Source organism: Diabrotica virgifera, chromosome 6, assembly GCF_917563875.1.
Source record: "Diabrotica virgifera virgifera chromosome 6, PGI_DIABVI_V3a".
Lineage (NCBI taxonomy): Eukaryota > Metazoa > Arthropoda > Insecta > Coleoptera > Chrysomelidae > Diabrotica > Diabrotica virgifera.
Window position 1 is genome coordinate 84,925,830 of NC_065448.1, and position 72,089 is coordinate 84,997,918.

Sequence of the window (72,089 nt, forward strand, 5' to 3'; positions counted from 1 at the left end):
TCCATACCAAACGGTATATTAAGTATCAATAAAAGATTTATAAATAATACCTACAAAAACACAAATAAATTCATCAATACATTATCCCATTTTCATTTCAGCCGCCATTATGAGTAAGTAATTATGACATTTTAGATGTTTTACCAGCAGGTTTTACGTTTTTGCTCTTTGCGCAGAAATTGGCGGAGTTCTTGTACAAGAATCTGTGTCTGACTCAAATTCTTGTATCGTTTCTGATATCGTTTCTTGTATCTGTTTATGACACTATGCATTTTTTTGACATATCAGAAACGATATTAGAAATGATACAAGAAAATGTGTCATACAGCCTTTACGTTACGTTAAGGCAGTTACAAAAACTACCTATTTTAACATTCATCCTCTACGACACGTTAGTTGCTTTACGTATACGGAGATGCGTACGTTACGTAGCAACAAAAACTCCCTATTGTATATACCAATAACGTATTTCGTAGATATATTAATATTATGTGACACATGACAGAAGCTCGAAACAAATGACTGTGAATGAAAAGCCCTATTGCAGAAAGCTAGTTGCAACTTATAGGGCTTTTCATTCACAGTCATTTGTTTCGAGCTTCTGTCATATGTTGTATACTCTGTGTATAATATTAATAGGTTTGTTCCAACATGAACTTTTGGACGGCCCAGAAACCGTCACGAAACTACTTGTACCGTTTGTTGTGCGCATGTTCGTAATTGTATCGCCCAGTTATCGTCCCATGACGGTAATCATATATTTGTCATTTTTGTTGGTGACAGCTTGTGTGCTTTTAGTCGATCAAAGGCTCAAAAAATTTAAAGAATTAAATCCTAGTGCTCAAGTCAGTCCAACCAGCACATTATGCATTTGCCCGATTACTGAAATGATCATCACGAAACCGTCACCGAAAGATCACAATTCTTGTTGGAACAGTGGGAAGGACGATCCGATGACGATCATATTTTTGTTGGAACGGATTTTCTTTACTGCGCAGGAGCGTTACCGTTTCGTGACGGTTCTCGGTCGTGTTGGAACAAACCTAATATACACGGATTATACGACATATGACAGAAGCTCGAAACAAATGACAATCGAGGGCTGCAGAAGTTCTTGCTGCAAGAACTTGTGCAATAAATGTCGCAATTACTTGCATCGTGTAAAGTGGCTATACGCTGTGAGCTTCGCTGGTGTCGCTCCTAGCGGTTACTAATCCAACTTTTACCGGTAATTTTTAAATTTATTATTTAATTGTTATCGCTTAATATTTACAACGCAAAAAAGTAATTAAATTGTAATCGATTTTTTTAAGATTTTTCTAATCATTTTGACGTTCTATTGATAAAATATCAATTTCTTACTTCGGATACTTTGACAATAATCGTGTAGATGGCGCTAAGATTGTAATAGATTATTTATAATTAGATATTACGGAATATTAAAAAAACTTAAATTCAGTATTTAAAACGTAAGTATATTTAAGGTAAAAATATATACCACAGCTTTGACCAACTAATATTGTTTATAATTAATGTTTTTAATTTTAATTTTAAATTAATCACTTTGACCAGTAAACGTTTACCATAGAAGAGTGGGTTTACAAACTTGTCACTACTGGCGTTCACGAATTTGTAAATATCCCCTCTACGTACGAGCTCACAGCGTATAATAGGGCTTTTCATCGATTGTCATTTGTTTCGAGCTTCTGTCATGTGTCACATAATATTAATATATCTACGTCATACGTCTTCGGTTTGTATCTTTGGTAATACGGGTAATACAATAATAGGGAGTTTTTGTGCACACAAATACGTAAACGTAACCCATCTTTTTGACATATACGCTTGCGCATTAATGATTGAACTCCCGTATCTCGATGCGTATTACCTAAAGTAGCGCTCTGTACCGGGACTCTGTAACTTTTATAGCGAAAGCGTAAGCGTGATTTCCGAACGCTTTCATCAAGTTATACTCTGTAAACTGCTGTCGGATGACGCCGGCAATACCGAATGGAGTTCGGAAGTAAAGCGAAACGTGATTATTTGTGGTTTCGTTTCACCACGTTTAGCGCTTAGAGTGACGTATTACAAGAAGAAATTGACAATTTTACTTGGTTTTGAGGTTGTTTTTTACCACGTTTCGTTTTTTTGGCCGTTGTTGTTTACAAATACATAGTGTACTTGAGTTTTCAGTTTTCACAAATACATTTTTTTAACATAGAAATATATATAATGTTATCCATCAACGGTTGCAATTCATTAAAAAGGTAATGGAATAAATCTTTATTTAATCTAAACAACTCTATGAATCGTAAATCCGGCAAACCAAAATAATCACTTCTATCCCTTAAAAATCTACCTTCTTCACGAAGCAGCCGTAACTGATCCCTACGTTCTTGTTCGTCGAAAATTATTAAATTTATAGGCAACATTTTATTTAATTTCAACATTAAACACTTGTTTTTGTTTACCTTATGCTTTTTTGGAATTATAGGTTAGTTAAATCTGTCAAATATGTAGAATCACATCACATTTCCACAGGACGGAGTTTATCTATGGCATAGAACAAGACAATTATTACAGAACTCTAAAATCTTGAAACGACGTGCTGTGTTGCCGTTAATTTTTACCCAATCGTTCGTTTCAATTCGGTCCAGTTCGTAGAGTATTGCGATAGTATAGCGAAGCGAAGTCACACAATACAGAGTACGATTCGAACTGAACCGTTGCTTTGCTACGCTTCGCTACGACTTGCTTACGCTTTCGCTATAAAAGTTATAGAGTCCCACTGCTGATACGTACGTGAGAACGCATCCCTATCGAGACGAAAGTCACCGAATGCACACGAGGATCTTGCCCGATTGGCGATTACCTACCAATGGCTACCAAATGAACATTTCATCAGCGTACTACCAGTACCCGTTTATAAATATTTAAGATTATATTGGTTATTGGTTTAGTCTATTTGAGTAAAATTATTCTGTGTTTGTAATTGGAAATTGGAACTTCATAATAGATTTAAAATTTTATTGTTTTCAAGTTGTCTATTAATAAAGCAAAACAAACAAATCTTGTATTAATTTAAGAAATACAGTGATCACCACAATTAATAACTTGATAAATAAATGAGCTAATTTCTGTACAATTTTCAAATAAATATGAACAAACTATTTACATTATACTGGAATTCTGATGTAGGTACAATAATTTACAACTAAAAAGTAGGTATAAACAAAAATAAAAAAATTTTAACCTAAGGAAAAATAATATTTTTATATTTAAATAGAAGCAATAAAAACCATACAATTTCATCATTCATTTATCTTTCTTTACATTTGTATATTAATTGTATATTGTGTGAACATTGTTTTATTTTTTTAATGTCAACGGAATTTAAAAATTACTTTACGATTTGCTTTACGTTACGTTAAGGCAGTCACAAAAACTACCTATTTTAACGTTCGTCCTCTACGACACGTTAGTGGCTTTACGTATACGGAGATGCGTACGTTACGTAGCAACAAAAACTCCCTAATACCAATAACGTACGATGTAGATACAGTCGGAAAAATAAAAGAATACCCATGAACAATTACATCAATCACTTATTTTGTATTTGCTGTCTTTTTCTATAAATAACAAACGTTTGTTAGAAAACGACAGCAAATACAAAATAACTGATTGATGTGATCGTTCATGGGTATTCTTTCATTTTTCCGACTGTATATTAATATTATTTGACCAATTTGACACATGACAGAAGCTCGAAACAAATGACTGTGAATGAAAAGCCCTATAGAATAGAAATAATTCTAATAGAAGAAATGGTTTATTTTATATTCTAAGGGCCTATTAATTATACGACATTATACACAGATTATAAAACATACATATTCAATAATTGTAATTATTATATTATAATTGTACATATAGAAACCATCGCTTGGGTTTAATTATTAAAACTTGCTTAATCAAATGGAAGTGAAACAAGAATTTAGTGAAGACACCTGTAACATAGAATTTTTTTCTAATAAACTGGATGATGCTTTTATAGATAGCTTTAAAAATGATATTAAAGAGGAGCCGAGTAGAGAAACTACATATTATGATACATTTCATTGTTTAGACTTAAAGGAATTTCCCATAAAGACTGAATTAGAAGATGAAAATCAACTTGTACCATTTGAAGAAAAACAAAACAATAAAAAGGGTAAGAAAATAACAAAAATTCGTATAACCACAGAATAACTAACTAGTGGTATAGCTAACTACTTGTTTATAACACAACAATTTTAAGACAATAAGTTTAACTTACCCATAAAAAGTTCTTCTATTATCCAGGTATTTACTTTAATTTACAATCTACTCAATAGAGGGTAATTAGTAAATGTGGTATATAGGAATAGGGGTTGTAGCAGGTACCATCCATTAATGGTTCAATGTAAATGGCATTTGTCCTCTGGCCAGAGTTGTTTCAATCTCCTTTCTATCCACTGTGCTAGTGCACTAGTGCTTCCTGCAATAGGGCAACTTCTAAAATTGCATTTTTAGGATTCATATTGCAAATAAAAAATAAAATAATGCTTAATACACTACTGATTATACACTGTGGCCGTGGGATGAGAGAATATATCACATGAAGCGTACTGTTTTCACAATTGGGCTATACTTAGTCAACTGAACCACCATCTAAGCAGACAAGTGTATTCGCTTTATAGAGGGAGGATAATTAGGAGGCTAGAAGGAACTACAGCACATGTAATTTAACAGGAAAAAAGTTGTATGCAAAATTCTGAAACTGGTAGAGAAAATCTCAAAGGGACCAATGTCGGGGTAAGAATATAGAGATTTCTTGGTCATGGTTTTTTAGATCTTTGGAGTTCTCATTGACTTCCCCATTATTTTGCTATTTTATATCAAGGGGTTCGAGCGAAAACCTGATAAATACCAAAATTATGAAATCCGGTATTTTTATTTCTGCTGTAGTAAAAACATGTCTCCTACCACTAGTAAATGTTATTATTTGATATTAACATTTTTAAGCACAATAACTAATAAAAACCAAACATGGTAAAAACCGTAAACTCATATTTTTAAATAGCACCAACCTGATATATAACTTTACTGATAAAAATACTTTGATGTAAACATATCTATAATATGAGAATCCGGTAGAATCATTTATCTTCTTTTTCCTGTGTAAAGTTACTAATTTTATTAGAAATATTTCTAAGTTAAAAACTGATAATTAATTTTATCGGAGATGAAGATTACAAAATGTTCATTTTGACAAAATATATTCATGCGAAAATCCGATAAATAATTTTAGACTATGATAGTTTATTAAATTTCAGCACACTTTTTCCTGTGAAAACCCAGTAAAAGATGGCGTAAATTGACAATTGAATATTACGAAAACAAAAAAAGCGGTTAGAATGGGGCCCATATTTATAATGAAAAACAAACTCAGAGCTTCCAAGGTACCACAGCAAATCAATTGTAGTAAATTTAAATTTAAGTGTACTGAAAAGTTGTCTGAAGACTATTGAAACTCTGTAGAAATTACTGGAGTCTAGTAGTAGTAGTCTAGTTAGTGATGGGTAAATACCCGGTAAATATATTTTGGGTAAATACCCAGGGTTTTTACTGGGTGTTTACCCAACTTGGGTATTTATATGGGTTTTTTTATTAAAAAATTAGTTGTTAATAAAACAAATTTTTTTCAAGAAATTGAAACATTAACACATATTACGTACTAAAATCTAAATCACTGAGATTCTCATTCTCACTAGCTGTTGAGCTATCATCTCTATACGGGATATACATCTCACTGATCTCACTCTCATTTTCACCCTCACCATCGCTAGTATCATCGCTGAGGTCAATATAGTCATTATTTGGATTTGGTGTCTCTTCAGCTTGGCCTGTTGTCAATTCATCAATTTCACGTTTTCCTTTTTCGTTTTCATGTAGTAATTTCCAGTTGTGAGCCAAAATATGTAATTTTCCCAGACCTAGTGTTTGTCAAACGATTACGTTTTTTATTGTGATCCAACTGAACGTACTGAACGATCTTTCAGTTGCTGCAGAGCTAACTGGAGCTGATAATATGCGAACAGCAACTTCCGAAAGACGACTACCTTTGCAGATTCCTTTCCACCATACCAATGGCGATACTGATGCTGCAGAAATCCATACAAATTCTTTTTTCCATAGCCCATCCTTTGCTATATAATTGGTTAAGTCACTGGAAGCCGAAGTGGCAGGTCCGTGAACTTAGCCAGAAAAAGTTGGGAAAAAAAAATGTGATCGATGGCATTCGATTGTCCATTGATTGTCCACGTTTGTCCACCATTTTATTTCGTTAGTGCACCCATCAATTCTTTTTTATAAACAAAAATTTTTTTTCGGGCTAACTTCACAAATCCACAAATTTTCGAATATTTAAAAAAACTCTTGCTATATTGTTTGTCCATCGTTTGTCCATGTTTGTCCACCACATAATTTTTTTTGTCCACCCTCTGATATTTTTAAAATAATTTTTTTTTATAAATATATAATATATTGCTTACGGATAATAGAACAGTACCGCCGAAAAAGTACTTCAGACATTAGAATGAATGTTTATGCGGGAGCAGAATCTTAACTACCCATTTGTCTACACCCTTGCAGCGTTTGTCCAACCCCTTAATGTGCAAAACAACCCCCTTGAAGACTTTAATTTATTTTTTTTAATTCTCAACCCGGGCCAAATTCACGTCCGCTTAAAAACGCATTTAAACGTTATTTCAGGTTCAGAATCACAACTACCCGTTTGTCCACTCCTTCGCAGCGTTTGTCCAACCCCTTAAAGTGCGAAACCAACCCCCGGTTATTTGTAATTATTTTTTAATTCAGGCTAACTTCACGTCCGCTTAAATGCATGTTTAAACGTTAATTCGGGGCAGAATCTCAACTACACGTTTGTCCACCCCTTCACAGCGTTTGTCCAACCCCTTAAAGTGCGAAACAACCCCCCTGTTAATTGTAATTATTTTTTTATTTCTTAATTCGGGCTAACTTCACGTTCTCTTAATAGGCTATTGAGTATGTACTATAGAAAGGAACTACAACGTTAACGGGGTTTTATTATTTGATATGGTCAATGAATCTCTATATATGAAAAAACCGCGGAGTGCTACCATTTAGAGTGGTGCGTTTTTGAGAAATGGCTGAATTAGTCCCTGGGCACAGGTTACATTAGGGTGAGTTCCATGCACTTTTGGTACAAACATACCTACATAAAAATTGTTTCTGGTTAAATTTCCTATCCAAATATAACTTTTGAAAGTCAAAGATACTTTTTTTACAAAAATATATTCAAAAGAAAAAGCACAAAGAAACCCAAAAGAAAGAAATTTTGTTTTTTGTCCCATAACTTCTGTCCACGGGGATATAGGTATAGACATTGCTTCACAGAAAAAAAAGTTACATATTTTCTCTTTAAAATGATGTTTGGTAGTGGTCATTAGGATTTACAGTTTTCGAAATATGATTTTTCAAAGTTCGCCACTCACAGCAATTTTTGGCAATTTTCCTTGTTATTTCGCAAATATTGTTCTGTAACTTTTTTCTACGCAACTTTAGGCATATGCAATGGTACATGTAAGAGGAATAGAAATCAATTACCTTTAAAATGTTCTACCGTATAATGTTGTACGACTTCTTTTAAAGAGGTTATCATTTTCAAGATTTTATACTTTTAACGAGTTTTTATATTTTTTACGATTATTTTTTAACTTTCCCATATTCCCATTATAACTTTTTTTTTTCTACATTTAGGTATATATTATATGTATAATAAAAATGAAAGCTTATTCTGTTTTATAAGTATTATAAAAAATTCCAGGATTATTTTTGAATAAGATATGCTTTTTCAAAATGTAATAAGTAGGTATGTACTTGCAACGATTTTTGATTTTTGGATTATTTTTTAAATTTATCATTATAACTTTTTTATGTGATTGTGTGTTATGATTAAATCTTATTTTTTATAGGTAATACTTTCGATCCACTTGACTCGGCCGGGCAAACTTCAAAATATGGATTAATTTCAATATTTGCTGTCAAAGCTCCTGCACCACAAGCTTTGCTTGAAAAAATGGCATGTGAATGTACCAAAGGATCTACAAAAATCTGCGGTTGTAGGAAGATAGGAATTAGTTGTTCAATATTCTGCAAAGGGTGCATGTGCATGGGTACTAATTGTGGAAACTAAGATAACTGAGGTATCAGAGGAAGATATTGAAGCTAATGCTAACGAAGAGATGGACTTTGATTTTGAAAATTTTTTAAATGTCAACGTTTAAATAATTTTAATTAAAGTGATGTTTTCTAAGACTAATGTTTATGTAATTTTTGTAAAAGAAATTATTTTAAATAATACAGCTAAAAAATATCAAAGAATCACTTGGTTTCCATTATTTAAATATAGATGATACACCATTTTAAAGAACAGAAAGTAAGCTCTCTTTATTGAGCAATATATAGTATATTCATGTACAAGAAAAAAAAGTTATAGTGACAAATTTAAAAAATAATACTAAAATCAAAAATCGTTTCAAGTACTTATTACATTTTGAAAAATAATATCTTATTCAAAAATAATCCTAGAATGTTTTGTAATACACCATTTTAAAGTTAACAAAATAAGCTTTTATTGTTATATAATACAGGGTGTCTGCTTAACTTGGGACCATATGGGAAACTTCTTTAATATCAATTTTACGAAAAAAAGTCATTCTTTATAAAGTGCTCTGCATAGTCTAAAACCTAGGATGCAATCATCAGATATCAAATTTTGTCAACAGTATACGAGGTATGTCAAAAAATATGAATTTCGCTCAAGAGCAAACCACTTTTATATTTCAAAATATCAAAAAATTTTATAATGAAAAGTTATTTGTAATTAAAAACCATATTCAAATATGCAATAACAGCCTTCTACTTGAAAAAAAAAAATTCTAAAATTTTCCTAAATTACCGATTCCGAACATCATTTTTATTTATTAGACATGTAATAACTCTTTTATTAATAATTTTAGGAAAAAAAGTTATTCTTCATAAAAATCTGTACATGGTCTAAACCTCAAGATGCAACCATCAGTTATCCAAGTTTGTTAATTTTATACGAGGTGTGTCAAATAATATGAATTTAGAAAGAATTTAGAAATTCACAAACCTCGTGACACACCTCGTATAAAATTAACAAACTTGGATAACTGATGATTGCATCTTGAGGTTTAGACCATTCACAGATTTTTATGAAGAATAACTTTTTTTCCTAAAATTATTAATAAAAGAGTTATTACATGTCTAATAAATAAAAATGATGTTCGGAATCGGTAATTTAGGAAAATTTTAGAATTTTTTTTTTTTCAAGTAGAAGGCTGTTATTGCATATTTGAATATGGTTTTTAATTACAAATAACTTTTCATTATAAAATTTTTTGATATTTTGAAATATAAAAGTGGTTTGCTCTTGAGCAAAATTCATATTTTTTGACATACCTCGTATACTGTTGACAAAATTTGATATCTGATGATTGCATCCTAGGTTTTACACTGTGCAGAGCACTTTATAAAGAATGACTTTTTTTCGTAAAATTGATATTAAAGAAGTTTCCCATATGGTCCCAAGTTACGCAGACACCCTGTATAATACCTAAATGTAGAAGAAAAAAAGTTATCATGAGAAATTTTAAAAATAATCGTAAAAAATGTAAAAAATAATATTTTTTTATATTAGGTATCATACAATATATAATATAATATTATATTATATATACTATATATCATATATTATTATATAATATATAATATATTATATAATAATATTATTTTATTTTTATATTATATTATAAAAATCGTTAAAAGTATAAAACCTTGAAAAACCATAATCTCTTTAAAAAAAAAAGTCGTACAACGATACACAGTAGACCATTTTAAAGATAATTGATTTCTATTTCTATTACGTGTACCATTGCATATACCTAAAGTTACGTAGAAAAAAGTTACAGCACAATATTTGCGAAATAACAAGGAAAATTGCCCAAAATTGCTATGAGTGGCGAACTTTGAAAAATCATATTTCGAAAAATATAAATTCTAATTACCTCTACTAAACAACATTTTAAAGAAGAAATATGTAGGCTTTTTTTTCTGTAAAGCAATATCTATACCTATATCCTCGTGGACATAAGTTATGGGACAAAAAACAAAATTTCTTTCTTTTGGGTTTCTTTGTGCTTTTTCTTTTGAATATATTTTTGTAAAAAAAAGTATCATTGACTTTAAAAAGTGATATTTGGATAAGAAATTTAACCAGGAACAATTTTTATGTAGGTATGTTTGTACCAAAAGTGCATGGAACTCACCCTAATGTAACCTGTGCCCAGGGACTAATTCAGCCATTTCTCAAAAACGCACCGCTTTAAATGGTAGCACTCCGCGGTTTTTTCATATATAGATGTCCATTGACCATATGAAATAATAAAACACCGTTAACGTTATAGTTCCTTTTAGCTATCTTATTTTGAATATAATCAATAGCCTATAAATGGGTATTTAAACGTTAATTTGGGGGCAGAATCCCAACTACACGTTTGTCCACCCCTTTACAGCGTTTGTCCAACCCCTTAAAGTGCGAAACGACCCCCATGGAGATTGTAAATATTTTTTTATTTCTTTATTCGGGCTAACTTCACGTCCGTTTAAACGGGCATTTTAACATTAATTCGGGTGCAGAATCACAACTATCCGTTTGTCCACCCCTTCGCAGCGTTTGTCCAACCCCTTAAAGTTCGAAACAACCCCCCTGTTGTAGTTATTTTTTTATTTCTTAATTCGGGCTAACTTCACGTCCGCTTAAATGCGTGTTTAAACGTTAATTCGGGGGCAGAATCTCAACTATCCGTTTGTCCACCCCTTCACAGCGTTTGTCCAACCCCTTAAAGTGCGAAACAACCCCATGTTAATTATTATTATTTTTTTATTTCTTAATTCGGGCTAACTTCACGTTCTCTTAAATGGGTATTTAAACGTTAATTTGGGGCAGAATCCCAACTACACGTTTGTCCACCCCTTCATAGCGTTTGTCCAACCCCTTAAAGTGCGAAACGACCCCCATGGAGATTGTAAATATTTTTTTAATTTCTTTATTCGGGCTAACTTCACGTCCGTTTAAACGGGAATTTTAACATTAATTCGGGTGCAGAATCACAACTATCCGTTTGTCCACCCCTTCGCAGTGTTTGTCCAACCCCTTAAAGTTCGAAACAACCCCCCTGTTAATTGTAGTTATTTTTTTATTTCTTAATTCGGGCTACAACTACCCGTTTGTCCACCCCTTCGCAGCGTTTGTCCAACCCCTTAAAGTGCGAAACAACCCCATGTTAATTATTATTATTTTTTTATTTCTTAATTCGGGCTAACTTCACGTTCTCTTAAATGGGTATTTAAACGTTAATTTGGGGCAGAATCCCAACTACACGTTTGTCCACCCCTTCATAGCGTTTGTCCAACCCCTTAAAGTGCGAAACGACCCCCATGGAGATTGTAAATATTTTTTTAATTTCTTTATTCGGGCTAACTTCACGTCCGTTTAAACGGGAATTTTAACATTAATTCGGGTGCAGAATCACAACTATCCGTTTGTCCACCCCTTCACAGCGTTTGTCCAACCCCTTAAAGTGCGAAACAACCCCCCTGTTAATTGTAATTATTTTTTTATTTCTTAATTCGGGCTAACTTCACGTTCTCTTAAATGGGTATTTAAACGTTAATTTGGGGGCAGAATCCCAACTACACGTTTGTCCACCCCTTCACAGCGTTTGTCCAACCCCTTAAAGTGCGAAACGAACCCCATGGAGATTGTAAATATTTTTTTATTTCTTTATTCGGGCTAACTTCACGTCCGTTTAAACGGGTATTTTAACATTAATTCGGGTGCAGAATCACTACTATCCGTTTGTCCACCCCCTCGCAGCGTTTGTCCAACCCCTTAAAGTGCGAAACAACCCCCCTGTTAATTGTAATTATTTTTTTATTTTTTAATTCAGGCTAACTTCACGTTCTCTTAAATGGGTATTTTAACATTAATTCGGATGCAGAATCACAACTACCCGTTTGTCCACCCCTTCGCAGCGTTTGTCCAACCCCTTAAAGTGCGAAACAACCCCCCTGTTAATTGTAATTTTTTTTTTATTTCTTAATTCGGGCTAACTTCTCGTTCTCTTAAATGGGTATTTAAACGTCAATTTGGGGGCAGAATCCCAACTACACGTTTGTCCACCCCTTCACAGCGATTGTCCAACCCCTTAAAGTGCGAAACGACCCCCATGGAGATTGTAAATATTTTTTTATTTCTTTATTCGGGCTAACTTCACGTCCGTTTAAACGGGTATTTTAACATTAATTCGGGTGCGGAATCACAACTACTTTATCGCACTTTAAGGGGTTGGACAAACGCTGCGAAGGGGTGGACAAACGGGTAGTTGTGATTCTGCACCCGAATTTAATGTTAAAATACCCGTTTAAACGCACGTGAAGTTAGCCCGAATTAAGAAATAAAAAAATATTTACAATCTCCATGGGGTTCGTTTCGCACTTTAAGGGGTTGGAGAAACGCTGCGAAGGGGTGGACAAACGGGTAGTTGTGATTCTGCACCCGAATTAATGTTAAAATACGCGTTTAAGGGAACGTGAAATTAGCCCGAATTAAGAAATAAAAAAATATTTTCAATCTCCATGGGAGTCGTTTTGCACATTAAGGGGTTGGACAAACGCTGTGAAGGGGTGGACAAACGTGTAGTTGGGATTCTGCCCCCGAATTAACGTTTAAATACCCATTCAAGAGAACGTGAAGTTAGCCCGAATTAAGAAATAAAAAAATAATTACGATTAACAGGGGGGTTGTTTCGCACTTTAAGGGGTTAGACAAACGCTGCGCAGGGGTGGACAAACGGGTAGTTGTGATTCTGCACCCGATTAATGTTAAAATACGCGTTTAAACGGACGTGAAATTAGCTCGAATTAAGAAATAAAAAAATATTTTCAATTTCCATAGTTGTCGTTTCGCACTTTAAGGGGTTGGACAAACGCTGTGAAGGAATGGACAAACGTGTAGTTGGGATTCTGCCCCCGAATTACCGTTTAAATACCCATTTAAGAGATCGTGAAGTTAGCCCGAATTAAGAAATAAAAAAAATAATTACAATTAACAGGGGGGTTGTTTCGCACTTTAAGGGGTTGGACAAACGCTGCGAAGGGGTGGACAAACGGGTAGTTGTGATTCTACACCCGAATTAATGTTAAAATACCCGTATAAACAGACGTGAAGTTAGCCCGAATAAAGAAATAAAAAAATATTTACAATCTTCATGGGGGTTGTTTCGCACTTTAAGGGGTTGGACAAAACGTGTAGTTGGATTCTGCCCCCGAATTAACGTTTAAATACCCATTTTAGAGAACGTGAAGTTAGCCAGAATTAAGAAATAAAAAAATAATTACAATTAACAGGGGGGTTGTTTCGCACTTTAAGGGGTTGGACAAACGCTGCGAAGGGGTGGACAAACGGGTAGTTGTGATTCTGCACCCGAATTAATGTTAAAATACCCGTTTAAACGGACGTGAAGTTAGCCCGAATAAAGAAATAAAAAAATATTTACAATCACCATGGGGGTCGTTTCGCACTTTAAGGGGTTGGACAAACGCTGTGAAGGGGTGGACAAACGTGTAGTTGGGATTCTGCCCCCAAATTAACGTTTAGATACCCATTTAAGAGAACGTGAAGTTAGCCCGAATTAAGAAATAAAAAAATAATTACAATTAACAGGGGGGTTGTTTCGCACTTTAAGGGGTTGGACAAACGCATCGAAGGGGTGGACAAACGGGTAGTTGTGATTTTGCACTCGAATTAATGTTAAAATACCCATTTAAGAGAACGTGAAGTTAGCCCGAATTAAGAAATAAAAAAATAACTACAATTAACAGGGGGGTTGTTTCGCACTTTAAGGGGTTGGACAAACGCTGCGAAGGGGTACACAAACGGGTAGTTGTGATTCTGCGCCCGAGTTAATGTTAAAATACCCGTTTAAACGGACGTGAAGTTAGCCCGAATAAAGAAATAAAAAAATATTTACAATCTCCATGGGGGTCGTTTCGCACTTTAAGGGGTTGGACAGACGCTGTGAAGGGGTGGACAAACGTGTGGTTGGGATTCTGCCCCCAAATTAACGTTTAAATACCCATTTAAGAGAACGTGAAGTTAGCCCGAATTAAGAAATAAAAAAATAATTACAATTAACAGGGGGGTTGTTTCGCACTTTAAGGGGTTGGACAAACGCATCGAAGGGGTGGAGAAACGGGTAGTTGTGATTCTGCACCCGAATTAATGTTAAAATACCCATTTAAGAGAACGTGAATTTAGCCCGAATTAAGAAATAAAAAAATAACTACAATTAACAGGGGGGTTGTTTCGAACTTTAAGGGGTTGGACAAACGCTGCGAAGGGGTGGGCAAACGTGTAGTTGGGATTCTGCCCCCAAATTAACGTTTAAATACCCATTTAAGAGAATGTGAAGTTAGCCCGAATTAAGAAATAAGAAATACAATTAACAGGGGGGTTTTTTCGCACTTTAAGGGGTTGGACAAACGCTGTGAAGGGGTGGACAAACGTGTAGTTTAGATTCTGCCCCCGAATTAACGTTTAAACACGCATTTAAGCGAACGTGAAGTTAGTCCGAATTAAAAAATAAAAAAAATAAATACAAATAACAGGGGGTTGGTTTCACACTTTAAGGGGTTGGACAAACGCTGCGAAGGGGTGGACAAACGGGTAGTTGTGATTCTGCACCCGAATTTAATGTTAAAATACCCGTTTAAACGGACGTGAAGTTAGCCCGAATTAAGAAATAAAAAAATATTTACAATCTCCATGGGGTTCGTTTCGAACTTTAAGGGGTTGGAGAAACGCTGCGAAGGGGTGGACAAACGGGTAGTTGTGATTCTGCACCCGAATTAATGTTAAAATACGCGTTTAAGAGAACCTGAAATTAGCCCGAATTAAGAAATAAAAAAATATTTTCAATCTCCATGGGAGTCGTTTTGCACATTAAGGGGTTGGACAAACGCTGTGAAGGGGTGGACAAACGTGTAGTTGGGATTCTGCCCCCGAATTAACGTTTAAATACCCATTCAAGAGAACGTGAAGTTAGCCCGAATTAAGAAATAAAAAAATAATTACGATTAACAGGGGGGTTGTTTTGCACTTTAAGGGGTTGGACAAACGCTGCGCAGGGGTGGACAAACGGGTAGTTGTGATTCTGCACCCGATTAATGTTAAAATACGCGTTTAAACGGACGTGAAATTAGCTCGAATTAAGAAATAAAAAAATATTTTCAATTTCCATAGTTGTCGTTTCGCACTTTAAGGGGTTGGACAAACGCTGTGAAGGAATGGACAAACGTGTAGTTGGGATTCTGCCCCCGAATTACCGTTTAAATACCCATTTAAGAGATCGTGAAGTTAGCCCGAATTAAGAAATAAAAAAAATAATTACAATTAACAGGGGGGTTGTTTCGCACTTTAAGGGGTTGGACAAACGCTGCGAAGGGGTGGACAAACGGGTAGTTGTGATTCTACACCCGAATTAATGTTAAAATACCCGTATAAACAGACGTGAAGTTAGCCCGAATAAAGAAATAAAAAAATATTTTCAATCTTCATGGGGGTTGTTTCGCACTTTAAGGGGTTGGACAAAACGTGTAGTTGGGATTCTGCCCCCGAATTAACGTTTAAATACCCATTTTAGAGAACGTGAAGTTAGCCAGAATTAAGAAATAAAAAAATAATTACAATTAACAGGGGGGTTGTTTCGCACTTTAAGGGGTTGGACAAACGCTGCGAAGGGGTGGACAAACGGGTAGTTGTGATTCTGCACCCGAATTAATGTTAAAATACCCGTTTAAACGGACGTGAAGTTAGCCCGAATAAAGAAATAAAAAAATATTTACAATCACCATGGGGGTCGTTTCGCACTTTAAGGGGTTGGACAAACGCTGTGAAGGGGTGGACAAACGTGTAGTTGGGATTCTGCCCCCAAATTAACGTTTAGATACCCATTTAAGAGAACGTGAAGTTAGCCCGAATTAAGAAATAAAAAAATAATTACAATTAACAGGGGGGTTGTTTCGCACTTTAAGGGGTTGGACAAACGCTGCGAAGGGGTGGACAAACGTGTAGTTGGGATTCTGCCCCCGAATTAATGTTTAAATACCCATTTTAGAGAACGTGAAGTTAGCCAGAATTAAGAAATAAAAAAATATTTACAATCACCATGGGGGTCGTTTCGCACTTTAAGGGGTTGGACAAACGCTGTGAAGGGGTGGACAAACGTGTAGTTGGGATTCTGCCCCCAAATTAACGTTTAGATACCCATTTAAGAGAACGTGAAGTTAGCCCGAATTAAGAAATAAAAAAATAATTACCATTAACAGGGGGGTTGTTTCGCACTTTAAGGGGTTGGACAAACGCATCGAAGGGGTGGACAAACGGGTAGTTGTGATTTTGCACTCGAATTAATGTTAAAATACCCATTTAAGAGAACGGGAAGTTAGCCCGAATTAAGAAATAAAAAAATAACTACAATTAACAGGGGGGTTGTTTCGCACTTTAAGGGGTTGGACAAACGCTGCGAAGGGGTGGACAAACGGGTAGTTGTGATTCTGCGCCCGAGTTAATGTTAAAATACCCGTTTAAACGGACGTGAAGTTAGCCCGAATAAAGAAATAAAGAAATATTTACAGTCTCCATGGGGGTCGTTTCGCACTTTAAGGGGTTGGACAAACGCTGTGAAGGGGTGGACAAACGTGTGGTTGGGATTCTGCCCTCAAATTAACGTTTAAATACCCATTTAAGAGAACGTGAAGTTAGCCCGAATTAAGAAATAAAAAAATAATTACAAGTAACAGGGGGGTTGTTTCGCACTTTAAGGGGTTGGACAAACGCATCGAAGGGGTGGAGAAACGGGGAGTTGTGATTCTGCACCTGAATTAATGTTAAAATACCCATTTAAGAGAACGTGAATTTAGCCCGAATTAAGAAATAAAAAAAAAACTACAATTAACAGGGGGGTTGTTTCGAACTTTAAGGGGTTGGACAAACGCTGCGAAGGGGTGGGCAAACGTGTAGTTGGGATTCTGCCCCCAAATTAACGTTTAAATACCCATTTAAGAGAATGTGAAGTTAGCCCGAATTAAGAAATAAAAAATACAATTAACAGGGGGGTTTTTTCGCACTTTAAGGGGTTGGACAAACGCTGTGAAGGGGTGGACAAACGTGTAGTTGAGATTCTGCCCCCGAATTAACGTTTAAACACGCATTTAAGCGAACGTGAAGTTAGCCCGAATTAAAAAATAAAAAAAAATAAATACAAATAACAGGGGGTTGGTTTCACACTTTAAGGGGTTGGACAAACGCTGCGAAGGAGTGGACAAACGGGTAGTTGTGATTCTGAACCTGAAATAACGTTTAAATGCGTTTTTAAGCGGACGTGAATTTGGCGCGGGTTGAGAATTAAAAAAAAATTAATTAAAGTCTTCAAGGGGGTTGTTTTGCACATTAAGGGGTTGGACAAACGCTGCGAGGGTGTAGACAAATGGGTAGTTAAGATTCTACTTCCGCATAAACATTCATTCTAATGTCTGAAGTACTTTTTTGGCGGTACTGTCCTATTATCCGTAAGCAATATATTATATATAAAAAAAAATATTTTAAAAATATCAGAGGGTGGACAAACATGGACAAACAATATAGCAAGAGTTTTATTTAAATATTCGAAAATTTGTGAATTTGTGAAATTAGCCCGAAATTTTTTTTTTTTTTTTAAGTATTGATGGATTGACTAACGAAATAAAATGGTGGACAATCAATGGACAATCGAATGCCATCGATCACATTTTTTTCCCGACTTTTCTGGCTAAGTTCACGGACCTCGAAGTGGCAATATTCATTTTGTCAGCAACTTTGTATTGCGTCCACATGCTCGACTGGCGTTAAATGGCAACCCTGACTCGAGGAATCTAATAGTGCTGCAGCCAAATGAATTGGCCCTAGAGCCATTTGCTTCCTCTCATCAATTTTTTGTAAAATAGTATTCTCCTCGGCTTTTGTAAGTGGGGATTGTGGTAATAAAAGAACAAGATTTTTCTGCAAATCATTAAAAGCGTAATGCACTTTATGGATTAAACATGCATTTGATTCCAAATTGTTTTGTCAAAATTACAAGTGTCTACTCCGGCAGGCCTACAGCCAGCGCAAACCGTGTGACGAAATGCGGGTTGCATGCTTGCAAGCCTTTAAAATCTTAAAAACAAATTTAAGGTTAAATAGAGGAAAAAACCCAAATTTGGGTGGGTAAATATATTTTTGGGTATTTACCCGATAAATATCCGGTATTTATATATTTACCGGCACATCACTAAGTCTAGTATAGGAAAATTTTTATTTTGTACAATATAACTGTCAAACTAATTAGGACTAGACTTATCCCTAAAACTTCCCAAAGGAAGGAAGGAACATTTAATAAGAAATGTTTCTTTCCACTAGCTTACCATGAATGAATTCCAGTGGGTCAAAAGTTGTTTAAAAAACGCTGTGTACATTCTCAGAGGATATAATAAATGCTGTAGCTAACAGTGATTCTACTGGATGATATTCTAAAGAAGACAATAGCGGAAAACGGTACCAATTAATAAAAATATCAGAAGATATTGGTTTGAATTAAAAAAAACTCCTACTCTATGCCCTAAAAGGCTAAAACAAATTTCATCCCAAAAAGCAACCATAGACTTACCAACTCCGGGCAATTTACCAAAGTTATATAAAAGTATACCTTTCCAATAAGTGAAGCAAAAAAAAGGGATTTGATAAAGATGTGCCAAAAAAATATTTTCCAGAAGAGGTGCATGCTTGAATATCAAATTTAAAAACTGGTAATTATATCTTATATTGAATTCCCGACGTAATGATGTGAGAAGAATCGGAAGAAGACACATTTTACCTTTTAATTGTCTAAAAAGAATGCAAATTAATTTATTTTTGTTGGAATAATATCCAATTAACTTTTATTTTATAATTAAAAAAATTCAAAATAAAAACCAATAAAGTCAAATGTTATACTTATTCAACGAGGTAAAACCCGATAAATCATCATTCTCTTTGCCTTATCCCTATGCGGGGTCGGCTTCCCTAATTGCATTTCTCCACACAATTCTATCTTGGGCCATATCAATGTTAATCCCCTTTACCAACATGTCCTGCCTTATCGTCTCCCCCCAGGTCTTCTTTGGTCTTCCTCTCCTACTCCTTCCAGGAATCTGCACTTCAGCTATTCTTCGTATTGGGTGGTTAACGTCTCGACGTTGAACATGACCAAACCATCTTAACCTATGCTCTCTCATTTTGGCATCAATTGGTGCCACACCTAGACTTCCCCTAATATACTCATTTCTAATTTTATCCTTCTTTGTCACTCCACTCATCCATCTAAGCATTCTCATTTCCGCCACATGCATTCGCTGTTCCTCTTTCTTTTTCACTGCCCAACATTCAGTTCCGTACATCATAGCTGGTCTTATGGCTGTTTTATAGAATTTTCCCTTCAGCTTCATTGGAATTTTTCTGTCACACAACACACCACTCGCTTCTTTCCACTTCATCCATCCAGCCCTAATTCTACTGCATGCATCTCCATCTATTTCTCCATTACTCTGTAATACCGATCCTAGGTACTTAAACTATTGCTTTTTACAATCATTTCACCATCCAAAGATACCATTTTATTTGTAGTAGCTCCATCTTTAAATGAACATTCCAAATACTCTGTTTTTGTCCTACTAAGTTTTAAACCTTTTTCCTCCAGAGCTTGTCTCCACTGTTCCAGTTTTTGTTCTAAGTCTCTTTCACTATTTCCTACTAACACGACATCATCAGCATACATTAAGCACCATGGAATGTTACCCTGTATTTTCGCTGTTATCTGGTCCAAAACTAATGAGAATAAATACGGACTAAGCACAGAACCTTGATGCAATCCTACTTTCACATGAAATTTATCAGTCTCTCCCACACCTGTCCTAACACTAGTCGTTACTCTCTCATACATATCCCTCACAATCTTTACATATTCACCAGGGACTCCTTTCTTATTGAGTGCCCACCACAGAATCTCTCGAGGAACTCTATCATATGCTTTCTCAAGATCAATGAATACCATATGAGCGTTTGTTTCTTTACTCCTGTATTTTTCCATCAACTGCCTTATAGTGAAAATTGCATCTGTTGTTGATCTACCCTGCATAAAGCCAAATTGATTCTCGGATATTTCGGTCTCTTCACGTATCCGTCTATCAATTACTCTTTCCCATATTTTCATGGTGTGGCTAAGCAGTTTTATAGCCCTGTAGTTTGTACATTGTTGTATATCTCCCTTGTTTTTGTAAACAGGTACCAGTATACTGCTTCTCCACTCCAGGTAAAACCCGATAAATACCACGTTTTATTTTTTTTTTTTTAAATACGTTTTTATAAATTAAACTTAAAATAAATTATTCTAACTAAATATTAAATTCTCTTCCATTTGACTATAACAAATATTTGATAAAACTTCCTAGGACAATATTAAATTTTCTTCAAACTTCCTAAAATCTTTAATCGCGATTATCTCTAAACAATGGTTTTCGCTCGAACCCCTTGATATGACAGTGATAAATATTGATAGAACCATGCCATTTTGGTTGATAAGTTGATTGAACATCTGATTTGAAAAAGTCCAAAATAAATTCATTAGGTATTTAAGTTTTAAATTACACAAACCTTTAAGTGACTGTTCCTACTCACAAATTAGAAATACATTATCCTAGGCTATCTTCCAGACGGACGTATGCTAATGTTTTGTTTCTACATAAACTACTGAATTAAAAAATTAATTGCAATGATCTACTGTCTCTAATTGATTTTAATGTTCTCTGTAGAGTTACTAGATCATCTCAAAATTCTAAATGAAAATAAAATAGACTTCGATTTGTTGCTTTGCGCTTCGGAAAATATTTGTAGTGCGTAATAATTTTTTTTGTAATTTATGTTATTTATATTAAGTTGTTATGTGCTTAATCTTATTTTAATATTTGTTTTTTATATACAGGGTGTCCCAGACTAACTTACCCACGCTATATCTCTTAAAGGAATAGAGATTTTCGAATGGGACAAAAGGTGATATATTCTACTTGTAATACACTTTATTATAACGTCCAAAAAAATCATCCCCTAAATAATCATCCCTTAGTTACAACCCCTAACTTTAATTTTTTTAATAGCACCCTATATATTTTTTTATAGTTTTGGATGTGGTCTTTTATCGTCTATTCAACACATTTTTTGAAAATAAAATCGGTTCGTAAATAACCAAGAAAATATCAGTTTAGTTTTGTTAATTGTGTGTCCCAGACTAATTTATCAAGGCTATATTTCATAAACGAATAGAGATTTTCGAATGGGACAAAAATAATCTATTACATTTGTAATACACTTTAATATGGCCTAGAAAAAAAATATCACCTAAATATTCATCCCTTAGTTACAACCCTTTACTTTATTTTTTTTTAATAGCACCCTGTAAGTTAGGGATGAATATTTAGGGGATGAATTTTTTCTACGCCATATGAAAGTGTATTACAAATGGAATAGATCAGTTTTTGTGCCATTCGAAAATCTCTATTCGTTTAAGCAATATAGCCTGGATAAATTAGTCTGGGACACACAATTTAACAAAAATAAACTGATAGTTTCTAGGTTATATACGAACCGATTTTATTTTCAAAAAATGTGTTGAATAGACGATAAAAGACCACATCCAAAACTATACAAAAATATACAGGGTGCTATTAAAAAAATTAAAGTTAGGGGTTGTAACTAAGGGATGATTTTTTGTACGCCATATTAAAGTGTATTACAAGTAGAATATATCACCTTTTGTCCCATTCGAAAATCTCTATTCGTTTAAGAGATATAGCGTGGGTAACTTAGTCTGGGACACCCTGTATAGCTGCATTGCCAATTTTTGTCATACATGTTTATTATATTTTTATGTTATAATAATTGTAATCTTTTGTGTATATATTCAATTGGGTGGTATCTCGTTAATAAATAAATAATAATATTTTTAAATATTGACATTATACCTAAAATATAATATAATACTTATATATATACCAAATAATATATAAAATAAAATATATTAAATAAAATATAAACTAGTAAAATATTTTTTCTACAACTGTGTTAAAAATGTAATTTTTAGCACTACGTAGGAGCGTTAAAAATGCTACTTTAAAGCACCAGTGCAGCAACTGCAGTTAAAAGTGAATTGTCAAATTGTGAAACGCCAAAATATTTATATTTCATTTATTAACATTAATAGTAATAATATAACTTGTGCAATTTGAACAAAGTTGTTTAAAAGTTTTTTTAAAATTTAATTTAAACTGTATTATTGCATTTTTAACACGTTTGTAGAAAAAAGAAGTTTATGTAACGGTATAATATTTTCGCTAAGAATTTTTAGACATTCCCCTCGAGTGTAGACAACCAGTTCTACCTTTTACGGGTCATAGGTTTATGGTTTCAGCAATTAACAATAATATTGTATTTTATAAATTTATAACGTTTGTAGAAAAATATTGTATGATATACGTATTAAAAAGTACATTTTTAAGGCACTCATGTGAAGTGCAGAATTCGCTTCGCTCATTCTGCAAACTTTCACATGTGTGCCTTAAAATTGTACATACTTTCAACACTTATATCATAAATAACTATTTCCTATCTGATCAAACTCCCTATCAGAAAAAGCAAACTTGATTCAGTGAAAAACAAACTTACAGTCAACAGGCTGGTGAGCAGAATTTAACTATTATATATTTTAACAATACACTGAAAATCGGTAAAAAAAAACTAAAACCGGGCAGCCCTTTACTTTATTACCACAATGTTAGAAGACTAAGAACTAAACTGTCTGACCTCAGCTTGAATGTTAGCAATTGTTCCTATGATATCATTATCTTAACTGAAACCTGGCTCACACCTGAAATTACGGATGCTGAACTTGGGCTTCTCAACTACAATATCTACAGAACCGACCGCTCTAAGGACTCCAGTGTCTTCAGTAGAGGTGGGGGAGTATTAATTGCCATTAATAATTCAATTCCTTCTTATGAAATTCAGTCTGATCCTTCGATTGAACAGTTGTTTGTTCTCTTTAATAACAAATCTATAATCGGTAATGTATATTTTCCACCTAAATCTATAGCTACTTTATACCAATCGCGCTTTGAACAGCAAATCACTATAAGCGAGCAATACGATAGAGCAAACCTTTTTTTTCAATTGGGTGATTTTAATCTTCCATCTGCAGTTTGGAAAGTTGATGATTATTGTTCCGTTGCTTCTCCTCAGTCTACAGCTACACAATCCGAAGCTGATTCTATTGAAATTATATCCAATATCTGTGCTTTTTTCAATCTCTTCCAGACCAACGAAATAACCAACGATAGAGGAGTTACACTTGATCTCATTTTATCTCCATTGGGTATTGATGTATTGAAGGCTATCGACACTTTAATTCCAGTGGACACACATCATCCTCCGCTTGAATGCAGTTTGCCACTCAAAATCACAAATGATCAATCATCTGATGAAGAGTATTATTATGACTTTGTCCATGCTGACTATGCAGCAATTCGTTCTTACCTCGAAGCAATTAATTGGGATGGTGGGATGGTGCACTTCAAGGAGAAGAGCTCTCTGACATGGTTTCTGTATTTTACATTTTTTATTCCATCATTGATCGTTATGTTCCGCTAAAAAAAATGTGTGATAAGAAATATCCATGCTGGCACTCCTCTGAGCTGAAGAAGTTGCTTCACGAGAAGAAATCAGCGCATAAGATATACAAGAGCACAAGGTGTCCAGAAAGTTATGCAGCATTTAGTAACTTAAGAACTAGATGTAAATTTTTATCAAGATAGTGTTATGCCGACTACATTCAACGAACCGAACATTCTATTATTAATAACGTTAAATCCTTTTGGAAATTTGTAAGTAGTAAAAGGGAGAATAACGCTATACCTAATACAATGACTCTTGGAGATCGTACTGCCTTCAATGGAACTGATATTGCTAATCTTTTTGCTAACCAATTCTCTTCCGTCTATACAAACCAATCCTTACATCCGCATGTAACCCAGATTTCACCTTTGGTTAATGTGTCTAATTATCACATTGAAATTTCAAAAATCTACGAAAAACTGTCTGAACTTAATACCAACAAAGGTTCTGGTCCTGATGGAATTCCCCCTACTTTCCTTAAAACATTCAGCTTCATTCTATCGCGCCCACTTTTTTATATATTTAATAAGTCTCTATTAACAGGGGCATTTCCAGACTACTGGAAAAACTCCTATGTCACTCCAATATATAAATCAGGTCGAAAATCGGATATAGGTAACTACCTTCCCATTTCTATTCTTAGTGCTCTTCCTAAAGTTTTTGAGAGCATTATTTCCGATTATTTAAGTTATGACTGCTCGTCAATTATAGGGGCCCAACAATTTGGATTTACATCCAAAAAATCAGCAGAATTGGGTCTCATAACATATGTTGATTTTTTGACAGATGCTCTTTAGGGGGTTTGCAAGTTGACTCTGTGTATACTGACTTTTCCAAAGCTTTCGACAAAGTTAATCATGAGCTCTTGATTCATAAACTTTATTTATACGGAGTTGATGGCCTTATATTAAAGTGGCTCAAGAGCTATCTTACGCAAAGATCGCAAATTATCAGGGTTAATCATTACTATTCTCATACCATCTCTTTACCTCAGGTGCACCACAAGGATCACACTTGGGACCTCTGTTGTTTAATATATTTATCAATGATCTAATACCGTTTCCAATTAAGTGAAACTTTGTTATTCGCTGATGATTTAAAATGTTTTAAAATAATCACGTGAGGCTGATTCACATAGGGCCGGTTGTTCGAACGCTAATCAACATTGATCACTATCAAATACTTAATTACTGTCACAACTGTCAATGTCAACTTTGGTTGGATTGCCGAAAACATAATTATTGATGACAATTATGAAATTAGTTAATCAATTATGTTAATAATTGTTATGTTAATTGACTAACTAATCTCATAATTATAATTAACTGTGTTTTCAGCAACACAACCAAAGTTGACATTGACAGTTGTGACAGTAATTAAATATTTGATAGTGATCAATGTTGATTAGCGTTCGAACAACCGGCCCTTAGTCTACAAGGTGATATTGATCACCTATCTAACTGGTGTATGCAAAATGGTATGTCTTTGAATGCATCCAAATGCCATATTCTTCGTTTTCATCGAACTCATCATCCAATCATTTTCGAATATAGTATAAATAATCTGACCTTACATTCTGCCTCTGAAACTAAGGATCTAGGTGTGATACTTGACTCCACCCTTAGCTATAAATCACACATTTCCAGTGCCTACGGCACAATGTGATCACCTATTCGTGTTCAGCAACCCCAAAAACCTATAATTAATCCGTTTGCATCAATGTAGTACCAAAGACCCTCGAAACTCCAGGAGCCCCTTTCATTGACCTTGGAAACCAGGTGCTCTGTATAATCCTAGGGCCGAGTGGAGGCTGTTATTCAGATAAGGGAAACACCAATAGCGATAAATGAATTTATTTATAGAACCGACATTAGGGTAATTACCCCGGGAGAACTTTGAATACTGACTTGTTACTGGTACGCGTTTAGTGGAAGACTCTATTTGAAGTTACATCTTCACAGCTTGAATTGATTCTTGAGAATGATTCTAAATTGTATTATTTCTTGTTGGCAACATGAATTGGGTCATGGGCCACACGACAACAAAGTTAATTAATCAGCTAATTTTAATGTTTAATTGCCAAAATATAGTTTATAAATTACGACAAATAAACAAATGAAATATCCCGCACATGTTTAAATATGATAACAAGTTGGTTAATATGATGTACGGGGTGATAAAAATATACTGTTCAATATCGAATATGAATTCTGAATGTTTGATATTGGACATACTGCGGGGGCGAAATAAGTAATGCCCGACGAAATAAGTAATAACGAATGTAGTCAGTGCTGAAAGTTTACAATAATCATGATCCAGTATTTTACAATGATAGGTTAATATAATGTGTGATGTAAAGACACTAGTCTTTGAACAAATAATACTTTTCCAACTGCAACACCGTAGGTAATAAATCAAAGTTTAGTTTAGGAAATGAAATGAAAGTAAATGCAAGGTATTGAGTGGGATATATTTTTCAATGTTTTAAGAATAATATTATTGTATTCTCTTATTATTATAGTCGTATTGTTGGATTGTAGCATTAGAAATTTTATTATTAATATTATCGAATTATACTACAAGCTCTCTGTCTCTAATTATATGTAGATATTTTTAATTGTAGTTTCTTTCATCCAAACAAACCTGAATGGAATTTGCAGTTCGTGCAGAATATGTTTTCTGTTACTCGTTTTATATTACATCATATATGTAGGTTAATAGTGAAGGTCGTATTTTTATAACGCGAAATAAAAAATATTTTGAAATACGTTTTTAATGATTTTATTATTAGAGCATTGTGTTCAAGTGTGTATGAATTAATTATATTGGTCTCCCTTTTGTATTATTCTTCTGGTGAGTATTCTTCTTTCATAATTGAAGTATTAAGTTTTCAACCCTGTAGTTGTATACAGGAGTTGTAGAATGTAAATGTAAAATAATCTAATATAGTTATTAGATTCCTTGGGGCGAGGGAAAATTCCTCCAACTGCAGCGTCATAGCTGATTTAAAAAAAATATCCTAATTCGAATGGGATTCGAATTACCACCCTAAGTCTACCTCTTAGCATCATCCGACACGACTTAGTTTTCAACTTTTAAGGCCAATCCCTATCTAGTTTGCATACATTTCCGAAAATTTTGCATCAGGCACCGAATTCTTTTGTCGCTCACGGTGGTTGTAAGTCACCTGAGTCCATTGTTTGCTTTTTCTACTGTTAGTATTTCTTCTTTGTTGAGCTTGCTGTGCTCCTCTGTTTCTTTGTTTCCTATTCTTATTATGATAAGTCCTTCTTTCATTTGTTTCATGTTTCTTCGTATTTGTATCCTCTCTATATTGATACCTCCTCGTATAATTTTCTCTTTCGTATTTATTTGTATTCTTGTAATTTTTCTTCTTGTTTTCGCTTATTTTCCTATAAGTGTGATCTAGGTACGTCCTTTTATCACGACGTCTTTCTTCTTTTGTTTTTCTGTAATGTTTATCACGGTACATCTTCGACCCGTGTGGTTCGTTTTGTTTTGAATTTCTGTACGTTTTGTCACGGTACATCTGCGGCTCCTTTGACTCGTATTGTTTTGTATGTGTATTTAGGTACTTGTGTCCGTTTGGTACTTTTTCTTCTCCCTCTACACCTACTGTTTCTTCGGTTTTTGGAGTTTTCTACGTTTTTTGTTCGGACAAGTGTTTCTTGATCCTTAACGTATATAGTTGTCCCTAATAAGGAGCTGAAATTTCCTGCCTTTACAATTGTCATAGTGTTATGACTTGTTTCCTGAGTACTGGATTCTTTTCTTTGTGTCGTTCCTGACACTATCCATCCCAGTCTCGTGTTTTGGCTAAGTAGGCCGTTACTTATTCGGTCTACACCCTCCATCAATATGTGGCTATATTCTTTGACCCCTAAAAGTAAGTCTATCTTCCCTACCTTGTAGTATCTTGGGTCTGCCAGTAGTGCATTTTTATCGTTATAGTCCTGTAGGATTATGTCCTGTTCCGGTAAATCCCTTGTTATTTTCGGGAATACCAGTGCCTCTATTTCCATCTCGAAGTCACTTTGGTAATGAGTGCCGATCAAAAGTTTCATACTCCAGTTGGCTGTCTTTTCCCCTGACGAGCCTATTCCGGATATGGTCGCCTGTATTGGCTGCCTTTTTGTTCCTAGCGCCCTCGCTGCTTGTTCTGTTATAAATACGCATTGTGACCCTTGGTCGATCAATGCTCTCATTATGTGAGAATCTCCTTTCGCATCTCTTATGCGTACCACTGCTGTGGCTAGTAATGCTTCACCTTCCTTATGGCTTGCACAGTTAACTGAGTTCTGTCCTCTTTGTTGTGTGTTGTTGTTTCTTTGCCCATTGTTCTTTTGCGTGTTTTCTCGTCTTCCGTTATTTTGTTCTCTGGCGTTGTTGGAATAATTATTTCCTCCTGTGTACCTGTCCGATTGGTACCCGTTTCTTCTACTGTTCGATTCTCTTCCATTTCTTTCTTGTGTTTGTTCTCCTTTTGTTTCATTTGAGGTTCTCCTGTTGCCTGTGTTTCCTTTTTCATAATGCAACATTTTGTGGTGGTCTCCGCCACATTGTCTGCACCTCATCTGTGAAAAACATTGTTTTTCCTTCTTATGTGCTAGGAAATTCGCACACCATTCTTTTTCTCGTATTATCCTGTTCCGGTCTCTTACATTGAGTTCCTGAAATTCTCTGCAGTATGGTACTCCGTGATCTCCGTTGCATATCACGCAACTCATTCTTGTTTTCTTACCCGATCCTCCTTGCTTCTCTTGTCTCTTTTCTGACTCCAGCAGTTCCAGTGTTTGGAATCTTCGCTGTAAGAATGTTTGTGTTGATTTGTACGTCGGTATCTCTCTACTGTCTCCGATGTGGTTTTCGTATAGCCTCCTTGTTTCATAGTCCCATTTTGTTATGCTAATTCGAGCTATCAATGGGCTCCACGCTTCCGTGTCTGTTCCTAATCCTCCTATGGCTTCCAGGCACTCATGGAAGGTGTCATGTAGTGATTTCAGTGCTCTAGCAGAAGATTCCTTTACTTCCTGCGCTACTAGCATCCTGTCTATTAGTTTAAACAATATCATCCTCGGGCTTTCATATCTTTCCTTTAACATGTTCCATGCCACTTCGTAGTTGGCCTCGGATATGTGTAAGTGTTGTATCATTCTGTTGGCTTCCCCTCTTACTTGAGTACTGCATTTTTTCTGCGTTCGACAATTGGTCGTTTTCATGTATTACTTTAGTAAACAGATCGTGGAAAGCTCTCCACGTTTCATATCTTCCTTCATACACAAAGATTTTCACCTGCGGTAATGTCACACCATCTCTTCTCTGTGTACTGTCTGGCCGTATTTTCTTTAAAGTTTCCCTGACTTTCCTCCTTAGCTGATTTATTCTCTCTACTTCCCCATTATCTAAAACGTCTAGCTCCTCATTTACTGTTGCTTCGATGACGAGTGTATTTATTTTCTCCATGTGTTCTTTTAACTCTGCCTGCAGTTCTTCATCGTACTGCAAGTCTTGTTCATATTCTTGTAATAATTAATCGATTTTTTGTTTTCTTATCTGTATCTCCTTTACTTTTGTTGTTTTTCCTCTTTTCAGGTTTCTTCCATATTCTTCCAATAGGGTTTTTCCCTCAATATATGTCTTAAAGACATGATCGTAGTATTTTGTTTCGAAGTATTTGTCTTTCGTTACTCCACCCTCTAGTAATTTCTCGTGGTTATGCGAAAATCTTGTCCAATAATCCTCCAACCTATCCTGACGCTCTTTAATATATTGTTGATTCTTTCGAGATCCAGAGTCCTTCTTAAGAGTCGATACCTGTTTACATATCTCTGATCCGATCTCTGCCTGCTTGCTGTATACAGTTTCCATGTTTAAATTTGCCTACTTTTATCCAGTAGTAAGTGTTTTTATTGTATTTTTATAAAATGTTGTTTATATTTTCAATTACTATGATTCACGTTTCCTGCAATAATGTGATGGGGAAATTTGATTCTGTTTGACCTTGCTGACACTCAGTTTTACTGTAGGTCAGTTATAATATGTAGGTGAATGTTGTATAATGTTATGTTACACAAATATAAATTGAAAACTCTTGGCTACGATGTTTTAGTAAAATTATGCAATATGAATGAACTATAAAAGCAATATGTAACTATTAAAGTATACGTTTTTTCTTAATCAAATTTTTAAATAAAATAAATATGTAATAAATATTTTTAGAGATAAATACCGTTTGTTATTATTATATAGGAAAAAGGATCTATGTATAAATTAAATAGTTTGGGGTTAAATGAAAAATATTTCGGTATACGATACGTAAAAGTTGGAAAAATATTAACTCGTTCAAAACTTACGGTTTTTTTTCTTTGAGCGTTGAGTCGCTCTTTTGGTTGTGGATTCTGCTCTGGATGCTCTCTGGCTCTCCTGATTCTGGTTTCTGATCTGGATGCACTCCGGTTCTCCTGATTCTGGTTTCTGATCTAGATGCACTCCGGCTCTCCTGATTCTGGTTTCTGATCTGGATGCACTCCGGCTCTCCTGATTCTGGTTTCTGATCTGGATGCACTCCGGCTCTCCTGTTTCTGATTTCTGATCTCACTGCACTCCGGCTCTCCTGATTCTGGTTTCTGATCTGGATGCTGTCCGGCTCTCCTGATTCTGTTCTCCCGGGCCTAGCGTCGTCTATCTGCTACTGGGTTTGTTTGGTGTGGACTGTAGTTGTAGGTTTGTCGAGTCTCGTTTCTACCTCGATATCTCCTTTTTTCTCGAGAAGGACCATGCATAATCCTAGGGCTCAGTGGAGGCTGTTATTCAGATAAGGGAAACACCAATAGCGATAAATGAATTTATTTATAGAACCGACACTAGGGTAATTACCCCGGGAGAACTTTGAATGCTGACTTGTTACTGGTACGCGTTTAGTGGAAGACTCTATTTGAAGTTACATCTTGACAGCTTGAATTGATTCTTGAGAATGATTCTAAATTGTATTATTTCTTGTTGGCAACAATGAATTGGGTCATGGGCCACACGACAACAAAGTTAATTAGTCAGCTAATTTTAATGTTCATTGCCAAAATATAGTTCATAAATTACGACAAATAAACAAATGAAATATCCCGCACATGTTTAAATATGATAACAAGTTGGTTAATATGATGTACGGGGTGATAAAAATATACTGTTGAATATCGAATATGAATTCTGAATGTTTGATATCGGACATGCTCCGAGATTCGGTTCTGGTGGCATATTCGTGTTTAGCGACCTCAAAAAAAACCTTCCAGTAATTCATTTGCATCAATTAAATGCCGAAAACCATCGAAACTCTAGAAGATGACGTCCCTCGCAGTGGCCCTGGCCACCACGTCATCCGGGGGGCGATTCTTATCCCAAAAACCCATAAGTAATCTTTTTATATAAATTTAATGCGTACAGCCCTCGAAACTCTAGAAGATTACGTCCGTTGAAGGTCAAGGTCAAAGTAAAGGTCGCCATTGGATAGCCAGGAAAAATCCTAGAATACTAATACTTTTCCTTGATCCAAACTTCTACATGTTGCCAAATAACCAGTAACTCACGGAATTGGAATACTCCGTAAATCTTATAATTTTCCGAGTTTGGACCTCTATATCTTGAAAATCCTTCATACGATTGAGTTGTGCCCATGAGAACTTTTTATCAGGATGCTTCAAAGAGTATTTTCCCAAAGTATGAATGAAATCCACAGGGACCTATTTTCCATAAAGTTTGTGCGGGGTCCTGTAAACAAAATTGAAAAAATTAAATAAGATTTAATAAAATTATGTACATACAATTAAATAAAATTACTGAATTAAAACTAAATACGATTAAATAAAATTAGGTAAAAATTATAGAAAATAAAATTAAATACAAGTAGTTGAAAGTTAGTGAAAAAAATTCGTCAACATATACAGTTAGGTAGAGCCGCTACAACCAACCTCCCTAAAATATAGAAAACACACATAACGAAAACCATTAAGATGACACTTGTATGAACACGGGTTTTCCCAATGTTAGCTATGCCTGTACTGATAAGTTCTTGTTTTTGTTAATTTTTTTCTTTCAGAACAAATTTTTAATATTTACTGTTTGTTTTAGGATATCCCCAAGAGACGGGCCCTTTGGAAATTGTGAAGAATATAGACATACATTCATGCAATAAAGAACAACCTACGAATGAGCTAGCTAAAGAAAAAATATTACAATGTGAAATTTGCCTTAAGCAGTTTACTAGAACAAATAATTTAAAAACACATTTGAGGGTTCACTCTGGAGAAAAACCGTTTAATTGTGAAATTTGTTCTAAGCAATTTACCCATAAAAATTCGTTGAAGATACATACAAGATGCCACACCGGAGAGAAACCTTACGAATGTGAAATTTGTTTGAGGCAGTTTAGTGAAGCAGGCAGTTTAACTATACATATGAGAGTCCATACTGGTGAAAAACCTTATAAGTGTAAAATTTGTTTTAAGCAATTTAGTCAACCAGGAAGTTTGAGAAAGCATTTGAAAGTGCACACTGGAGGAAAACCTTACCAGTGTGAAATTTGTCTTAAGCAATTTCGTCATGCAGAAACTTTGAAAAAGCATTTGAGAGTGCATACTGGAGAAAAACCATTCGAGTGTAAAATTTGTTTTAAGCAGTTTACTAGAACAAGTTATTTGAAAGCACATTTGAGAGTGCACACTGGGGAAAAACCTCATAAATGCGACATTTGTTTTAAGAATTTTACCCGATTATATCTTTTGAAAAGTCATTTGAAAGTTCACACTGGAGAAGAGCTTCACAAGTGTGAAATTTGTTTTAAGCAATTTAGTGAACGAGGAAGTTTGAAGAGACATTTGAGCGTGCATACTGGAGAAAAGCCTTTCGAGTGTAAAATTTGTTTGAAGCAGTTTAGCCGAGCAGAAACTTTAGAAAAACATATGAAAATGCACACTGGAGAAAAGCCTTACAAGTGCGAGATTTGTTTTAAACAGTTTGCTCGAAAAGATTATTTAAATAGACATATGCACGCTCACACGGGAGAAAAACCATACAAGTGCGAAATTTGTTTTAAGCTGTTTAGCGAAAAAGGTATTTTGAAAAGACATATGAAAGTCCACACTGTACAAGTGTGAAATTTAATTCAAGCAGTTTATTCAAAACGTACAGAGATTTGTTTTAATCAATTTAGTGAAACTGGATGGTTGAACAAGCATTTGGGAGTACATTCTTGTGTTGGTGCCAATTCGTTTCGAATATTGGCGATCATTTTGGCTATAATTATTTTATTAACTGATGCTTTAAATAAATTAGTTGTTGTGGCGAACCATTTCCTCAGGTTCTTTAACCATGTATTTTTCTGCTCCTTATCTGCTCGGTTTCCGAGTACCTTGCCTTGAAGGATTATTTTTAGTAATCTGTATTTTAGTACCGTTTCTCATTAGGTGTCCGAGATATTGTAACTTTCTCTTTTTAATTGTAAACATCAGTTTTCTTTCTTTCCCCATTCTTCGTAGTACGGTCTCGTTGGTTATCTTGTCCGTCCATGATATCCTTAGGATTCGACTGTATAACCACATCTCGAAGGCTTCAAGTTTTTTCTCCATCGCTTCAATGAGTTTCCAGGATTCAACTCCGTAGTACAATATTAAGAAGATATAACATCGTAGGAGTCTTTACTTTTATCTCCAAATTAAGGTTGTGGCTTTTAGAGTTTGGCCATATTGTTGAATGCACTCTTCTCTATTCTACATTTTACTTCTTGTGAGTGATCCCATTGTTCGTTTACTATTGTTCCAAGATAGGTATACTGTTTTACTCGGTCCACTGGCGTATTCTTGATAAGCAGTTGGACGTCTCTAATGTTCCAGTATACATTTTGTATTATACGCCTGTCTTTATAATCCATTTGGGCTTTTATTAGAACCTCAATCATTTTTCGGTGTTGAACTGTATCAAATGCTTTTTGGTAGTCCACAAAGCAGGTGTAAATATCGCAAGTCATATCTCTGCATCTTTGGAATAATATATGTAGACTAAACAGTGCATCTATCGTACCTACTCCTTTCATGAATCCAAACTGTGTGTCTTGTATTCTCTCTTCGCATAGCTTGTATATTCTGCGATGTATAATTTTAAGAAAAGGTTTTAATGCATTAGACTTATTAGCCTATATTATTTTCCACTATTTTGGAATATTGCCTGTGTCATAGATATTATTGAAGATTTTACATAGTATTCTTAAAGATTCATCATCAAGAAGTTTAAGAAATTCAGACTGTACTCCGTCTGGTTCTGGAGCTCTCTGTTCTTTTAGTTATATTAAATTCAAATTCAAAATATCTTTTATTAAAAAAAATGTAAACAACACACCCAGCAATAAAACATGTGCAGTGCTCATTCAGTAGTATATTTAGAACTGATTCAAGTTTTACTAAAAAGTCATGAACATGTTTTGTGTTTGTTCTGTATATACATATGATTGTCTTTTTTTTTTATAAAATGAGAGTTCTACGGCAGAACACTCAAAACATTCTTCATCGCCAAATATGGTTATGTCACTTCTATGTACATACTCTATACCATTCCTTAAATAAATTGCTGTGCCTCCATATCCATTTTGCCTGCAAAATACTGATGCCAGTGAATATCCCACCAAATTATATGCGGACAATTGATCAATGGTTTTCCAATGTTCGCTCACACACATAGCAAGAACATTTTTTTCATCCTTTACAAATTCTTGAAGAACTTCATGACTTGTTCCTATCGATTGAAGGTTTTGGTGCACTATACACAATTGGTCAGAAGCATTTTTTTGAAGTTGATTATTTAACCTATCTATTGAGGTGCTAGATTCTTCAGGTTTAAAAATTCACTAACATAAAGACCGACTGGCCAAAAATCAGGAGTTAGGACTGTGGGCACGCTCTCTTGTATTACACCAATTTTAAAAGAGCTAATGGAACTTTTTTTTGTGCGCAACTTTTATATGACACTGTTTTGAACCCCATTTTCTTGCATGTATGATTGCACATCCTTTGCTGTTGAATCGTCAGTGAGACCCGATAAGAAAATCCAACTATAACTAGACACACTGGGGGCGATTTTAAGATTGGAAGTTCCATTTCTTTTGCCTTGAATGGGTGCTGGTCGTTTATTTTTTAAGAAACCCCTTTTTATTTGAGTTTCCCAACCATCCTTATTGTTGATTTTTACTTGACGATGATGGAGCATTTTGATCCGTTGTATTATTAATTTGAGTCTGTTTTACAAGATTTTCATGTGAAAATTTAACAGTTAGTCTTGAATCATCAGGTTTTATTGTTTCGTCGTTATTAATGTTTAACACATCATTCATTATTAGCTGAGTTTGTGTCTTCATAATTTCTAAACTAACAACTTGTTCATTTATTTTTGACTGACCTTATACTCGTATGACACTCTCATTAATTTTCGTCGAGTTTCCTTGAAGTTGTCCATTTTTGTCTGCTGAAGCCTCTTGTTGTTTTGTTAAAATCAAGGTAGATTGCTGTGGTACAACAAGACTATTTTTCTTATTACCCTTGGGCTGTTTTTTGTCCATCTGTTTATCTTTTTGTAACTGATACATTTTTTCTTCTAGAGATACTATTTTCTCATTCAAAAGTTTTATTAAGACTTCCTCCTATTATAGTGTTTTTATCTTGTATTGTTGCTCTTAATAATTTATTTTCTTCTTTTAAATAGTATTCTTCTATTGAAGTTGAGGTTAGGTTGACATCACCTTTTTCAGCATGAAAAATTTCAGTAATATTTTCACTGCAGCACGTTTTTGCTCTCTCTGCGCAACTGGAGTGATAAACTGAATTACATTTAGCACAACACACCAGATTTTACATTTTTGCTACAACCTTTACAAAGTTTCTTTAGGATAGCTAAACCGCGAACTTTATCGGCGGCGGCCATTTTGGATTCGCTATTATGGCTGCTCTTTTTTCTGTCACTAGTATAGGTGGTCCTGTTTCCATAGTTATTGGGGACTGGTTTTCCCTCTCATCAATGTAATTTTTCCAGGTATTATCAATACTCTCTTTGTTTACGATTATCTCTTCATTGTCATTAACAAGTTTACTTACTCTTCTGTTTTTACATTTGCCTGTAATATCTCTTACCTTCTTATGTACGTTGAAGTCGTCGTATTTACTTTGTAGAATTTAGATTTCTTAGCATTTTTTCTCGTGTTCTTTTTATTTGGCTTCTCTGATCTTTCTCTGTATCTCTCGTTGTAATGTTTTATACATGGAGTTATCGTTCTTGTTTTTCCTTCTTTCTTCCATTACCTGCAGAATCTCTGTCGTCATCCATGACTTATTCTTACCTTCTTCGTTCTTCATAAAATTGTATTTAATGTCGTGTATCGTTTCATTAAGGGATTCTATCTGTTCTTCTGTACTTTGCGTTGTATTATCGATTTCTTTGAATTTTCTATTTAATGATTTGTTGACTATTTCTTTTACTTCGCTTCATTTCAGTTTTTGATAGTGTATACTGGAGAAAAACCATATGAGTGTGAAATTTGTCTTAAGCATTTTACTAGAACAAGTTATTTGAAAGCAAATTTGAGAGTGCACACTGGGGAAAAACTTCATAAGTGTGTTTGTTTTAAGAAGTTTACCCGATTATATCTTTTGAAAAGTCATTTGAAAGTGCACACTGGAGAAGAGCTTTACAAGTGAAATTTGTTTTAAGCGATTTAGTGAAAGATGAAGTTTGAAGAGACATTTGAGCGTGCATACTGGAGAAAAGCCTTTCGAATGTAAAATTTGTTTTAAGCAGTTTAGCCGAGCAGAAACTTTAGAAAAACATATGAAAATGCACACTGGAGAAACGCCAGTGCGACAAACAAGTGCGAGATTTGTTTTAAACAGTTTTCTCGAAAAGATTATTTAAATAGACATATGCACCTCACACTTGAGAAAAACCAAACAAGTGCCAAATTTGTCTTAAGCTGTTTAGCGAAAAAGGTACTTTGAAAAGACATATGAAAGTGCACACTGTACAAGTGAATAAACTTGGGCTGGAGCTGGACTTTATATAGGTGTGGTTCTCTTTTTTGTGGTTCCAGTAGTTGAAATATTTTTATACTGATTTAAATGTATTAATTGAACATGTATTAGGGAAAATGCAATTTACAAAACCAGTATAAAAAACAAAATTAATCTACATTAAACATTAAATAGCTATGGCAACAATTTAAATTCTTCTTCCATATCTTCTTCTTTCAAATTAAAGTGGGCTAAAGGAAAACTGTGCAAAAAGTGTGAAATTTGTTTTAAGCAGTTTACTCAAAAGAAACATCCAAAAACAAACTCGACACATTCGAAAGGAAAGAACCGAGGAAACTACTAAGACCTGTGAGGCAAAACGGAATCTTAAGAAGTCGATACAACAACGAGCTTTATCAACTTTATATGGAAACACCCATGTCAGACTTCATTAGAATACAAAGATTGCAATGGGCTGGACATCTGATAAGAATGGGAGAGGATGGGCTACCAAAAAGAGCACTAAACGCTAGAATACAGGTAAAGAGACAGGTTGGAAAGTAAAGAAAGCACTGGGAAGACACAGTAAACAGCGACGCACAATCCCTTTTAGGAGTCCGTGTATGGAGAAGAGCAGCCACGGACAAACAAGGGCGAAGGCAAAAATAAAGGAGGCCAAGGTTAATTTTGGGCTGAAGTGCCGTAGAAGAAGTTTACTCAAAAAGGTCATTAGCTATGTCCACACTAGTGCGCTTTCACTTTCAACATGCGTTTTAACGTGCCTTTCAAGATTCAATTCAACTTTCGTTAAAGCATGTCTATGATGTGCGCTAAGCGCATCCCGTTTCCCTGTACACATACAGTGACTTTCAGTCTATTCACGGTAGATGAAAGCGACGCTATTTTGCTAGTAGGACTAAGTATTGCATATTTGGTGTCAAAGAAAGTTAAAAAGCGTAAAAGATTGAACCGAACAACTTAAATGAAGAGTTATTTTAAAACTCGTAATTTTTTTTGTTCTAAAGGATTTAGAAGGCAATGACAATGTATTGTTTTACAATGATGTCAAAAAGCAACTTTGACAACCTGATTAGTTATAATTCTGTATATGGTTAGGCAATTAATACAGAAATGTGACAGCAGCTGTACAAACTGTATTTCAGCTCTTGATGGCAAGCACATCTTAATACAACGACCAAAAAAATACAGAAGCTGAGTTTTACAACCATAAAGGTACCCATAACATTGTACTCATACCAGTTGTGGACGGTAACTACAATTTTATTTACGTCAGAATCGGCTGCCAAGGTCGAATATATGACGGAGGCATTTTTAAAACACCGACTTCAGCAGAAAACTCGAAAATGAAGATTTAAATATACCAAGTGATGAATGAACCTTTGTCTGGTCGGGAAAAATCAATTCCTTATGATTTTTTGGCGGATGATGCTTTTCCTTTCACACGTCACATTATAAAACCTTTCACAATAAATGTGAATAAAGGTTCTCCAAGGAGAGTGCACAATTATATACTGTCGAGAGTAAGGCGTCTGGTTGAAAATGCATTTGTTTGATTATCATCGGTATTCATAGTTTTTCGTAAGCCAATTGAAGATACTGTGTCAAATATAGTATTTGCATGTGTGTGCCTCCATAATTTCCTCCGATCACAGAATAAGTCTTACCGATTAAATTCACCTACTGGATCATTTGATATAGAGGATGCTTCCACAGGCCAGATAATTCCTGTCACTTGGAGACAGATAATTGCTAGTGATACTGGTGTGAGTCAACTTCGCAGAATTCTCCGAAATGTTTCGAATCATGCAAAAGCTATTCGATAAGAATTTATGGAATACTTTATGACATCACAAGGTAACATTCCACGCCAAAATAATGTGTAGGTAATTAAGTTTGTTACTTTGTTAATTTTATAAGTTTGTATTTTGTAAGCGTGAATACCTTCGTTGAATAAATGTGTAAAATGACATTTTACACAAAATATTTGGAAAAGGCTCTACGAATAGAATATGGTGACATTATGTCTAATTCTTAACCTAAAACATTATTTAAACAATTTGCAGATTCTGGTTTTTTAATTTAAGTATTCTTCAAATAAATTTTAATATTTTTTATATTAAAAGTTTTTAGTTGTTTTTGACAGTCTTCTATAGATAAGCTTTTTTATATGTATTCTAGTATTATTATCTTATTACTCTTCATTTTACCTGTTACAGTAGGTAGTATTATAAATACACTACTTTTTTTCTCTCATTCTGGCCTTGGTTTAGAACTAGAACCTTTAGCCACGTAATTATATAACTTATCACTAACTCAGGTGTAATGTCTGTGTTGAGTAAGTGTCTTGTTACTTTGCAAAGTCGACGTCATTATCTTTGCAAAGAGACGCTAATTGTATCCGAACGTCTGCGATTGTAATTGTACACTGTACTTTGTATGTTTACTATGTAAACAACTTTACTATTAAAATTTGTTATTAAAAACTGTTTTTAGTTAATGCCTTCAATTTAGATGAGCTTATTTATAAATATTCTTGTAGTTTATTTTTCATTTTAATTTACGAGTTAAATTAGTTTCTTATTGGTTATAATGAATATTATATCTGAATTATATGAATCTTATTTAATATTTGAAAAACGCGAAAATCGCCATTTTCAAGGCTTAATAACTCAGTTTAGAAAGTGACCAAATCAAAGTTTAAAGTCCACCCTACAAGATCCTGAAGAAAATTTTGTCATTATTTTATTACTAGTCCTGTCGCCAGGGGGGGTACAACGGCCTCCTTAATTCAGATGGACTTACCCAAGTTTTTTTTATATATTTTGACCCGTAGAATACGAATTTTTTGGGTAACAGTTGATAAAATCAGTTGGGATTTTGTGCGTGATAAGTAATATGGAAAAACTATACGGAGATATGTTGAATTAGTTGTGTACATGACTTTCTCCAACGGCCGGAAACCAAAGCGGGGGACGAGGGTAGTTATAAGGGGTCAAAGTCGCGGTTCTTATTATTTTTTTTGTGACGCGCATGATAGAGATAGTGCACCAAAACTTGGGAATAAGTAGGTCATGACGTAACTAAGTAAAATCTCTAGGGGCGGAACGCTGCGTGGCCGACAAAGGGGTGGGGGTAAATATAAAAAATATAAAGGGTTTTTTGCGACGTTCGTGATAGTGATAGTGCACCAAAATTTGGAAATAAGTAAACCATGACATAACTAAGTAAAATCCCAGAGCCGGAAACTAGAGTGGGGGACGAGGGTAGTTATAAGGGATCAAAGTCGCGGTTTTTATTTTTTTTGTGACCCTCATCATCAAGATAGTGTACCAAAATTTGGGTATAAATAGGTCATGACGTAACTAAGTAAAATCTCCAGGGGCGGAACACTGCTTGGGGTACAAAGGGGTGAATATAAAAATTATAAGGGATTTATTGTGACGTTCGCAATCGAGATAGTGAACCAAAATTTGAGAGTAAGTAGATCATGACGTAACTAAGCAAAATCTCCAGGGGCGGAAACCAGAGTTGGGGATGAGGATAGTTTTAAGGGGTCAAAGTCGCAGTTTGTATTTTTTTTTGTCACGCAGCACAACATTTGTCCCCCGCGCAGCGTTCCGCCCCTGTAGTTTTTTTTAGTAATGTCATGATCTACTTATTCCCAAATTTTGGTGCACTATCTCGATCACGAACGGCAAAAAACCCATTATATTTTTATACTCACCCCTGCCTACCACCCCTTTATACCACAAGCATCGTTCCGACCCTCGAGATTTTACTTATATGTCATGACCTGCTTATTCCAAAATTTTGGTGCACTATCTCCATCATGAGCGACAAAAAAAATAATAAAAACCGCGACTTTTACCCCTTATAACTACCCTCGACCCCCACTCTGGTTTCCGCCTCTGGGGATTTTACTTAGTTATGTCATGGTCTACTTATTCCCAAATCTTGGTGTACTATCTCAATCACGAACGTCGCAAAAAAACCCCTTATATTTTTTATATTCACCCCTACCCCCGCCCGTTTGTTGTCCACGCAGCGTTCCGCCCCTAGAGATTTTACGCAGTTACGTCATGACCTACTTATTCCCAAATTTTGGTGTACCATCTCGATCATGAGCGTCACAAAAAAATAATAAAAACCGCGACTTTGACCCCTTATAACTACCCTCGTTCCTCACTCTAGTTTCCGACCGTTGGGGAAAGTGATGTACACAACTAATTTAACATATCCCCGTATAGTTTTTCCATATTACTTATCACGCACAAAATCCGTTCCCAGCTCTTAGACTATATAGGTACACGCTCACACTGGAGAAAAACCATACAAGTGCGAAATTTATTTTAAGCTGTTTAGCGAAAAAGGTACTTTGAAAAGACATACATAATATGAAAGTCCACACTGTACAAGTATAACGGGATTTAATTCAGTATTTAAAGACTCACCATATGGCGATATAGACCAGACATATAAAGATGGCGAAAAACTGGAAGAACAGAAGAAAATTGGGGGTAACGTATCCATCCCCTTATTAAACAATATTAAGAGCTGCAAAATGGAATTGGAGAGACCCACGACATGGAAGTCGTAATGGTAGACACGTCGGCATGGACGGAGATTTGGAGTTTTTGGAGACATAAGACCACACCCAGCGTCAAGAGGACAACAATTAAATGGCAAATGGACAATACAGTAAAACCTAGGTTTAACGGACCTCTATTATACCTCACAATTTAAAAATCCAGTATCAAAAATGCTTAAAAGATAACGATAAAGACACATGCTATAAACTAACCGTTGCCCTACCCAAAACGGACCTCTATGACCGGTACTAGGAATTCGCAATTGGTGGAATTGATTCATCTCTCAAAAGATAAACAGGCGTACCAGTTTTCGTTTCTTTAGAAGCTTCTGGAGGTATTTAAAAAATATATTACGAGGCGCAATCTTTCAAGAGCTCTAGCTCCCTTAGGAAGCATTTTCGGACTAGGTGAATTGGGTTAAATTGTCTTAAAATTATCTGAGGAATCTTCGGTCTTCGTTTGCCAGGAGAGTTTCTGGACACCCTGTATAAAATGCGATTGTGACAGCTACTCGCAGTCCTCCAGAGAATGTACTGTTACATATGGAATAGATCTTCTTACACTTACTACATCAAAAACCATGGTTTAATTTGCATTCGTCTATTTGTCTGACTGCAAATCAATGTCAACAATTTCGAATATCATTTAAATTGTTATTTCAATTAATCCAATATTTTGCAAATATCAATTTTGCATCGTTTGTATAATCAATAATAGAAAACACTGCCATTTTGTCAGAATGAAAGCAAAACATAAACAAAAAAATCTTTGCTTCACATTGTTAAAAATTTGTACCCTACATCATTTAAAATGTTTTAAACTTACGACAAAATTTGGCAACCTCGCACATGCGCAATAATTAAATGCAAACATGTATAATAAAGACGGCAAAATTGATTCGCCCCTATCTATTTTAATTCAGTATTCTAATAAAAATTATGAAATATTTCGCACTAAGATGATACATATAAATAAAAGGTTAGTTGAAATATAACATAGATTTATTTTATAATTAAATGAAATGTTTACATTTGTTTAACGGACTCTCCATAACTAAAGTAATGAATTTCTAAAAAATGGTCAATTTTAACTGTTTTTTGAAGTTATACTTCTTTAGACGTGATTGGTGACGCCTTATAAATGTTGAGAGTGAATTTTTATAAAAACGACAACGCGCAAACCGACAGTCTGAATTTGCAAAATCTTTCAATTACGTATGTAAGTGCAAATAAAGTTTAAAAAGTATATTAGTGTATTTAGTAAATATATTTATTATAATTTTTGTGTCTTTGGATTTGTCTTCGTCGGGAATAAGCTAATATGTATTAAAATATGATGAACATAAGACTAAAAAGCAATCTTAATATTTTGTACATTTGTCAAAATAACTCATTTTGGTATCAATTTTATGCCATAGCACGCCGACTTACACGGGTTGTCGCCCGATAACCAAGCAGTGTCGAGCGCAGTTTGGATGGGTAACCACTTGGGAACACCTCATATTGTTGCCTTGCCTTAGTCGCAGGCGATACGCTATGCACTCGTCAAATGGTAACTTTATACGGGGGTCGGCACAAGTCAGGCAACGTTCTCTAAAAATCGGCATAAATCCGGCAACGATCATAAGCAAGGACCGGATTAAATGCAATCTGCATATTTTTTTGATAAATTAGAAAATGTTGCATTTTTTCAAACATTTTGCATTTTTTGTTGATAAATTCAGAAAAGTTGCATTAATTCGATATTTTAAATCTCAAAGGTTCACTTTCACTTCCAATTAAAAAACTATCAGTCGTAAATTCAATAACTGTGTATAATCCATTTCTTAAGAAAAATGTTTAAATCAGGTAATACTCTTATTCTCTATTATCTATTTTTTGGACTAAGCCGACTAATCCCTAATATAACTTGGTCGGTAGGACAACAATTAGTTGACAAGGTTGTAAAAACCTGTTTGCTCTTTGTAGGGGGATAAGCAGGTACAGAAATTTAGATTTTAATATTTGTTTATAAAAGCTGAAGTTCATTTCGTGTTTTGATTCGCAGTGCGTTATTGCGTATTATTTTTGACATATAGTTTAAATTGAGTAACGAATAATTTTTTCGCCAAAATGCCGAAAGTGACAAGTATCAAACATTTGTGGATAAAGGCGCATCCAGAGCCTTCATGGGACGGAGGTAATTTATTTTGCTCAGCGTGCACAAAAATTGTAAGTACCTACCTATTACCTACCATTATACTAATTTAATTTATAATGCCTAATAGTCCAAAATCCCACCGCTCGATTTTGCATCTATTTGTTTTTTTGTTGAAATTAATTTTAAGTAACAGTTGAGGAAGTATTCAATGGATTAGCGATAGGTTGCCCATAAAAAATTGGCCGCAATTATTTTTAACTAATTTTTTTATAATTAATTTGATGATATAAATTTGCAGCTACATGTTCTTTTAATCAATTTAATCAAAAATAATGGCTCTCACAAAAAAAAATTATTACACATAATTGCGGCCAATTTTTTACAGGCAACCTGTCGCTATTCCATTTAATACTTCCTCAACTTACATTTAAAATTAATTTCATAAAAAAACAGATAGATGCAGAATCGAGCGGTGAGATCTTGGGCTAAAATATTTCTTATGGTAGGGGAGCCCAAGCGGGGATTTTTGCAGTTACTCGAGCGCGTCAGATTACCATATATGGGCTCTTAACACAGGGGAGTTCGTTGAGGGGGGCCCGAAAAAAAAATCTATCCTTAAATAAACTCGAAATTGTCAGATTAAGATAAGGTAGGTTAAGTACATGCAAAAGAGTGTATATTTCAAAAATCTGACGATTTGAGCCGGGCGTAAGGAAATGGGTGAGTCCCAAAATTTCACAAGAAAAAAGCGAATATTTCGCGAAATAAATGACAGACCGAAAAACTAAAAAATATATGCCCAATATTTTTTAAAAATCTATCCAATGATACCAAACACGACTTCCCACGGAGAGGGGTGGGGGGTAAATTTAATATTTTAAATACGAATCCCGCGATATTTCGCGAAATGAACATCAGATCGAAAAACTGTAAAATACACTTATTTAATATTTTTGAAAAATCTATCGAATGGCACCAAACACGACCCACCATAGATGTGGGGTGGGGGGTTAGTTTAAAATCTTAAATACCCTAATAGCACAAGGACGTCCAATGGACGTCCTTCACGGACTTTAGGGACGTCCATTGGACGTCCGTTTTCGTCCGAGGAACGTCCTTTATACGTCCTATTTTGGTCCAAATGTCGCGCTACCGAACGTCCATTGGACGTCCATCTAAGGTCCGAGGGGACGTATATTGGACCTTAATCGGACGTAATTTGGACCTTGATCGGACGTCCTAGGGGACGTAAATTGGACCTTAATCGGACGTAAATTGGACCTTAATCGGACATAAATTGGACCCTAATCGGACGTAAATTGGACCTTAATCGGACATAAATTGGACCTTAATCGGACGTAAATTGGACCTTAATCGGACGTAAATTGGACCTTAATAGGACGTAAATTGGACCTTAATGGGACGTAAATGGGACCTTAATCGGACGTAAATTGGACCTTAACCGGACGTAAATTGGACTTTAATAGGACGTAAATTGGACCTTAATCGGACGTAAATGGGACCTTAATCGGACGTAAATTGGACCTTAATAGGACGTAAATTGGACCTTAATCGGACGTAAATGGGACCTTAATCGGACGTAAATTGGACCTTAATCGGAAGTAAATTGGACCTTAACCGGACGTTCTAGGGGACGTGAATTGGACCTTAACAGGACGTCCAATTTTGGTCCAAATGCCACGTTGCCAAACGCCCAATGGAGGTCCACTTAACATCCGAAGGGACGTTCGGTGGATGTCAATTGGGCCTTCATAGGACGTCCCAGTTTGGTCCAATGTCTTGCTGCCGAACATCCATCTAATGTCGTGGGAAATAAAAAATATATTTTTTAAGGAACTTATATTACATCTTATATTAAATTACAATTATTGGATATTACATTATTTACATTAAATTACAATACACTTCTCCAAGAAATTAACGCACCACCTTAAATATGGGGTATTTCTGATGTCTCGTATTTCCTAAACCTGTTGTTTCATCTAAGTGATTTTTTTATAATATTATAGCCTAGGCTATAGGTTACCTCCTTAAGCTTGTCATTCACAGGGAGCTATGCTGTAATATATGTACATTATATCATATCGCTCTCTATAGTAATGAGTGAGCCTGCAGACAGAAAACAAATGGTTCCATATGTGCAGGCTCACTCATTACTATAGAGTGCGATGTGATATAATATATATTACAGTATAGCTCCCCGTGCATGACAAGCATAAGGAGGTACTTAACCTATAGCCTAGGGCCTAGGCTAGAATATTATAAAAAAATCACTTAGATGCAACAACAGGTTTAGGAAATTCGAGACATCAAAAATGCCCAATTTTTAAGGTGGTGCGTAATCGGCTGTATATACAGGGTGTAACAAAAATACACGTCATAAATTAAATCACATATTCTGGGACCAAAAATAGTTTGAATGAACCTAACTTACCTTAGTACAAATATGCACATAAAAAAAGTTACAGCCCTTTGAAATTACAAAATGAAAATCGATTTTTTCGATTATATCGAAAACTATTAGCGATTTTTTATTGAAAATGGACATGTGGCAGTATTATGGCAGGAATATCTTAAAGAAAAATTATGGTGAAATTTGTGCACCCCATAAAAATTTTATGGGGGTTTTGATCCCTTAGATCCTCCCAAACTTTTGTGTATGTTCCAATTCAATTTTATTATTGTGGTACCATTAGTTAAATTCAATATTTTTGTTTCTTAGTATTTTTCAGATAAGGCAGTTTTTATCGAGTTGCGACTTCTTTTTTAACATGTCTACATAAAAGTTTTATGGGGGTTTTGTTCCTTTAAACCCCCCAAATGTTTGTGTACGTTCCAATTAAACTATTACTGAGGTACCATTAGTTAAACAGAATGTTTTTAAAACTTTTTTGCCATTTGTATTTTTCGATAAGGCACATTTTATCGAGATCTGGCTCTTTCTAAGTTTTTAAAACGTTGTGTTTAAATGGTACTACAATAATAATTAAATTGAAACGTGCACAAAAGTTTGGGGGGGTTTAAAGGAACAAAACCCCCATAAAATTTTTATGGGGTGTCCAAATTTTACTATAGTTTTTTCGTAAGATACTGCTGCCATAATAATGCCACATGTCCATTTTCAATAAAAAATCTCCAATAGTTTTCGATATATTGGAAAAAATCACTTCATCTTGTAACTTCAAATGAGTGATAAAGGCACAGAGACTTAGATGGCGAGGTCACATTGAAAGGATGCCAAACACGAGGACTCCAAAAATGGTACTAAACTACACTACAGCTTCAAGAAAGAGAAGAGGAAGGCCGAAAAATAGATGGAAGCAAGAGGTCGAAAAAGATTTGGAAAGAATGGTGCTACAGGGTCAGAAAAGAAAAATGAATAACAGGAAGGAATGGAGAAAAATCACATATCAAGCCAGAGAAGATCTCATTACATAAAGAAACGTGAAAATGAAGAAAAAAAACAAACTTTTCAAGCCATGGGCCTCTAAGACCCTTGGTGCTATTATATATATATAACTTCAAAGGGCTGTAACTTTTCTTGTGTGCACATTTGTACTAAGGTAAGTTAGGTCCAATCAAACTATTTTTGGTCCCAGAATATGTGATTAAATTTATGACCTGTATTTTTGTTACACCCTGTATATATCTACTAGTGTAGGAAACAAATGTTGAACCTTGCAAAATGGACACAAGTCCGGTTTTATTTTTTTTCTGGTATATCAAGGGGTGCTTATTATAAGACTAACTTTTTCTGAAAAAATTTCGCCCCGGAACCTCCCTTTTCACCCCTTTAAAGGGGGTAATTTGTGGTTTTTGCGGAACGTAGCCCGTCCTGTAACTTTTACAAAAAATTTCTTTTATAGAAATATGAAGAGGACTATATTTTCTACAATCTATTTCCAACACCATCTCTCTATCATCCACCGTTTAGCGGGGGTGGCGCCCTAAAGTTGACAAGTTTTTAAAAAAGATGTTTTAAAAAAAATTTATTTTTCCCTAACTGTAACGGAAATTAAGAAGAAATCCTGCGGCAATTATTCACAAATAATTGACTGATTTTTTGGTATAGGTTTCACTTAAGGGTAATTGCCCTTTTTTTAATTACAGGGTGTTACATTTTAAAAAACCTCTTTTTATACCATCTGAACCGTTTATGCTAGAGTAAAAAGACTTTCAGCGATTACCCACGTACTGGTGCTATTTACAAATTTGTATAATGCACCCCCATTTTTTCCCCGGAACCACCCCAAAAAAAGAAGAATTAATAAATAAATTGATTTTCTTGGAATCCTTCACACACAATGCCCTTTATTAATATGCTTCATATATCATTTTGTGCACGTTATTATTACCCATGCATGGACACCAAAAGCAATTTCATAGTGCAACCCCTGTAGCAAAAAAAAATAAATAAAATGGGGGGTTGAAATTTTTTTTTGTTTTTTGCTTTTTGATCCATATGGGCATATGCTTCATCAATAGTGCTTTTCAAAAATATATATGGTTATTGCAACATCTCTGCGAAAACCACCCCTATCCTTGAAAATATACTGCAGAATTTACCCCTATCCCTTGGCGAGCATGTTTTTACGATTTTCTCATTACCTATGTATTCTTTTTAAACAAAACTTATACAAGGTTAAAGACCACTATTTACTCTAAAAATTATGTCCTATTCATTTTTTCGTATAAGCAACCGTTACGGCACAGTGGCGCCGTAAACCTCATATATGCTTTGGCGGGCTCCAGTTTTTGTTTTTTTTTTCGTCATCTGTTCGTTTTATTGATAAAGTACTTATGCAAAATAAAACAACACAGTGTAACCTACAAATTATGACTTATGCACATTTTACATTCTTTGCTCCCCAAAGCCACAGTGGTGGCCCAAAATAAATTTTTGCATATTTTCGCCACCTACATGCATTTTATTGCATTAATGCTACCTTAACAGCACAATATTTACCCTTAGGTAGTCGCTACGCAGTGGCGGATCCAGGGAGGGGTGATGGGGGTGATCACCTCCCCCCTCTTAAACCAAGTGATATTATATTCAAAGATTATAAAAATATTCATTTATTTTTATAGAAATTTAACCAATTGGCACCCCCCTCTTAACTATGCTGGATCCGCCACTGTCGATTAAGCATAAAAAGTCATTCTTATAAAAATAATATTAATATAATATAAGTATTTCTATAAAAATAAATGAATATTTTTATAATCTTCAAATATAATATCACTTGGTTTGAGAGGGGTGGGGGTGATCGCCCCCATCACCCCTCCCTGGATCCGCCACTGCTTAGCGACCACTTAGGGGTGAATATTGTGCTATTAAGGTAGCATTAACGCAATAAAATGCGTGTAGGTAGCGAAAATATGAAAAAATTTATTTTGGGCCACCACTGTAGCTTTGGGGAGCAAAGAATGTAAAATGTTCATAGGTCATGATTTGTAGGTTACACTGTGTTGTTTTATTTTACATAAGTACTTTATCAATAAAACAAACAGATGACGAAAAAATAAACAAAAACTGGAGCCCGTCAAGCATATATGAGGTTTACGGCGCCACTGTGCCGTAACGGTTGCTTAAACGAAAAAAATGAGTGGGACCTAATTTTTAGAGTAAATAGTGGTCTTTAACCTTGTATAAGTTTTGTTTAATAAAAATGAATAGGTAATGAGAAAATCGTAAAAACATGCTGGATAAGGTATAGGGGTAGTTTCTGCAGTATATTTTCAAGGATAGGGGTGGTTTGCGCAGGGATGTTGCAATAACCATATATATTTTTGAAAAGCACTATTGATGAAGCATATGCCCATATGAATCAAAAAGCAAAAAACAAAAAAAAAATTTCAACCCCCCATTTTATTTATTGTTTTTGGCTACAGGGGTTGCACTAGGAAATCGCTTTTAGTGTCCATGCATGGGTAATAATAACTTGCACAAAATGATATATGAAGCATATTAATGAAGGGCATTGTGTGTGAAGGATTCCAAGAAAATCACTTTATTTATTAATTCTTCTTTTTTTTTGGGTGGTTCCGGGGAAAAAATGGGGGTGCATTATACAAATTTGTAAATAACACCAGTACATGGGTAATCGCTGAAAGTCTTTTTACTCTAGCATAAACGGTTCAGTTGGTATAAAAAGGGGTTTTTTAAAATGTAACACCCTGTAATTAAAAAAAGGGCAATTACCCTTAAGTGAAACCTATACCAAAAAATCAATCATCTATTTGTGAATAATTTCCGCAGCATTTCTTTTTAATTTCCGTTACAGTTAGGGAAAAATATATTTTTTTTAAAAACATCTTTTTTAAAAACTTGTCAACTTTGGGGCGCCACCCTTGCTAAACGGTGGATGATAGAGAGATGCTGTTGGAAATAAATCGTAGAAAATATAGTTCTCTTCATATTTCTATAAAAGAAATTTTTTGTAAAAGGTACAGGAAGGGCTACGTCCTGCAAAAACCATAAATTACCCCCTTTAAAGGGGTGAAAAGGGGGGTTCCGGGGCGAAATTTTTTCAGAAAAAGTTAGTCTTATAATAAGCACCCCTTGATATGCCAGAAAAAAAATAAAACCGGACTTGTGTCCATTTTGCAAGGTTCAACCTCTGTTTCCTACACTATACATACTTCGTCTAATTTACTAACTGTTGCGCGTCATCCGCGTCGTAGCCTGTGAGGTCGCATGATACCAACACGAAATATTTAGGTGGTAGGTGTGTTCTTTTTTAGAATCACTTTGCCGAGTACACTGGAATTACAGCCACTAGACATATTTTATTATATACGCGTAGAAATAATATTTGAAGATTTCTATTAATGTTAACCTAAAGAAATACACAATAATATGTTTCATTTAATTTGTATAAATGGATTATAAAGCGTTTTTATGAAGCAGATTTGTTCGGATCACACTGTAACTGTAATCGAACGAAGGTGACATTTTAGAATAAATTGGTAACATTTATTTGACAGTTACGGTGATGACACTTCATATTTGTTTATATTCTTTACTATAAGTATCTGTTTTATTTATTATATTTACTGTTTTTATTATTTACTTTACTATAAAAAGATCCTCTACTATAAAAATATAAATTTCACCTAATTTTATAACGACTTGGAATAATCGAGGTATCTGACAACTTTTTTAGTTGTTATTGTAGACATACTTATACAAAGAAACCTACCGGCTTTTTGCCAAGAGTTCGGAGCCGTTTTTAATTATTAACAATGCAGTGCAAAAACTCTTGCACTGCAAATCTTAAAAGATTATAACTTAATTCTTGTTCTCTATTTCTTAAGTTTTTACTTATTTACATTGAATATTAATTTGTTTTGTTGTATAATCCACGTTTACAATAATTATGTGACATATTTGATTTAAAATGGATTCAGGATCTTTTTATACTTTGGCAACTATGTCAACTTAGATCTCTGGCATAGATAATGACATGCAACAGTAAGTAAATTAGATGGACTGTAGGTTATATTTGGTTCTTGGGACATCAAAGTATATTTTTTAGACATTCTTAGTCACTGATGTGACATACCTCCGATTTGTTTTTTCATGAGTTTTGTAAGAGAGACTAAAAACTTTTTTTATAGTCACCTCCTGTTTTCATATATTTTTTGACATGTTTTGTAGTAAATTCAACTATCTATTTACTACAAAACATGTCAAAATTTACATGTGAAAGCAGATGATCCTAAAAATGGTTTTTCGTCTCCTACAAAATTCATGAAAAAGCAGATAGGAGAATTATTGTACATTACAATTCTCTGATGTTTGGGAAAAAGGGCTTAAGTCAGAATTGCACATCGATAATGTTTTGATGATTTCTACAGTACTGTAGTAGATTCTACTGTACATACAGTTTACATCTACAACAGTTTTTTTCTGGTCCAGAAATCATCAAAACATTATCAATGTGCAATTCTGACTTAAGTCCTTTTTGCCAAACATAAAAAAACAATCTGGTCATAACTGACCAATGAGCAATTTTAATTTAACCTAAATTACTACTGTTTCTTAAAATGAAGAGCTTACCCCATAGCGTCTTTTATCTAATCTAACAAGATCGTGCACTATTCTAACATACACAGGCACAGCACACAAGCACTATGCTCCGTTTTTCACTATCACCTATCACTCAAACTAGTTCAAAAGGATTTGTCCTCTTCAATCTTCTAGTTTGCCCAGTAGTATCGAGGAGCTGGATTTCCTGGATATTCTTGAACTTATGAAGTTGATGCTCGTGACCCTGCTATCTTCTTGATATTTGTTGATAAAGTAATAACTTATTATGCATGGACAATGTGGACTTTCTTCCAACTAGCCAATACACTTTTTATATCTCTCTTTTGCCTTTCATAGCTATACATTTCCTTCTTGGTTTTTTTTTGTAGGCCACTTTCAGCCGATTCTAAAAAAAATTAAAATGAACGGTAATTTTTCTATTCTTTACAATTAAAAATCAAAAGAAATAGGTACCTATTTACAGGTAATAATATGCATGTATAAATGATTCCTTTCATAAAGAATAAAGAAAATTGAAAACGAATTTTATAATACTTACAAAATTGTTTAAACAAGAGATCTAGCCAGAGCCCAGAGCAAAAACTAGCAGACAGTACAGCAAAAAAGCCACTAATTTCCATTTCCCACACCCCCTTATCGATGCATTTTTTTCCAATCAAAATTTTTACTTTACTAAATTTTTAGGTTATCGGTTATGTTATGAAAAGGAAATGTGATGACCAATGACCACGAGACGCTACATAGATACTCGCGCGGCAAATTTGAAAATGAACGCAAATTGAACAGTACAATAAATGGCCTCTCTTAAAATCTTGTAATGGAAAATTTTACCCCTCCAGGAAGACATTGTACTATGTTCATAGAATATCTTGTGGTAACTTTCCACCCATAATTTAATCAGATAGATGTTCACGGAATAGAACGGTAGTACCTACATTCCTGGAATGTTTTGTGTTGTTAGGATTAAACTTTTATTTTATTTATTCTTGAATGTTCTTGTTAAACATTGTAACCAATAATTTACAAATAAGATTTTCATTACATTACATAAAATCAAAAACATTTTTTGGATATTAAACTATATAGTTTGTTTATAATTGTAATAATTGTATATACAATTTTGAATTAAGATTTAATCTTTTCGATTTAAACTACAGTAAAACCTGTGTTACCGGCCCCCTGCAAACACCGGCCACCTGTACTAACGGTCAGTTTAAAAATTCCCCAAACCAATTACAGTAAAACCTGTCAGTAACGGCCACTAAAAATGAAAAAGCTATTGGCCGATATAGAAAGGTGACCGGTATTGCCAGTTTTTGTAGTCTAGATATAATTGGTTTGGGGAATATTTAAACTGGCCGTTAGTACAGGTGGCCGATTTTATCAGGTGGCCAGTAACACAAGTTTTACTGTATATCTAGACTACAAAAACTGGCAATAACGGCCACCTTTCTATATCGGCCAATAGTTCTTTCATTTTAGTGGCCGTTACTGACAGGTTTGACTGTATTTCATTAACGTAAAGTTAACGCGTAAGTTAATATTTTATTGAATTATTTTGCTATTTGATCCCGTAATTGGTATAATGTGTCCAATATAATATATAAGCGTTCATAAAACGTCCGTATTTCGTCCAGTATGGACGTCCAAAGGACGTTCAACGTCGGACGTCCAAAGGACGTCCATATTTATTCCGTCCGAAGGACGTCCAACGTCGGACGTCCAAAGGACGTCCATATTTATTCCTTCCGAAGGACGTCCAAAATGGGACGTCCAAATAGGACGTCCGTTTATAGTCCATGGACGTAAGGACCAAAAATGGACCTATTTTGGACGTCCAAAGGACGTCGTGTGCTATTAGGGTAGGATCCCTCATTTTTTATTGCAGATTTGGATTCCTTACGTAAAAATAAGTAACTTTTATTCGAAACCTTTTTTCGAATTATGGATAGATGGCGTTATAATCGGAAAAAAACGATTGTTGGAAATGGAAAATTAAATTAAAAAATGGCAAGCGCCCACTAAAATGGAAAACTTTACTTAACTTTTTTTGGTTTTGGGACCTAGTCTTCACAACCCAGTAGGTCCCCAAAGCGCTCGAGTGACTGCACATTTAGCATACTTTGCTCCCCTACAATTATTGAAAAGGTGTTATATACAGTTGAGTCCGCGAGTCTTTACCCGTGCGTCATTAATACCTGGCGAGATAAAACACATACTTTTTATTTAGCAGCATTCTCTTCCACGCATGAAATTAATGACAAATCAGCTGCCGCCTGTTATTAAGTAAAGACACATGTTATTTTTATGAACGATTTAGACTCAGTGCATTGAAAAGAGATAGGTACAAAGAAAAACGATTGGGGATGTCTTCACATATTTTAAGTACAATTTCTGACGTTTTGGTTTGTTTACTTTTGTGGCTGTCAGTTTGTTGAATTTTTTACAAACAGTTGTTTTCACAACTACTTTTATATTGGAGTTAGAAATTGTGTAATAAGTTTATGTTATTTTACGATAAATTTTGACAACGTACAAAGGTAACCTCATTGTTGACACAGTTGAATGCTTGTGTTTAGGGTTCCGCCAAAGTGAATAAAATAACAAAAAGAAAATATGTTATCGAATATTTTTATAAATTGTTTATTTATTTATTAATCAATGATAATAAAATAATTTATTGATCTACTTCAAATGTAGCTGTAATTATGCACCAAAATTTTAAAGCAAAACTTAAATTTGACATTATATTTATTTGATAACGTCAAATTTTATACAATAACCCGTGATCGGAATAATATCCACGTGCCGATGCGTTTAGTAAATTTCCGACTTATTTCGTATGCTTTAAATGATGACGCACGGGTAAAGACTCGCGGACTCAACTGTATTTCATTTCATATAGCATGTTCTAACAAGCAAACCATTCAACTTTCGTTTCTCTGTTGTTTAAGATCCACGCCGACAAAAAGTTCATCGTGGTTCAACGCGTAAAAACAGCGAAACATATTGCAGGATTGCTAAAATTGCAACAAGGCTCAAGACCACAGCAAACCTTAAAAAATTGTGTTCAACAAAGTTCGCAGAAAACATGTCAAAAGCAGTTCAACGAAGATTTATGTAAAGCATTGATTTCAACAGATATACCTCTAAATAAAGTAAAAAATGAAAATTTTACGCAGTGCTACAAAAAAATGAGGGGTTTCAAGTTTTAAAAAAATTTTCAAGACTATTGTCGGGTGACTTTGAAATGAACATGAGAATCAATGTATCAAATTTACCCTATTTGAAATATGCGCCTATTACATCTGTAGATGTATAACGAAGTTTTTCATTGTATAAACATATGTATACGGATAAAAGACAAAATTTTCTTGTCGAAAATTTTGAAAAGCACCTTGTTGTTAATGCGTTTAATAATATTTAAATCAATAGGAGCAGAGGATAATATACTTATGTATGCTAGTGTTTAGATTAGATGATAAATATTCTGTAAATATATGTAAATATTTAAGATAATGGTTATTAAAGCATGTACATAAAAACTAACTATTGTGTTTAAATGTTATTATTCCAACATCATATAAATATAAATTGAGGATTATTAATGTTGCATTTTAATATTGCATTTTTCATAAAGGCTCTTGCATATTTTTCACAAATCAATTGCATTAAAATGCGCATTTTTTACATTTTTTTGGTGCATTTTTCCGGTTCTTGATCATAAGTCTGGCAAAGCTGTCGAAAAACGAAGCATGCTCGTGCTTCACACAGTTGTGTCGGTGTCATGAAAGTACGTGGGCATCAGGGCCGTCTTAACCCGGGGGTGCGAGGCACCCGGGCGCCAAGTCCAAGGGGCGCAAGCTGAAAACTTGTTAGGCTCAAACTTGCGCTTTTTGTCCTTAAAAAAACTACAAATAACAAAAACATACAAGTGCACTTTCGATATTTTTTACAAAGGCTATTAATGCTTACTACACCTACGATATGGAAATGAAATATGAAACCCATTTAGATTATTCCGACAATAATTTCAAAAAGGTGACGCGTACACTATTTTGACCAATATTGAATGTCGAGTGACAATGAATCACCGTCTTGTAAGATTTGAAATGTTGAGGGAACATAATTATAATTTTTCTTTCATGGAAAGTATATTGTTTTGGAGAAACTCCGAAGAAAACCTAAAAAACAACACAATGTTTAAATTTACAAAAAAAACTAGCGCTTGGAAGTAGATCTGATATAGATGGTGAAAATCTATTCCGTGAGTTAGAATAATTGTTACCAATATTTTAACTCATTATTTACTTTCCGTTTTCCCAAATATTTCTACATTCTAAGAATATATTTAACAATTCCAGATAAATAGCTGAAGGAGAAAGATTTTTTCTAAACTTAAATTGATCAAAAATAATTTTCTTTAATAAGTACCTATAAAAAAGCAAGTAAAAATAGATATCACCGAAGCAATAAAAACTTTTGCCAACTTAAAAGCTAGAAAAGTAGACTTAGAATAATTGTTACCAATATTTTAACTCATTATTTACTTTCCGTTTTCCCAAATATTTCTACATTCTAAGAATATATTTAACAATTCCAGATAAATAGCTGAAGGAGAAAGATTTTTTCTAAACTTAAATTGATCAAAAATAATTGGCTTTAATAAGTACCTATAAAAAAGCAAGTAAAAATAGATAATATCACCGAAGCAATAAAAACTTTTGCCAACTTAAAAGCTAGAAAAGTAGACTTTGGTATACTTTGAAAAAATATGGTATAGTTTATAAGATTGATCTTTTTTGAATACTGAAACGCTGAAACCATGTTTTTTAATATACAAGGTGGGGCAAAGAAAACAGTCCACCTCGATATTTGGCAGTAGTTATTAGATTTTAAGGAAATGCAGAAACATTTCGATTTTTATTTTTATATTACAATTTTTTGGCATATACTTCATACTGGTGACTTCATCCATCTGAGCGTGATGACGTAATCGATCATTTGTTTTAAATGGGAATAGAGGTTGTGCGTAGCTCATTTGAAAGAGTGTTCAATTCCCTATTCAGTAATATAAACATTAATATCATTATTTATACAGGGTGGCCAAAAAAATAATTTTTGAATTAAATTAATTGACGCAAAAAGAAGAATATATGGAATTTATTTAACTCAAAATACATGTCATACACTTATACTGCTGTCAAAAAAATGTTTATTTCACAAAGAAACATTACTTTTCGCTTAAATGAAATCACAAACAGCTTCCCACATACCTTTTGGCAGTTTAAACATTTAATTTATGCAAAAAGCAACGTTTATTTTGCCAAATAAACATGATTTTCTATTTTCTGACAGCAATAGAATGTATTTTAAGTTAAATAAATTACATACATTCTTCTTTTTCTGCCAATTAATTTAATTCAAAAATTATTTTTTTGTCCAACCCTGTATAAATAAAGATATTAATGTTTATATTGCTGAATAGAGAATTGAACATCCTTTCAAATGAGCTACCACACATGACCCCTATTCCGATTTAAAAAATCATCGATTACGTCATCACGCCGAGATGGATGACGTCACTAGTATGAAATGTATATCAAACAATTGTAATTTAAAAATAGAAATTGACCTATTTCGGCATTTCCTTAAAATCTAATAACTACTGTCAAATATCGAGGTGGACTGTTTTATTTGGCCCACCCTGTATAAATAAAGAAAGCAAACATAATTAGTTTTAATTTTAGCGTACCTATAACCTATAATATAACTTTCTGACAAAAGGGGGCGCAAAGATGAGTCTTGCACCCCGGCGCCGCGTATGGTTAAGACGGCCCTGGTGGGCATCGAGCTACGTTGCATGTGTGCGGGAGTACCTTAATGTTCATTTTGGAGAATGGATAGGCAGATGAGGAATCGTTGAGTGGTCCACACAGTCATGTGACCTGACACCCTGTGATTTCTTCCCGTGGGACCTTTTAAAGAACCGCGTTTTTGCAAGAGGACTACGCACCCTTCCCGACCTCCGAAGTGCAGTTGAAGAAGAATTTGAAAATCTTCGCGGACAGCTTGACGTACCTACTTCGCCGGACCTGTCTTTCCGTTGCAATAAATACATTAATCAAGATGGGCACAAATTTTAACACTTACAGCTTACAGTAACCTTTTTTCGAATCCCTTTTGTATTTTTTTTTGAAAAAATTCATTTTGACGCTACATTTTTTCTCTTAATGCAAATTTGTTGCCCGATTTATGCCAACCTCTGTACAAGCGGGCTTCCTTATGTGCCCGACACGAGGAATCGCATGCGTCTGCTGCATCGACTGCTTATGGTAGCAGTGCTCTGCAGCAACTGCATGCGTTCAATTCACAAAACACTAATACCTATATTTGGCATTTGTAAGTTATAGACACGTGTTCAGTGAATAATGTAGTTATAGCTTTGAATTTATATTTCTTATATATACAGGGTGTTTCATTAATAATTGTCCATATAGTAACTGGAGAAACCTTAGCACAAAATACGAAGATTTAACCTAAAACTCTTAAATAAAATGTGGGTCCTTACCGAGTTACCTAAAAATTTAAAAACTATTTTGCTTAGCATTTAAAACCATTCGACGTATCCTTTTCTTACTTGGCAGGAAGTATAGGTACTGCACAAACTACTAAATTATGTTAAACAAACGTTTCTGGCTATTACCAGAGGCGTACGACGGGTGAAAGTGAATGGTTGGCCCTTTCCAAATTCTACGCCACTGGCGGAATTGCTATTTTAGTTCAATTATTGGATTCTCCAATACTTTCTATGAAAATAATATACTCTTCATTCGTAACGATAAAGTCATTAGTTTTCGAGATCTTTGAAGTTAAAAATGAAATGACACGGTTATTTTGATTGAATGTATTGTGTCGCTTCATTTTTAATTTTAAATATCTCGAAAACTAATCATTTTATCATTCCGAATGAAGAGTATATTATTTACATAAAAAGTACTGGAAAATCAAAAAATTACACTGAAATAGCAATTTCGTCAGTGCCGTAGAATTTGGGAAGGGTCAACCAGCCACTATCCCCTGTCGTACGCCTCTGGTAGTAGCTAGAAACGTTTATTTATCTTAATTTAGTAGGATGTACTGTACCTACACTTTCTGCCAAGTATGATAAGGATACGCCAAATAGTTTTAAAGTACTGGGTACAAATAATTTTAAAATTTTAATCATATGAATCATATCATAAATTAATCAAAATAAATGTGCCGTTTCATATTTAACTTCAAATATCTCGAAAAACTACAAAGGACCCCGCAAAAACCTTATGGGAAATGGCTCTCTGTCAAATGCTCTGAAACTTTGGATTCTGGTAGTCCTTGATGTGGAGAACAAAAGATAGACCTGGATCCCGCGTAAGAAAAAAAAGTTGATTAATAGCAAGCTGAAAATTTGTTAATAGCTTAACGGTGTCTAGTCGGACAAACATTGATGCACGGGAACACTGAAACAGGGGAAGTTTTAACGGTGGAGCATGATAAACGTGTCGTCCTGACAAGTTTATGATGGTGAAAAATAGCAAGTTGTTTTTAAGTTTATTCAATAGCCAACGTTATATAATATATGAAAAAATGTTTGTCCGACAAAAAGGTTGGGCATTTTAACGAGTCCGACACGTAGAACATGTCACATCACAGGAACTATGTTGGTGATGAATAGCAGTCTGATTTTTGCATGAGAGTTTAATGAAAGGTTAAAAAAGCAATTGGAAGTTCTGTCGGACCAAATGAATGGGAAATTTTCCTAGTCGGACATTCTAAACAAGTAAGATATAGACAAGAATGTTGGTGATAAATAGCAAGCTAATTTTGATTTGTTTATGTACAAATTATATTTTGTAACGCAAAAAGTTATATGTCGGACAAAAAGTTTGGGCAAATCGAAGGAAATAAATAAAAAACATTTTTTCAGAATGACTTAGTCACATATTGATAAAGCTATTTTAGTTGTATATTATTATTTATATTCACATATTTGCATGTGCATATATATACATGCACACTCCAAAAACAGTGAGGTAAGTATCAATGCATGTATATATTGCAAAACAATTATTTTCTTGGGTGGAGTTTGTTCTAGATATTCTCAAAATGGCAATAAAACATGTCAAAGAACATGTGAAAGCAATCTCTTAGGGTTTTCTAATTAGGCGCATCAGAAAGTACGGAAAATTTCCTACAAAAAACGTTGTATACATTTTTTTCCATACTCAAATCTTAACCCTGTAAACGACATTGAAAAATGTGAAGAGTCTAAAACTTCGGTGCTTATAAGAATATACGTAAATATGACACATTATGCTTAGAAGTATGTATTAGAAGGCTGCATTTGTCAGTGTGACACTTTGTGCTATACAAAGTAGTATTTGAAAGTACATGGTCTCTGAGTTTCTGTTTGCCACGTGTGTTGGAAATTAAAATTTATATTAACTATGGAGTGTTTTTGTGTCTATTTTTGAGTGTGAACAGTTTAAATTTTAAGTCGCCAAATCAAAAGTGAAACCATTCAACGGAACATTTTTGAGTAATTTTCGAACATTTTACAAAGTTAGTAAAATACTTGGTCATCAATTCAATGAGGTTCAGTTGCCAGATAATTGTGAAAGTTCTATTGAATATCATTCTTCGTGCTATAATGCTTTGCTTGACTGAAAAAGGGTACCTAAATAAATTATTACTAAAATTGTATAACGTAATTTTCAATGAGGTTCAGTTGCCAGATAATTGTGAAAGTTCTATTGAATATCATTCTTCGTGCTATAATGCTTTGCTTGACTGAAAAAGGGTACCTAAATAAATTATTACTAAAATTGTATAACGTAATTTTTCTCAACTTTCTACAAATTAAATAATAATGTAATTAATATGTCACATGGCAAGAAATAATTTGCTGCCAAAATAAATCGATTAGTTTAAATTTGAAGTTACGATTGCAATTTATTATGAATTATTGTCAAAAGTGACAGTTTTTCTTAAATGGAAATGTATTCATAGACATAAGGGTAGACAGGGAATACAGTGCAAAAAGTCGATAGGTGGTCTATCTATCTCTTTTAACCAAGCGATCCCGCGCATGTGGCAGACAAAGATAGCTAGACCACTCAATCCATAATATAATTTGCTTGATCTACTATAAATGTATTACAGTGAGTTATCTAAATGATGTTGACATAAATCGAAAGATATCGATTGTAATTGATTGGAGGTACTTTTGACATAGAATAATCACCCCTTATTGAAATTTCAAAAATTATTTTTTTAAATTGTCCGACTACAAAATCTACCCCTTATTTTTTTCCGACAACAGTCATTCTTGGTAAGGAATAATTTACTTAATTAAATTTCGTCATTGTCGGAAAGCTATTTATCACCAGCATTTTTGTCTATATCTTACCTGTTTAGAATGTCCGACTACGAAAACTTCCCATTAATTTTGTCGGACAGAACTTCCAATTGCTTTTTTAACCTTTCATTAAACTCTCATGCAAAAATCAGACTGCTATTCATCACCAACATAATTCCTGTGATGTGACATGTTCTACGTGTCGGACTCGTTAAAATGCCCAACATTTTTGTCGGACAAACATTTTCGCATATATTACATAACGTTGGCTATCGAATAAACTTAAAAACAACTTGCTATTTTTCACAATCATAAACTTGTCAGGACGACACGTTTATCATGCTCCACAGTTAAAACTTCCCCTGTTCCAGTGTTCCCGTGCATCAAAGTTTGTCCGACTAGACACCGTTAAGCTATTAACAAATTTTTAGCTTGCTATTAATCAACTTTTCTTTCTTACGCGGGATCCAGGTCTAAGACTACAGGGACGCGTAGCTCCAAAAAATCATAGTTCTAAGATATAAGCCTCTGAAGTTATAGGTATAGTGAGGACGTTTGAGTTGGAATAAATTCATTTTCTCGAGAATGGGCGACTCTGGAGATAAATTACGAATCAGGTCAATTTTTATTTTTAAATTATAATTTTTTGGCAAATATATCGTACTGGTGACGTCATCCATCTGGGCGTGATGACGCAATCGATATTTTTAAATAGGAATAGGGGTCGTGTGATAACTCATTTGAAAGGTTATTTAATTCTATTCACTAATATAAACATTAACATAATCATTTATACGGGGTGCTTAAATTTTTTTTTGGATTAAATTAATTGAGACAAAAAGAAGAATGTATATAATTTATTTAATTCGAAATACATTTTACTGCTGTCAGAAAACAGAAAAAAATGTTTATTTGATAAATAAATATTGTTCTTCGCTTAAATTCAATATTAAAGCTGCCACCCACCTGCCTCTTAGCAGTTTGAACATTTAATTTCAGCGAAAAGCAATGTTTATTTTTCAAATTAACATTTTTTTCTGCTTTCTGACAGCAGTAAAATGTATTTCGAAATAAATAAATTATATACATTCTTCTTTTAGTCTCATTTTAATTTAAAAAAAATTTTGGCCACCCTGTATAAATAATTACGTTAATGTTTATATTAGTGAATAGAGAATTGAATCACCTTTCAAATGAGCTATCACACGACCCCTATTCCTCATCTAAAAATAAGGGGTGGGGAAGTAGAAGGAAGGGGTTGACAAATTAACATTTTTTTCTGTTTTCTGACAGCAGTAAAATGTATTTCGAATTAAATAAATTATAAACATTCTTCTTTTTGTCTCAATTAATTTAATTAAAAAAATTTTTTGACCACACTGTATAAATAATTATGTTAATGTTTATACTAGTGAATAGAGAATTGAATTACCTTTCAAATGAGCTATCACGCGGCCCCTATTCCTATTTAAAAAAATCATCGATTGCGTCATCACGCCCAGATGGATGACGTCACTAGTATGATATATACGCCAAAAAAATATAATTTAAAAATAAAAATCGAGCTGATTCGTAATTTATCTCCAGAGTCTCCCATTCTCGAGAAAATGAGTTTATTCCAACTCAAACGTCCTCACTGTACCTATAACTTCAGAGGCTTATATCTTAGAACTATGATTTTTTGGAGCTACGCGCCCATGGAGTCTTTTGTTCTACATATCAAGGACTACCAGAATCCAAAGTTTCAGAGCATTTGACAGAGAGCCATTTCCCATAAGGTTTCTGCGGAGTTCTTTAATCAAAATAAAGGCTCCCCCAAACCAACGCGAATTATTCGCAGCGGATTCGTGACGGAAAGTTCGCAGTCGAATTCCTGACGGAATTCGTAAAGAACTTCATATTGAAGCGAATATATTCGCGTCATACTCGTATGTGTCTAGTATTGAGAAGAGTTGGTGACAACGAAAAAGAAAGAATACTACTCAGTGATCTCAATTCTTCACAAAAATGTATACATCATCAGATGAAGAAGAAGCTCTTGTAATGTTAGCAATGGAGGACGACAATTCAAGGTAAAATTATTATCTATAGTTATCCTAAAACAACAATATGGACTATATTATGAATTTAATCTTAGGAAAAGAAGAAAATGGGTTCATGATATCAATCTAGAAAGACTGAAATGTGGGGAATATCACACGCTGATGCCTCAATTACGAAAAGACGATAAAAGATGCTACATTTATTTTAGAATGACAATATATTGTTTCGATGAACTGTTGCACCTTGTAGAAAATGATATTAGAAAATCAGACACGAATTACCGAGAAGCTATTTCTCCCGAAGAACGGTTGGCCATAACATTAAGGTAAGAAAATGAAAAAAAAAACTGCAGGCATTATTTATATCATTAATTTACTACAGTAAAAGAGAATAAGGATCAAAATAACTCTAAAATATACTTTATGTATTGTAAGGGTCAAAGGAATTGACATAGTTGGAAACTGATGGATTATGAGAAGCTGCTTGGTTGCAACTCTGCGCCAAGTTGTGTAGTGTAATATAATTATTTTCACAATTCACTTCATAGAACCCAGAAGTATTCGATTGTTTAGGTAATGCAGTGTCATTTGGTGAAGGTAGGGATACAACCGAAATACGGAAGAGGGGTTTTGATAGGTGTCTGTACTTTCAGCTCTAGATTGATGGCTATTCAAAGAATTTTCCTCCAATTGAAGCAACTCCTGCTCCATGATAACTTGCGCAATCTTCATTTTTGTTTCAATTTGCCTTCTAGGAGAGAAAGATTTTACCGTAGAAGCATGAGCCAAAAACAGTTGATCGGTAGCATCATGCACTACTCTCTTTTTGCTCTCAAAATAACTGATCATATCTTTCACAGATGTGGATGGCTCAGAATTGCGTTTTCTGTTTGTTCTGCCTGTAGAAGGAGTTTCATTTGAAAGAGTAACCCTAGGAGCTTCATTTCGAGTAGGTTTCGATGAGGAGGGTTGAATCTTATTCTGGGAATCATCTGTCTGAGTTGTTAGTAGATTTTTACTACACGTTGGTTTCTGTACTGCGAAATTTTCATCCGTTAATATATTTTCGGGTGATTCTATATTTGGGAATGCTTCAGATTCTTGTGTATCAACATCTGTGACATTGGATGCAGTCTTAGCAAAATTTAGGAACGGTTTGAACGATTCCATATGATCTGCCCATATCCATTTTTTTTTATCGCTTGCCGCTTGTCCAGTTCTAGTTTTATTAGTTCTTATGTACTTAGCGTACGTATCGCGCAGATTCCTCCATTTTTTTTAATCTCATCCCCTGAAACAAAATACTCTTTTAGGTATCTGGCTACCGGAGATACATTTTATACAATAGGCCATAGTTTTAGAGTCGGGTTTTCGACTGTAAGTGCCATAGTTGTGGAAGTTTGTGAAGCTTTATGTAGAAATTTGCAACATGTTTACTTGCCCGAACCAACTACAGAAATATGGAAAAAATCTGAAGAAGGTTTTAGAAATACCTGGCGATTCCCAAATTTTATTGGTAGCATCGATGGCAAGCATGTTACTATCAAGTGTCCAGACAAAACAGGATCTAATTATTGGTGTTATTTGAATAAGTTTTCTACAGTATTAATGGCTATTGTTGGCCCAGATTATAGATTCATTTCAGTTGATATTGGCGGTTTTGGTAAAAACAGCGACGGTGGAATATTCGAAGCTTCCAACATGGGAAGAAGATTTGAAACAAATCAGATGGGTGTACCTGAGCCGAAAAATCTCTCAGGCCAGAATGAACTTTCCCCCCATGTCTTAATTGGAGACGAAGCCTTTGCACTAAAACCATACTTGTTGAGGCCCTTTCCATACAGTCAAAGCAGAACAGATATTTTCAAGGAAAATTATAATGTGAGGCTCTGTAAAGCGAGAAGAGTAGTAGAAAACGCTTTCGGAATATTGGCACAAAAATGGCGTATATTCTACAGACCAATGGAAACAAAAATTGATACTAGTATTCTCATTGTGAAAACTGCATGTATTTTGCATAATTTTCTAAGGACAAAAAAATGTGATGATAGATTCATAGAACTTTTAGATCCACCAGAGCCTGAACTTGGAGCATTTCAAAATTTGGACAATGACCCAAGGAGAGCTGCAAGACTGGCATTTTCTGTTCGAGAAAAATTTGCCACGTATTTTAATTCAGGACTATGAATAGATTGTTCACGATGAAAATAATGGACTCTTCTTGCAGTAAATACAGTATATTGTTTAGGCCTCTGCTTTTCTTTAGTCTTAGATGTAGAAAAATAAACCAATACAAATCGTAAAACTACTCACCATTTTCGCCTATTTCTTCTCCTATTCTAGTCCAAATCTTGTCCTTTTTCCTTACATTTTTATAATCTTCATGAGAAAGGTCATAGAGAATAGGATACTTTCGAACCAACTCAATAATTCTCTCCATTTTCAATTTTTTCACATGCGAAACCACTGCGAAACTGATAAAAACGCTGTCGAGTGCGAACTAAGATTCCGGACGAATAAATACGCAGACAAAACGCATGCCCGAACGACGAAAATCGTACTTGTCTGAACTTGTATACTTACCACAGTGGAAACAATTCAATGCGAATCGTATGCGGTACGGAATTCCGCAGGTAATGCGAATTTTCCGCGTTGGTTTGGGGGAGCCTTAACTGTGCCGTTTCATATTTAACTTCAAATATCTCGAAAACTAACGACTTTATCGTTACCAATGAAGAGTACATTATTTACGTAAAAAGTATTGGAGAATCTAAAAACGGAACTAAAATAGTAATTCCTCCAGTGGCGTAGAATTTGAGAAGGGTCAACCATTCACTATCCCCTGTCGTACGCCTCTGGTAGTAGCTAGAAACGTTTGTTTATCATAATTTAGTAGGGTGTATAGTAGTCGCACATTCTGCCAAGTATGAAAAGGATAAGTCGAATAGTTTTAAAATGCTGAGCAAAAATAGTTTTTAAATTTTTAGATAAAACACCCTGTAACTCAGTAAGGGACCACATTTTATTAAAGTGTTTTAGGTTAAATCTTCGTATTTTGTGCTAAGGTTTCTCCAGTTACTATGGACAATTATTAATGAAACACCCTGTATATGTTTTGAATTTATATTTGTTTTTATTTACAATTTGCAAGCTAACAACGATGCTAGACTCTAGAGAGTTAATTTCTGAGTGACCAGAGCTCTACATTCCAGCACATAATGATTATGGGATTGCAAATAAGAGGGACAACGTATGGGAAATAATAGCAGTATTTCATTCGCTGACGGTAAAATATGACAAAACCTAAAAATTTTAAAGAACCGTTTAGATTGACATAAAATTTGGCATACGCAAAGGTATCATGTCAAAAAAGAAAAGTGATATTGTGCCGATGTGAGCTTTTGCCATGGGGGTGACTTTCACCCCTTCTCGGGGGTGGAAAAATAAACGTTCAAAATAAGTCCGGAAACTGATAAACTTACTAATTCTAAGCAACTTCTGTTCTATAGCATTTTTTCATTAAGGTAATACTTTTTGAGTTATTTGCGAGTAAATATTATGTTCATTTTCCAACAAAAAAACACGTTTTTAAGCGGTTTTTTGCAAATAGCTCAAAATGTAAGTAATTTATCGAAAAAAAAAACATTCTTAGACATTAGAATTGGGAAGTAGAAGGAAAAGGAGAAGACCCAGGAAAAAATGGATAGATCATATCGAAGAAATAGGAAGGAATAATGAGAAAAGTATTGAATAACTAAAGATGATGGCTCCTACGATATATTTATGTCTAAAAAAGTTTATTACAAAAACAATAACATTTATCAATAATATCAAATACAACAATAATTTTGACTTATATCAAAAAAGATTTTAATGTTTTTCTCTGTTTTCTTGAAGGTTGTTCGTCGTCTGAGTCGTAAAGTATGCGTCTCCGGGAATCGTGTATTCCTGTTGTATTGCCAAATTGTGAATTGTTGAAGAAGTCATTACCTATGACGGTAATTTGAGGATGTAAAGGCTTTATCTGAAAGTGATATAAAAAATGTTAATAATGAATGTGAAGCCCTATTCGTTATAAATAGATAAAATAAACATTCTAACATCTATGTTTCTAAGGGTTCTAAAACCCGTGAATTTAATATTTTCCGCTTCTTCTTGGCCTTCTATCGTCCACGTTTGGACATAGGCCTCTCCAAACTCCTTCCATAGGTCTCTATCCTGAGCAACATATTTCCAATTTGTTCCGGCTACTCTTTTAATATCATCAACCCATCTCATCTGTGGTCTTCCTCTCGGTCGTTTACTTTGGTAAGGTCTCCAATGTTGTATCGTTGCATTCCAACGTTGGTCTTTTTGTCTAGCAGTGTGGCCTGCGAAGCTCCATTTAAGTTTGGCAACTTTTGTTGTTATGTCCTCGACTTTTGTTTTTGATCTTAGTCGTTCCTCTTTTTATCTGACAGTCGTATACCTAACATTGCTCTTTCCATAGCTCTTTCTGTTGGGGCTAGTTTATTCATATTTGCCTTGGTTAGGGTCCAGGTTTGACATCCATATGTCATGATAGAAAGGATGCACTGGTTGAACACTTTGGTACTCAAATATTGAGGTATTTTGCGGTTCTTAAGTATCCAACCAAGTTTTCCAAATTCTGCCCATGCTAGTCTTGCTCTCCTAATAATTTCCGCACTTTGGTTTTCTTTGTCAAGTTTCAGGATTTGGCCTAGGTAGATATATTCCTGACTTTTTCTATCTCACTGCCATTTATAGTTATACGTCTGGGGTCATCTGTGTTTGTCATTATTTTTGTTTTCTTCATGTTCATTATCAGGCCGACGTATTGGGAGCTGCCTGCGAGTTCCTCTATCATAATTTGCAGTTCCTCGAATAAGCTTGCTATAATCACAATGTCGTCAGCGAATCTGAGGTGGTTTAGCTTCTTGCCATTAACGTTAATGCCATACGTTGATCAATTTGTCGTTTTGAAGACGTCTTCTAAGTGCTAGGTTGAAAAGCTTTGGCGATATTACGTCTCCTTGTCTCACGCCTCTCTTAATAGGGATGGGATTTGTATTTTCGTCTAGTTGTACTATCATAGTTGCATTTTCATATATATTATGTATTAGTTGTCTATATCTCGAATCTATTCTACAATTATTAATAGCTTGTTCTATGGCCCACATCTCGATACTATCAAACGCCTTTTCATAGTCTACGAAGGCAAGAAATACGGGTAGTTGGTATTCATTTGCCTTCTCTATCAATGTTCTCATTGTCAGCAGATGGTCTGATGTACTATATTCTTTCCGGAAGCCAGCCTGTTCCACTGGTTGGTAATTGTCCATTTTGTAGGTCAACCGGTTGTTAATAATTCTCATAGTTTGTATACTTGACTGAGCAACGATATCGGTCTATAATTCTGTAGGTCACATTTGTTCCCTTTTTTGTGTAAAAGTATTACTAGACTTTCGTTCCAGTCTTTAGGGATCTTGCTATTATGGAGACATTTATTAAATAGCTCTGTTAGTATAGGGATTGTTACTGTTTTGCTTGTTTTCAAGAGCTCGGCAATTATACCGTCCTGTCCTGGAGCTTTATTATTTTTTAGTTGTTTTAAAGCTTTCTATTTCGAATCCCTCTATATTTGGTAGTACTTCTGATCCCACGTTTTTTATTTTTCTTTTCACGTTCTCCTTTGTTGATTCATTAGGCTGGCTTTGCGAGCTGTACAAGCTTTTGTAGAAGTCTTCGACTATTTTTGTTATTTTATATTTGTCCTTCTCTTCCTTACTATTGGCGTCTTTAATTTTGATGATTTTTTGAACACCCAGTGCGTGTCTTAAACATTTTAAGCCTCTGTTGTTTTCAATGACTCGCTCTATTAAGTTCTCGTTCCATTATTGTAAGTCGCGTTTTAGTTCTTTTCTAATTGTTTTATTAAGTTATATGTATTCTTGAGTATGGCGTTTGTTTTGCGTTAGTAGTTGTCTTCTTTAGTACTTGTTTTCTTTGCGACCTCTAGTCCGGCTTCGAGAAGGTTCTTATTGATGTTTTGTTAATTTCGTCAATTTCATCTTGATTATGTGAAGGATCATATTCGAACTTATCCGCTAAGACCTCTCGGAATTGCTCTTCATTTGTTTTTACTTTAAAGGCATCTATTCGCGCAGGGCCTATTTTACCACTAGGCCCATGAGGCACCTGCCTCGGGCTTGCATTTTAATGAGGCCCGGAAAGATTCTTAAAAAATTTTTATTGCAATAAGAAAATGAATTTTCAAATTTTTTTTATTCATTCATTTAAAATCGCATTGGGCCAATTAAGCGAAGATTCAAAAGAATACCTATTGTACGTTCTACGTTAGTTTATTCTTTAAACGACGATTTGGAATAAACTTTTGGACAGAATAAATGCAACCAGTAGAAACTACAGTAATGTGTGAACTTTACAATAGTTTAATCAAATGTGTAGGTATAAAGAAAACAAAACAAATATTTTCAGAAATTGAAAATGAAGATAAAAAATTATAGCCAATAAGCGTTTCATATAAAGATGAGCTGTCCCGAGAACGCAAAACAAATTTTTGATGAAGATTCAAGAGTTCCCGAAACTATTTTTTAAAAGGACATGAAACTTTTAAATTAAATCGTTTTTACCTATTTGTGATACTTTAATCACGCAACTATTTATAGGAAAAGATGCTTATAATTCAGTAAACGATATTTTTGTTATCTTGTTCACACACAATAGCGAAACAGTAAACTCGAAAACTATTACTGAATATTATGAGAACGATATCGACGTTGATGATTTAGTGGAAGACGTGTCACATTTTAAAGAAATTTGCAGCACATCTAATATCTTAAAAAATTCGGAAAGTATGATGAGCTTTTTGATTGAAAATAACATCATATCGATATTTACAAATGTAGAAACGTTGCTTATAATTTATTTAACTATACCCATTAGCAATAGCAACTCTTCAGGTGAAAAATCGTTCTCGGTACTGTGGTTCTAAAAAGAGTAAGTCGAATTTAAAAAATTCTCTAAATCAACAAAGTCTGTCTTTGGCTATTTTAAATATACAAAATGATATTTTACAAAAAATTGATACAAATAGTAGCGGGGTCTTGGATGCTAAATTTGCAGTTACTAAAGCGTCATTGGAACCTATAAGGTTGGAAGATTAGGTTCTAAAACCAAAAAAGTTAAGTTTTCCATTTTGGTAGGGATTTTCCTTGTGTTGCCACGCCACTTTCGGAGTGGAGGTGTCGTGTTTGGTGTCATTCGATAGATTTTTGGAAAATATTGAACATGCATTTTTCGGTTTTTCGATCTGATTTTTATTTCGTCCATTTCGTTTCATTTCCTTTATATTTAGGGCCCGATAAATTTTGTAGTGCCTCGTGCCTGATTTGAACTAAAATAGGCTCTGTATTCGCGTTGTTTTTTTAAATATTCTTTTTCTCTCTTCTTTCATGTTAATATTTATTTTTCTCTAACTATACGATGGTCACTACCCGTTGTTACGTTGTTGATTGTTGTTACGTCTTCAAATATTCTTTTGTTGTTTGAGAGAAAATAGTCTATTTCATTTTTGGTGGTTCCGTCAGGTGCAACCCATGTCCACTTTCTGTTTGGTTTTCCAAAATTTCCAATCTTGCTTTCAGAGTCTTCAATCTTACTTCCAATTTTGGCGTTAAAATCTCCCATTATTATTATTTTGGATTCTCTGTTGGTGTCTATAGCTTTATTAAGATCTTCGTAAAAAGTATTTATTTCTTAATCAGTCGGAGCATAAACTTGCACAATCTTTAATTTGGTTTTTGGATTTAGTTTTAAAATCATGTATGTAACCCTGTCTGAGATGCTGTCAATTATTTGAATTTGTGATTTTCTCTTCTTGTTGATTAAGAAACCTACTCCGCCGTATGTATAGTCTTCATTGCCTTTATAATAGAGCCTGTTGCCTAAATGTAAGTCCACATACCCTTCACCTCTTCTTGTAACTTCTGATAGTCCCATTATATCCCAATTCATATTCCCTAATTCCTCTTCTAGTTCGTAGAGTTTTTCGTCTCTTGCCATGGAACGGATGTTGTAAGTTGCTATATGGAGTTGTTTGTTGTTCTTCTTTTTCAATGTCGACTTGCCTCCCCCAGAATCCTCGAGGCAAACCGTTATTTCGGTGTGGGACTGTGGAATAAACTTCCTACCCACCTGGGGTATCTTCCTTATATCTGTTGAAACCGACATTTTTGATTTTTGGAGGTTTTGGCCATAACCCACCACGCTGTCCAGACGGGTTGGTGGGTGGGAGGGGATATTAGGGAAGGAAATTGGGGTTTGGATAGGATAATACTGAGGTTGGGGCCTGGTTACCTCCAAATAGGAAATGGAGGAAAAAACCAGGAGCTTGCGTGGGCAGGGGCTCTAAATCCCTGAAGTAAGTCTGCTCTCTATCGGGATCATAGAGGGGTACCTACCCGCTACCACCATTTTCCGCTTACTAACTATAATATCATGTACTTTATTTTTTTGGTATTGAGATCCAGTCCATGTTCTCTGCTTAAATCTGATATGCGCAACATTATTTTTTGCAAACCATCTAAGCTATCTGCAAAAACTACTGGGTCGTCGGCATATTTCATGTTGTTCAGACGCACTCTGTTGACTAATAATACTCCTTCCTGCAGTTTTCCCAGCGCTTGCTCAAAGATATGTTCAGAGTACACATGTTAAATAACACCGGGAACAGAATTCATCCTTGTCCCACTCCTCTATCCACG

General features: G+C 34.5%; 3 protein-coding genes across 3 annotated transcripts in view; 2 read left to right on the top strand and 1 right to left on the bottom strand.

Moving 5' to 3' along the window:
- Positions 1–3,773: 3,773 nt before the first annotated feature.
- On the top strand, positions 3,774–39,588 carry LOC126886552 (zinc finger protein 583-like). The gene is made up of 2 exons (XM_050653507.1): positions 3,774–4,210; positions 32,126–39,588. The coding sequence occupies exons 1-2, from the start codon at positions 3,976–3,978 to the stop codon at positions 33,148–33,150; spliced, it is 1,260 nt and encodes a 419-aa protein (XP_050509464.1). The 5' UTR covers positions 3,774–3,975; the 3' UTR covers positions 33,151–39,588.
- A 23,488-nt stretch (positions 39,589–63,076) lies between these two features.
- On the top strand, positions 63,077–65,490 carry LOC126886116 (uncharacterized). The gene is made up of 4 exons (XM_050652959.1): positions 63,077–63,333; positions 63,399–63,629; positions 64,617–64,831; positions 65,372–65,490. Exons 1-4 carry the CDS (start codon positions 63,269–63,271, stop codon positions 65,488–65,490), a joined length of 630 nt encoding a protein of 209 aa, XP_050508916.1. The 5' UTR covers positions 63,077–63,268.
- A 1,574-nt stretch (positions 65,491–67,064) lies between these two features.
- Positions 67,065–72,089, bottom strand: part of LOC126886549 (nibrin) — a gene marked incomplete at its 5' end in the record, with an annotated part of 21,634 nt that continues 16,609 nt past the window's right edge. Inside the window, 1 exon segment of the mRNA XM_050653503.1 lies at positions 67,065–67,327. Within this exon segment, the coding sequence (XP_050509460.1) occupies positions 67,157–67,327 (171 nt within the window).

What these genes read in the sequence shown, in the direction of transcription:
- LOC126886552 (XM_050653507.1), top strand. Translation starts at nt 3,976, where the DNA reads ATGGAAGTGAAACAAGAATTTAGTGAAGACACCTGTAACATAGAATTT. An exon ending in AAAACAAAACAATAAAAAGG is followed by an intron (nt 4,211 to 32,125) that starts GTAAGAAAATAA and finishes TGTTTGTTTTAG; the next exon opens with GATATCCCCAAGAGACGGGC.
- LOC126886116 (XM_050652959.1), top strand. Translation starts at nt 63,269, where the DNA reads ATGTATACATCATCAGATGAAGAAGAAGCTCTTGTAATGTTAGCAATG. An exon ending in ATGGAGGACGACAATTCAAG is followed by an intron (nt 63,334 to 63,398) that starts GTAAAATTATTA and finishes ATTTAATCTTAG; the next exon opens with GAAAAGAAGAAAATGGGTTC. An exon ending in TTTTATTGGTAGCATCGATG is followed by an intron (nt 64,832 to 65,371) that starts GCAAGCATGTTA and finishes TAGAACTTTTAG; the next exon opens with ATCCACCAGAGCCTGAACTT.